General features: G+C 41.7%; 2 protein-coding genes across 8 annotated transcripts in view; one reads left to right on the plus strand and one right to left on the minus strand.

Moving 5' to 3' along the window:
* Positions 1-229: 229 nt before the first annotated feature.
* On the plus strand, positions 230-47,298 carry LOC147337562 (uncharacterized). Of its 7 annotated transcripts, XM_086306132.1 has the most exons (17): positions 10,058-10,692; positions 11,764-11,799; positions 26,218-26,300; positions 29,695-29,869; positions 31,972-32,098; positions 34,771-34,905; positions 35,005-35,064; positions 38,259-38,408; positions 38,918-39,005; positions 39,571-39,844; positions 39,932-40,427; positions 42,864-44,148; positions 44,378-44,481; positions 44,617-44,779; positions 45,057-45,175; positions 45,273-45,366; positions 45,791-47,298. In XM_086306132.1, exons 1-17 carry the CDS (start codon positions 10,658-10,660, stop codon positions 46,231-46,233), a joined length of 3,867 nt encoding a protein of 1,288 aa, XP_086162258.1. In that variant the 5' UTR covers positions 10,058-10,657; the 3' UTR covers positions 46,234-47,298. The 7 variants fall into 7 exon arrangements, with proteins under 7 accessions (XP_086162266.1, XP_086162274.1, XP_086162302.1 ...); XM_086306140.1 differs by lacking the exons at positions 10,058-10,692; positions 11,764-11,799 and adding an exon at positions 230-369; XM_086306148.1 differs by lacking the exons at positions 10,058-10,692; positions 11,764-11,799 and adding an exon at positions 260-369 and having other exon boundaries at positions 26,221-26,300.
* Positions 47,299-58,482: 11,184 nt separating this feature from the next.
* The window catches only part of LOC147337563 (LON peptidase N-terminal domain and RING finger protein 3-like), a 17,832-nt gene continuing 10,213 nt past the window's right edge, over positions 58,483-66,101 (minus strand). The window contains exons 8-12 of the mRNA XM_086306196.1: positions 65,506-65,627; positions 64,878-65,036; positions 64,620-64,782; positions 63,907-64,056; positions 58,483-63,783 (exon numbers count right to left, since the gene is read on the minus strand). Of these exons, the coding sequence (XP_086162322.1) occupies positions 63,625-63,783; positions 63,907-64,056; positions 64,620-64,782; positions 64,878-65,036; positions 65,506-65,627 (753 nt within the window). The 3' untranslated portion in view covers positions 58,483-63,624. The remainder of the gene's footprint in view (positions 63,784-63,906; positions 64,057-64,619; positions 64,783-64,877; positions 65,037-65,505; positions 65,628-66,101) is intronic.

A 66,101-nucleotide genomic window follows, 5' to 3' on the forward strand; every position in this document is an offset into this window, starting at 1 on the left:
CCACAAAGGCATCAAAACCCGCTAATTAAATACCCCGAGAACCGGTTAACGCCTCTTTATTTCCTGAACCCAACCTAGGATAGCATTAGCAGGAAGATATCAGTAGTGTGGGTCGCTATTAAACTTTATATATATTTATATATTAAAAAATAGGATTGGAGTGTAAACCTAAACACTAATGATTTGTTGGTGAGACGGGATTGCGGAGTTTCCGTGGTGTCTCCTGAACGCAGCATCACGGACCTGAGGACGCCAGCCCACGACTGAGACAAATAATCCAATCATTAGTCCAGTGACGGCGCAGATGTCTTGGTTTCAGTATCTGAGGGATGACTTCACCCTGAGGCCGTTTGAGATTCAGCAGACACAGTGAGTATCCCCGCAACGGCTACAAGCTTTCCCGGCCAACTGTGCGTCATCTCTGGGACTCTTCAGCTTTGTTTTGCCCGGAGATGGAGATGTCTGATTGGTAGTAATCGATACATGTGCTTGTTACAGTGTGCCGGACACGCTGCTGTGCTTGTTTGTGTGTGAACTGAATTAGTTGAGGGGATAAAACGTTTTATTTTAGTTTTTCCTCTTTGGGCTCTGATTTGCAGACAGCACTGTAGGTGGGCTGTAATTATTCTTTGGAGTTCCTGAAGTCCTTTTACTTAGTTTTTATGTATTTTTTGTTTTTTGCTGGTGTTTCAACTACATTCTGTTTTGGATTAGTGTATAACGTTGGCTAAACTGGAAGTAGGTTGGTGGTAATCCCCCTAAAAATCAACTTTGGTCAGGCACTTTTTCCATCACATGATTTAACACCAGCAAAGCTGTTCTGGTTCTTCAAAGATTGCCACTTGTTGTTATCTATTGTGAAACATTCTGGGAACATTAAGATGCATTTGAGGTTTTAATCTATTCTCCAAGTAAGTTTTCAGTGAACTAGTTTTAATTGGCTAACCTGTCAAAAGGACCCTGGTTATAAGCAGCAGCTGATCTTTTCTCCTTCAGCAGCTCAGTGCCTGTGATTCATCCATGCACCGCCTCCCATGCAAGGTTTCCATATAATTCATTTACTGTAGCCTTTAAAGGCATATTAGGCCTATTGTCCTGATCAGTCACTCTCTACAACCCTGTAGACTTAGTGAGAACACACACACACACACACACACACACACACACACACACACACACACACACAGTGCATGCGTGTGAGCTCAGTGTTTGGTGGAGGCAGGTCAAGGACGGTCCAGATTAAACAGTTATCTTTCGCTGCGTTTCACCACCGTAATCCTGAACACAGACACTGAGTGATTCAGAACAGAGTCATGCTGTCTGTCAGTGTGACTGAATAAATGACACTATTGATCTGAGAACGATGTTGACTTCTGACTGCGTCATTTCTTTGTTCTGGAAGTGACGACAAAGCAGATTCCCATTACACGTCAAAGCGCTCTGAGATCTTGATGAATAATGACGTGGTATCACTCAGTACTTTGCAGTAAATCCAGTTATCACACTGAATGAAGATGCACGAGTTTGTCTGCTGGTTGTCGGATTGAGAAGCTTGGAGAAATAGGCTTCTGTGAGAGTGTGTGTGAACTGTCAACTGTCAAAGTCTTCTTTATTAAAGGTCTGATTAGGTCGTCCATCACTAGGTCACTTTAAAAAAAACAGTTTTTCTTTGTGAGGGAGTGCTGTCATGACAATTCAGTCATTCATAATTTGACAGAACATGCTCCTGTGTGTCTGACTCGGAGTGTAACTGGATGGTCTTTAAAACCTAACTTCTTGCTTCCTGTGCAGCCTGAGTGAGCGTTATCTTTTCATATCGATTATACTTCGGAGGCACGAAATCTTTTTGGATGGTTTCATCTGCCACCCTGCTCATCAAAGTCAGGAAAAACAAGTCCGTGTCAGCTAAAGTCCTGGAAAACCTCTTTAGCATTGAGACAGCCTATTCAATCAAGCATTCACAGGACTTTGCTTGTTCCTCATTTCGTTGTGTTACAGCCTCCGAAAATTGATTAAATTCACTTTTTACCTCAAAACTTTACACACAAAATAATACCCATAATGCTAATGGGATAAGGGTTTGCTTAAAATTCTTGCAAACCTATTAAAAAAATTATGTATATATAACATGCACATAAGAATTCACAGCCTTTACTCAGTACTTGACTGAAGCGATTGTGGCAGGAGTTAGCACGCCTGTTTTTGAGCACTTTTTCCCATTTGTCTTTGCAGAACCTTTAAGCTCCATCAGGCTGGATAGAGAGCATCAGTGCACAGACATTTTCAGATCTCTGCAGGGATGTTCAGGTTCAATTTTGGGCTCTGGCTGAGACATTCAGTTGTCCTGAAGCCGGTCCTTTTGTTATCTTGGCTGTGGGTTTAGGGTTTGTCTTGTTGGAAGATGAATCTTCACCCAGTCCGAGGTCCAGAGCACTCTAGAGCAGGATGTCATCAGGGGTGTCTCTGTACATTGCTCCATTTAACTTTGGACCCTGACTAATCTCCCTGTCACATAACATCTCTGCAGCATGATGCTGCCACCACCATGCTTCACTGTAGGGACAGCATTGGGCAGGTGATGAGCAGTGCCTGGTGTTCTAAAGACATGATGCTTAGCATTCAGGCAAAAGAATTCAATATTTGTTTTATCAGACCGGAGAATTTTGTTTCTCGTGGTCTGGGAAACAACATTCAGGTATCTTTTTGCAAACTCCAGGCAGATTTTCTGGCTGTCTCCTCAGCATTGACTGAAGAGTGACTTCCATCTGGCCACTCCACCATACAGGCCTGATTGGTGGAGCAGTGCAATAATGGTTGTCCTTCTGGGATGTTCGTCTAACGCCGACAGAGCAGTGCTGAAGCTGTGTCAGCGTTAGGCCCTTCTATCCCCGATTACTGAGACTGGCTGAGCGGCTAGCTATAGGAAGAGTCCTGGTGGTTCAAAACCTCTTCCATTTATCAATGATGAAGGCCTCTGTTGGGGATCGATCACTTTTAAAGCCAACCTCGAGTGGTCATTAGAGGAACTATAGTTGTTGAAACTTTCAGGTTGTTTTCGCACTGAATGCCGCTGCACACTGGGCTGGTGTCATGTGGTGGGAATAGAAATGATGGAAATTTAAATGTCATCAGTCAAAACTTTGTATTAATGGACAGCTACACTATAAATAGCTCCATCGGTTGGATTTGGTAGGTATTTTACCGGCTTCTCTAACTTGTTGGGCGAATGTGTGAACCGCTACAGTATTGAGCGACTACATGAGCAGCTATCCCATAAAGCTTATTGAGATTGTGGAAGAATTTCTAAGTTCAATGTAATTTGTCTCTCAAACCGAATGGGATTCATTAAGTTTTTAGCTGATGAGCACAGTAGTTGCTAAATACTGATATCTTTGGCAGCATTTAGCAGTCTGTGTTCAGTCAAAGTGTTGGTTACATACAGGCAGTAATGAGCAAACTTTGGTTTGGTCCTTTAAGAAAGTAAAACGTGTAGTGTTAATGATGGACTTGCCAGGTTTTGCTGGGAAACCAAGAAGCACTTCACTTTGCCATGACAACTGTACCCAAACAAAACCTTCTTTAACAGTTTTAGGGGAAAAACAGTGTGTTGTACCCCAAGAATAAACCCTCACTGCTTCAGTTAAACAAAGGTACCTTTGCTTCTCCTTGAGTTCAGTTTATGGAGCAATGAGATGACACTCTTAAAATCTTCACTCTCGGGTCATTAGGTCATCGGCATTCAGTTATATACTTTGTATTAGTGGCTAAGGGGCCTCCAGTTGCTTTAGTACTCAAAGACACACACGCATGCAATTGATGCAAATAGAGTTGAAGAATAGGGTTTTGTTTTTATCGCCCCATAAAGCTCAGCTGGGGCCTGAGATAGAGGGAAGGAAGACGGGGATCTCCGCTTGTTGGCGAAGTGTGTTCTGTGTAAGATTTCTCTCACACACACCACCACCCAGCACGGCAGGCTAAGGGCAGGAGTATGATTACAGGCCTATTTACATTACAGCATAGAGCAATGGAGAAGGGGGGAGAGAGACTGGCAAGAAAAGGGAAAAAAAGAGGGAGAGGAAGAAGATGGTTTCCAGATGTGAGGTGGAATTCAGAGCAATGTGATTCCCCTCCTCTTCCTCTATACAGGGAGAGATATCTAGATCAGCTTGTGTGCGTTGTGTTGGAGAGAATAGGCGACGCGCAGAAACCACAAACCGGAGGGGAAGGAGAATGCATTGTGCTGAGGGTGAGTGAGGAAGCAGAACCGGAGCCAGCCGAGGGAAAAGGAGCGGTGGAGATGAGGAAGGGGATGGAAAGAATAGAGAAGAGAAGCAAGGCCTCCGGGTTGACCACAAGTCCAGAGATCTAACTTGGGGCATTTCAGCCGAGTGGAGGCTTTTCTGGCATCACGGTAGGTAGGAGGGACAAGCACTGCATGAAAAACCATCGGTCATTTCAGTGAAGACCCCACAGCTGTGCCGAGGGTGGCTCCAGCTTAATGAATGGAGGTGTCCATCACTGATTATATTAAGTTTCATTAAATTAAAAAAGATTCGTTTTATTTTTAGACTCTTGTTTGAAAACATGCTGAACTTATAATTTGCTCACTTCTATCAATGTATTTCATCCCCGATGGATCCAGATGACACATTTTCATATCTCTTAGTTGTTTCTTTGCGAGTCGTCCGTTCTCTCCATCACTGTTTGAGTCTCTCTCTCAGTGGGTCCAGACTCGGGGTCGTTTCAGGAAATACCAGTATCCACTTTTTTCCCCCCCTCTTCCAGGGGAAACTGACCGACATTCCTTGTGCCTCTATAAACAGAAAGCTGTCTGATTCACACATGCTTGTTCACATACGAACATGCACTCGCCATGCCATGATGAGTTGCACTGAGAAATTTGTGTACACAGAGACTCTGGAAACCTACTCAAATGGATGTTATAAATCTCCTTTGGCTGGAGTCTATTTTTCCTCAGAGATTTAGTGAGTTGAGTTCATTTTAAAAGCTGCCTCAGTTGGATGTGTTACTGATACCTGAAAACAGACAGACCCCACATGTAGAGTTAAAGCTGCTCTCATTAATATTTTGGTTTTATGGCCTGTTGATCACTTTAATTGCCTTTATTCCAGTTTTGTTTATATTAATGTAACTTATAGACTTACTGTATACTAATAGTTTAGCACCAGACTTTAAATAAAAACTCAGCAGCTTCATACATCACAAAACCTGAACACGTTATCACTTTCAGGACCTGGTGGAAAACAACACAGAGCTAAAGGAAGAGTGAATATTGGACTTGGATACGTCAAATAGTCAGAGATGCATTTCTAAACAAGAAGCACTCAGAGTGCAAACCTCCAGCAAAGCGCCTCACTCAGGGCAGTATTTACTTTGAAGGGAATAGTATGTATGTATGTTGTATATATTAAGTTTGTTTTCTTTATTCTTCTTAAAGGTACTTTAAGAAGTTTGTAGTGCAGTAAAAATTAGATGAGGGTAACATGACCGATGTCTACTCTGGTTACACATAACAGGTGTTGATTTGTAAATAACTGGACGTGAGTAACCTGAGCTTAGAAATATTATATAGTATTATTATAACTAACAATGCAGCTCTTTCTCTTGATGGTACTTTCTTTAAAAATGTAACACGTTGTGGAGTTAACTTGAAAGACAGATTTGAAATGTAAATGACACAATGGCATCATATTTGGATGCAAACTGTAATGTGATAATTAGATAATGTATAAATAATTATGTCTATATGCTGTCGATAAACACAATGGCAGTAAGTAACATAGATTTAAATAGTATTGTTATCACTGACTTTGAAGAAAGGTCGGAGCTCAAATGTGACATGATATTTCAAATCTTTATGTGTTACTTTCTATATCTATATTCCATTTGTAAGAATCACAGTTTCTAAGTTTTAAGGCTTGTGATCAGCTTTCACCCAATAAATCATTAGGTTGAACTTGAAGACCTCGGCGGAGAAAGCTACATTTGAATGGCTCGTTAACACGACCCCACTCTACACCTTGACAAAGTTTTATCAGAATCATTCAAAACTTTTTGACCTATTGTGTTTACAGACTGAATGACACACAGGCAAACGCTGCCAAACTTTAGCGGAGGTCATAAATGCTGATGTTGTTCTGTGACCGCTATAAAACATCATGGGCCACATACAGCCCACTTTGGACTTAAGTGGGTTGAGTGAAGACATTTAACTCATTCACTGCCATTGACGTCTATAGCCGTCAATTGCAGTGAATGAGTCAATGGGTTTAACTCATTCACTGCCAATGGCTGGCATTGAATGAGTTACCTAAACATTGAATTCCTGAGACGCAAACAGCAAATTTCAACAGTAAATCTCAGTTTTTCTGCATGATAAATGTGTAAAATTACAGAAAAAGTCCTGACAGCTCATTGTTCAGACTGTCCTGTATTTGTAAAAGATAATGTTTTTGGTTATTCACAGAATTTTTAATTTCTTTCTAACCACGGACTGACTGTTTTTGCTTTTGTTTGTTCAAAAAGTTTTTAAAAAGGTCTTTATTGGCAGGAAAAGCTGTAAAAGTTCTAAAAATACAGATAAAGATTCACTCGTTTACATTTTCCAAAGCCTTCCAGTGGACCTGATTGAAGTCTTTGTCGGGCCAATTTTGGCCCCTGTACCTTAAGTTTGACATCCTTGGATTACATGACTCATAAAAGCTAAAAGTAATGCACTGGTTGTTCCAACTAGGGCACTATGAAGGTTCAAATCTCAAATTGTTCATTGTTAACTTGGATGATTAGTAGTTTTATGGTTGTTGACACTCAGTATGGACATAATTTGGTTGTTACCCTAAAAATCACAGAGTCCGGCACCCAAGCCTAACGATAGCATCTCTAACCTTTGACCTTTCGGTGGTGCGAGACTCGAGGTACAGTGAAAAACACCAGGAGAGTATTACCAATAAGCATGCTATTTTCTAAACTTTTGCTGTTTAGTTTGAGGGGCTATGAGTATGAATGGCCTGAAAAAGAGACGATGAATAAGAAAACACAGAAACATTGGGGCCCTACACAGCTTGATAGCCTCCTAATTACTACAGTGCTGTCTGTGCAGCGTTTGGTGTATTGCCTAATCAAAATTGTACATCACTTCCTTTCCTGCTGCCTGGCAGCCGAGCACCAACTTAACTTGTCTAATTGGTTTGACCCAGTTTTTTGTGACAGGAAGCAGACTTTAGATTTCTTTAAATTTTGAGCCTTTTCTTTCTATTTCACTACGGAATCATCCAACGGCACTTTAAAGTTCCTCGAAAGACTTAAAATATGAAAAAATGTAGGTGATAGAATTATTGTTCTACAAATTATGTTTTGTACAACAAATGTGTCAGGGAGAGACACGATTAAAAGAAAACGGACTAGAAATGAATAAATGCACAGACTATACCAGGATGGGAAATCCCAAGAGCCTGCTTCAGGCATCAATCTCAACTAAAGCCAATTCAGCAGTGAATTTATTGGTGGAAACGCCGATTAACCCGTAGATTAAATCGGTGGAAATCCTCCGTCTACACAACTTCAGTCCTTGGTAGGACTTTATGCTAGGGGTGTGTACGCATGAGTAAAGACATTTCCCAACAATCCCAGCATGCTAAAACTGATCTGTGTGTTTGTGTATTATTGTGTTGAAATGGAGCTGTTGAGCTCTGGAACTGATACAGCGTTGCCACACACACACACAGACAGAGTGACTTTTAAAGCTTTGACATGTCTGAAGTGAATACTGAATCACACAGACAGTATTCAGTCTGGGCATGTTGGGATTGAGAAATCTGTTCCACTAACAGCATTACTATGTCAACACCATGATGATTCATGTGATTTGTGTGTTTGTGTCACTATAAGATCACTAGGATAAAAATGTCTGTAGTGTGACAAAAGCAAGACTTTATACTTTCACTCTTATCACTCCGACAACATTTTTAACTGTTTAAACATGTAAACACATGCTCTGTTACAGATAACGGCATACAGCTCCTAGTTGTTTTGATATATAGTGATCTTCTAATGATCATTTTAAAAAATTGGCCTCTTAGCTAAAATTGACTCAGTGTTGTAGCAGGAAATCTCAGGATCAGCCCCTAGTCACTTCACAGCCACTCACACACAGTGTAAGCGCTCTGAGCTGTAGTGGCTGATAGTGGTTAAGCTTCCTACTTATAGCGATTAGCTGCGACAGGCTGTTGCGCGACCGCTAGGCCTCCTACTGAGATGCAGAGAACATTGGGCTCTGTCCTTTTGTATTTGAAGGACACTGAAATGCTCCACTAATTTTTAAACCCTGACATGTGGTCAAATGTATTGTAACGGAGAGTTTATGGTTTAATTCCAGGTGATGCCAGACTGCTAGCATAACTTAGCATAAAAAATAGAAACAAATAGCTTAGTAAACATACCAGCACTAAAGTAGCCCAGGATATGAAGTCAGGACATCATCATTGTGTGTAAATGACCACAGATGATGTGTTAAACATGGGTGTACCTACTGTGGTGGTACAGTTCTGTTTTGAAGGCTTTTTTAGGATTAGCAATGTCTCTGTGTTTAAGGTTAAGCAGCATTTTCATTCACTAAAGCAAGAAAACTAAAGCAAGCATTGGTCGTTTTTTTTAATTGAAATTAACTGTACTCCAAGTCTTCTTATTTGTCTGACTATTGTATTTAAATGGCTCTAAAGGTAGCAAACATGGTTGAAATTGGCATAGGTGAAGCCCCGTAGATAGCTAGCAGCTAAAGCTACTGCTGAAGAAGCCAAACCCTGCTAATTCAAAACACTGAGCCTTGATCTATTAGATGGTATTAAAGATGGATGCAATTTCTGTGACAGGTTTTAGTCGGGAAGTCCGGTTTTAAAGATGACCATTTTTTTTATTATTGCTGTCTTGATAAGAGACTGTGAACCTGCATCCTCACCAGCTAACAATTTGTCCGTCACAGCTAAATGGTAAATGGAAATGTAGCGCTTTTCTACTCTAGTATATTCAAGACGCTTTATACCTCATTTACAACTATTCATAGGAGCACTTTTTTCTGTTCTAAGTGTCTTTATCTAACATTCGCGCACACACTAACTTCAGTATCTTGCCCAAGAAACTTTGGCATGGATCAGGGATCAAACCACCAACCTTCTGATTCGTAGATGCTCTACTTCTTGAGCTAGGGAAGTCTACTTTTCTGAAATGCAAAATGACAAAAAAAATACACAAAATCAACTTAATAGTTTAATTAGTAAAATTGAATGGGTCACCAGGAAAGAGTTTACTGAAATCAAGTTTGAGGGCCAAAGTGTTTTTTGCAACCACCGCTATCATCTGTTGGTGGCTATTAAAAAGAATGCAGGTTAAGGCACTTACTTGTTTTAAATATATTTTTTATTATTTGTGGATATAATTACCAAAAAGAACCAAAACTGTTATAAAAAGGGAGTAAATCGGCCATTTACGAAACCACAGTTTCCATCACTTCCTCTTCAGATTGATTTCTGTTTTTCTTTATCCAGTCCTGGAGCTTGCTGCTTGGAATTTACATGGTGACTAATGAGGTTCAGCGGTGAAGACTAGTAGATTTTCTTACTTTTTTACGAGAACTAGCTGGCTCCAGCTTCATATTGGACAGACAGGACAGTGGCATGTTTGTGCCCAGTTTAAACATTTCTTTAGGTTTGGTCTTAACCGGCTGTATCAATATAACAATTGACAGTGATTTGTAATCATTTGTCTTTAGGGTTAACTATGAAGGCTATACTGGATATAAAGTGTGCTGTTACTGCAAATAACAACACACTTTATACTTTGCTCACTGTCTTTATGGGGAAACATCTGAGGTAATATTAGTAAAAGTAAACATTAACAATAAACCACTTGGCACTCACTGGTTAATTATATCTAAACAGTAGAAAGAGACGGTGAAGGATAAGGTCGTGGGGGGAGTATCTTGTTCACACATGCCTCCTCCCTCCCTCTCTCCTCCCTCTTTATCTTTCCTCCCTCTGTGCTTCAGCAGCATTACCAGTCGTGGTGACTGGGAGGAGAGGAGCAAAGCATGCAGCAGCCAGTCAGTCATTTATAGTTCATTGTTTTCATCACTGCATTGTACCACTCAAAGAATTTGTTCTTCTTTTGTGGGACGTGGTCGTTGGGGGAAGAGACGTTTTCCTCTCTCTCTGGTGAATTGTTCATTTTTAAAGGGCGATTCAGTTTTTCTAACTCTATTTTTGTGCTGCTTGCACGATATTATGATCGTCCCACTTTGGCTGCAGTTGAATGCGAGTCTTGGAGTGGTTTAGACTGGCTAGCTTTGGTGCTTTTCCTGCCAGATTTATGAAAGGAGAGAGGTCAGTATGAAATTTGACTTCAGTGGAACTCAAAAGTGGGAGGAACCTCAGAGGATGGTTTGACTTGGAGGAAGGCGATCTTCTCTTGTGGAGTGGCATCTTTTCTACTGCGAAGAGCGAGAAGTCTTCATTATACAGGGGCAAAGGAAGACAAAAACCTCAAGTTTTTGGGTTTGAGAGCTTTAAATTCATAGACCAGAAGAAACTGGGCATCATCGGGAAAACGCACAAATCACGTTTTGGCTTCATCTCATCGTTATACCATGGCAGGGATGTACGGATGCTTTAAGGGTCGCAAGTAAGTTTCAGTTGTAAAATATTACCTGAAGATTGCAACACCTTGTTCTTGCATCACACGAGGAAAGAAAAAAAAACAAAAAACTGGATTGCTCACAGATATTGCTTCATCAAACTGCTCACTCAGGTCATCAACACAGTCTCTGCAAACCTGTGTCACAGGATATGGGTGGTGTCGGCCCTTTTCACGGGATTTGTCATTTTCAGTGTAAAACTCTATCATAATGCAGACCGCTGACTGCTGCTAGTACCACAAAATGTGTTTTCTTTGTTGCGCTCCACTCATTTTTTGCTTTCCACGGTATGACTACAAGTGTATGCAGCAAGAAAAATAAAAACTCTTAGAGTGCACTGACCTGCATTTGTATCCTGCACACCGTCTTTTAATGCAGTGGTCAAATCAGTCTGTATTCTTTTTGTCACCACAGTTAGTGACTCGCTTGGGAACAAACGGTCAACTGAGTAACTCGCAAGACGGGTTTTGACTGGAAGTCAGTGATTAGTCCGTAAATCTGAGTCAAACTCGCTTTTGTCATGTGTGCTGTAAACTACAATCAGGTGGATGAGCATGATTTCCTGTATGTTTTCCTGGAACAGGATCAGTTCATGTTGTTGCTCATTAAGGTTTGATGCTGCATAGCTGTGGCCGTGTTAAGAGTTTTTTCCTCATTTAAATTTGGATGCATGTTTCTGTTCTTGCTGATTGAAGTCCTCTGTGATTTTAATGCTTTGAATTGGCTAAATATAGGACACTGGGCTTGGCAGTGTGATTGGACCACAGAGGCTCAGCATAATGAGTGCCTTTAGCTTTTTGACTACAGTAAAGTGTCTTTTTTTGTAACAGAGCTGTGTAGATGTGGTGCTGGTTACACTGATACCCCCTTCAACTTTCTTTGTCTTTGTCCTCCCAGCCTCATGACAGTTGAACAGTGAAAGCTTTTACAGCCGCCTGAGTGGAGCTTGAACAAATAGTGTGTGTGTGTGTGTGTGTGTGTGTGTGTGTGTGTGTGTGTCACACACATACAACACTGAGCAAAAATCTTGAGTCTCTCCTCTTTTCTTGTTTTGCCAGGAAAATGGGAAATGAGTGCATCCAGCTTGATGAAAGGTGTGTAAACATCAGAGGTGGCAAAAGCATCCTGTAATTAAGTAGAAGTACAGATTCAACTTCATGTAAAAGTAAAAAGCACAGGCTCTGAAACGTACTCAAAGAAAGTAAAGGTAGCTCCTCGAAGAACGTTTCTACCTCTTATTTTTATGAAAAGCAAACTGAACCTTGGGCTATATTAAATTATTAAATAAAAAAAGTAGATGGGAAACTAACTTTATTTCAGTCTAAATTGTCACTCAGGTAAGTAGAACATGAGCAGGGAGAAAGAAGGGAAACGGAACAAAAAGCTCTATTTTCTGTTGTCTCCATTGTAGAGGGTGACTTTGCCTCTCAACATGAAAATGTGTAGGGAAGAGTTTACAGTGTTTTCAGCAGGTGGAGGAACCCTAAAATCAATTGTACTGGCTCAGTATGGGGAGCCATTAGATTCTCATGTACAGGCTGTGGTCAGCTGACCTGCTGCTACTGCTGCGCTGAGTTTTACTTATCTTTGTGTCAAAAGCTGTTTCATGAGTTGTCCTGGCTGATTTCCATCTGATTTCCACCCTCTACACCAGAGGCGTCAAACTCCAGGCCTCGAGGGCAGGAGTCCTGCAGGTTTTAGATCTCACCCTGGGTCAACACACCTGGATCAAATGATTAGTTCATTACCAGGCCTCTGGAGAACTGCAAGACATTTTGAGGAGCTCATTTAGCCATTTGAATCAGCTGTGCCCTTGAGGCCTGGAGTTCCCACCCCTGTTCTAGATGGGTTCATATGAAGGTGGAATTCAGTAAATGAATCTAAGGATCATCAGTTTAACTTCAAATTCATCTCTGCAACCCTTTTATGTAACCTAACTCTGACCATCAGCACTACAGCCTCTGTGCATCACTCACATGCTTTAAATCCATCACAGTACAGCAAAGTAACCTGTTTATCCTGTACTAAACAGTGTTTTCATGCAAACTTCAAATAACACAGTCTACCTCAGTTTGTTTTTTAGCAGGTAAAAACTGGTCAGAAAAATGACTACTCAAGTGAAGTAAAGTAACGAAGTAGGAATACTTTGTTACTTCCCGCCTCGGGTAAACTACATGTAACAACAGTCTAAAAGGCAAAAACAGTGTTTGTGCAATTTTAACAAGCTTGCCGATATTTAGTCTGGGTACCTTTTTTTTATTCTTCAACAACCTGAACTCTCTTAGGCAAAGTTTCTTGTTATTTCTTTAAGTAGTCTTTGAAAATAGTTCTCCAGGCTTCTTGAAGGACATTTAAAGCTCTTCTTTGGATGTTTCTGCCTTTTTGTTCTGTTCTTTGCTAACATGATGCCACGCTGCTTCAATAATGTTGAGGTCTGGGCTCTGGGGAGAAGCTTTTTGCTGTCAGGTATGCTTTTACTCCCTTGGCCGTGTGTTTGGAGTTCTTGTCATGTTGAAAACTGAAACAGTTGCCAATCAGACACTTTCTAGGTTGTATTACAGGATGATTAAATATTTTCTGTTTATAATCCCATCAATATCGCCACCACTGGCTGAACCACCAAACCATGACAGAGGCTCTATTGTGTTGTACAGATGACTGTAGATACTCACTTTGTCTCTCTTCTGACCTCCTTCATCCATATTGATGAATTTGTAGCTTTTCTTAAAGATCACTTACAACTTAGAAATGGGGAAAAATGAGAAAAGACTTTTGTACTATATTTTATTCAAGTGCATTTTGGCAGAATGCACTAAATTAAGGCTGAGCCTGCATTTAAATTGAAGTCATGAGATTATTATTTCAGTCAGGGCAAATTGAAGCATTTGGTATTTAAGTGGCTACAACAGCATTATAGTTGGAGTACTATTGGATGCCCTGTATATTTTAAACCTTTTAAATGTTTCCGACTTCTATGGGCTTTCAGCTCCCCCGCTGACCCCAGTAGGCACCCCCGTCCTTTGGCACCCACCAAGGCAAGGGAGCCCAGGCCCATCCAGACCGGGGCCTACGGCAGCAGGACCGCCCAGCCCCCACAGGACCTGGGGCAGCCCACCTGACCCCACTGCAGAGGAAACTTTACCCTAACATTCAATCATCTCCCAGACTGCACAAGACAGTAGACACCCAGGTTAAGTTTATTCTCCACCTCTCCTGTGACTCTCTCCCACCTGCAGAGTGGACTCCTGCAAGGATGGAACAAACTCCCTGTCAGTTGAAGAGCCCCCTAGTTAGGCCGATGCACCAGTGGCCCCCTGCACCAGGGCTGAGCCCCTGTGCCCCCACCCGCCCACAACCTCGGCGACACACTAACAAGGACCTAAGCCCCCAAGGCCCAGCCAGAGCCCTAGCACGGAGGCGAAGCACCCTGTCTGTCAAACCAGAAACCTTTTTGTGGCTAATATATCTCTGCGGTTAGTAAGTGAAGCAAAGCTAATGTTTAAATCTCCCTAACCCAGATAGTTTTTTGTTTAAATCTGATGTCATTTTCCAGTTTGGCTCAGCAGTAGAGTAGAACTCCACAATAAAAGTATCAAAGCTGATGATAAGGTATATTCTCATTTTCCCACCAGTCCCCACTGGGATTTTCTGGTCCAAGACTGATTATGCAACTACTGCAGGTTGAGTTTGTATAGAAGAAATGGTGATGCAGCTGGAAATGAATGTAGACTGTGTAGAGTGACTGAAAGTGTTTGGTCAGTTGCTGTCTTGAGTCCATGTAAGGCTTGTTGCTAAGAGCACTGACAGATGAGGAAAGGAGATGGAGGAGAGAATGTGGCAAAGAAAACGAGAGCCGGATGTTGACAGGAACCTCCAAATGCAAAGGAGTGATTTCTCAATTTGAACCAAACCTCAGGGTGAAAAACATTTTGCAGTTTGTTGTTTAAAAGTTTTTTGGTTTTTTTGGTTTTTTTTAAGTCTGAACCACTCAAACTCCAAGTTACATAAAATCAATATCCCTACATTTTATGCACCAGCCTTTAATTTGGTAACTTTCAGAGTTATGAAGTGACCTGGATGTGATCGCAGGTCCAGTTTATTTATTTTTTTTACAAAGACTTGTGTTGCAGTTGTGGCAGTAGCAAAGCAGGGACGAGCATATATGTTCTGTAGCAATAAATAACTGATCAACATTCAGCTGCCTTTTAGTGCCTGGTGAATGGATTCAAACACCAATGTCTTGTCACCAGTGTTTATTTTCTGCTTGATCACTTTGTTTCAGATGAATGCAATTTTGGAATAAAAAGCTAAGCTGTCTTCTGACTTATCTGGGACTCTGAATTGCTTTGCAACAAGCAGTGTCTTGTTTTATTTCAGTCATTTCAAATGAAACCACATTTTGTAACTGCCACTTCATACTTCATCTGCACTGTCTCCCAGTAGCTTATTTTTCAGGCTCTATGTTTACATAAACTGAAGGCTTGGGAATATCAGACATTATGTTGGTGCTCCTCTGTGATATGAGCACGCAGAGCAGTGCAGCATCATATTGAGTGTTAAAGGTCATTGTAGTTCGACGGCTTCTTATAATGCTTGATGGGATTAAATCGTGACTACTTGAATACTAAATGCATTGCTGGGAATTTCAAGGTTTGTGTTTGGGGGCAGATAAAGTTAGACAGACTGTTTTCATTATCTTTAATAGGGTTTCCCACTGACAACCAACCAACAGCAATATTTTTTATTTTATTTTTTTTGTCTATTTTGTGCTGGAGACCAGTCAAGATACTATTTAAAGCTGTTATTTTCTTAGTAGCTGACAGGCTAATACACAGCGATATCAGCGTGTTAGCACTGGCTAGCTAATGTGGCATGGATTTCCAGTATTAAACAGCACTGTAACCTGAGACCATATGCATAGAGGTGTTGCAGTATACTGGTTTTGAACTTGATGAATAGTAAATGGTACACCGCTATGGTTAAAGGCATGGTTATTGTGGCTCTCTTCCCATTCACTGAGATGCTACTGAAAGCAATCTGTATGTTTAATGGCTAATGGATTCATTATACAGTAGCTGCATCTATTTCTAGAATCACTTTTCACAACAGTCCTGCCAAGTCACTCGGCAGGTGCAGTTGGGCTGGAGACGGATAAACTCTTGAGCAATTTATTTTAATCAAGTTTGTTGAATTTTGTTTTGCTACTTTTCACAGCATGCCGAGCATTTGCGCTAATGCTAGCTTCTTCATAAAAAATGTAGGTACGTTGTTCAGTTTTGAGCTTGACTTTAATGAGTACTGAATAACTCTGACATTTTTTTCTCAATGGTTTTCCTAAACTTGTTTTAACATCTGTCGCCCAACACCTTTAAACCAGAAATTGTTTTGCATTGCAAGGGTAGGTCACAGCCACATTCTTTGGAGTTCAGGAGTAAAAATTCTTCTCGGTCACCTTCTCCTGCTGATCGCGCAGGCGTGGACTGGCTGAATGGGTCAAGAGGAAATACCAAAGTTTTAAAGGCCATGTTCCCAGTTAGGTATGCGCAGCTAGACAAGAGACTGGGAATCGCACAAAGATGGAGAAAGGAAGGGATGGTGAGATAATGAGACGAGAGGTAAAAAGAATGAGGAGAAAGGAGGGGTAATGCATTGATGATGTGGAGCTGTGTTATCTGGATGCATTCTTTATACATTTTTCATGTCCTTTTATGGCCCTTTGGCTCGCATTGAGCGCCTTCGTGTAACAGAGATGGGTTAGACAATAACAAAAGTCATGTAAAAGCTCTTTAACATCTGGGAAGAGGGCAGTGGGAGAATGGAAGATGTTTATCCTACGAGGACGTTGCCTTTTTTCCATGCTGTTCCCCTATTAATCTTTTATTAAATAATGCAGACAAAGGCATGTGACAAGATGGCAGATCAAACCAGACTGTACCCTGTGCAGTGTGGGATGGGGCATCAGACCCAGGAAGAACTACTGCTTTATCTATCCCGTAAAGATATTAAAGTCTGAGCAGCACAAACACACCAGGCCTTCAGACACTTAATAAATTTAGTCCTTTCTGATAAATGAGAGTCCTTTAAGATAAATGAGAAAACTCTAGAATTGTAGAACCTGTAGACAGTAAGGTTATTGTAAGCATAAAGACTAGACTGACAAACATGACTTCATGTGGTCCCTGCCAAAAGACAAGATACAGCATGTTTCCTGAGCTTTAGAGGTGCTGCAAGGCTCATTTTCTAACCTTTTTTTTTAGCGGTTCATCCATCTTTGCAGTCTTCATACTAAGCTGAGCTATCGTGTGTTGGCTGTTGCTTCGTGTTTACTGTGCAGATATAAACATTCACTCAGTTCAATGAGCAGAGTGGCTGGGCCTTTGCTTTAGCACTTCCGTTTAAGTATTTAGATTAATTGCTGTTGTAAGCAGTGGACTTGACTTCGGTTTTGCTCCACAAGACTTTTGCATTAGGCTAAACATCATAATTTGCGTTTCATTTTCTATTTTGTTTCAGTTGCATTGTCTTCTACAAGTCATTGTCCTCAGTGAAAACACTTGCATTGTTGAAACTGGTTCTGCTCAGTGACGAGTGTATAGAGCTCAATGACAAAGCTTTGTGAGTACAGAGTTCTGTGTAAAACGACGTATTTTCTCCACAATGCTGGAACCCTCTCCAGCTGTTTCCAATAAAAGAACATTGTTTACTACAGTCTCTATAATTTGACCTCATCATTAGTTTTCATCTAAAGCAAAATGCTATGATTCTTCTTGCATGTGCACAGAAGAGAAAAATAAAGGAAAAGGCAGATTTAGCCACAGGCATTAGCCTGATTTAAACCTCAGATATTATAATTCTCCACAGTGAGTATGTGCATGTCTGTCTAAACCACGTCAACACGATTACAGGTCATTATAACGCCGTGCTGATGACAGCCATGACCATTGCCATGGACCATTTATCTCTTTAGAAGCTGCAAGGACTCAAAAATGAACTGACTAGATTTTGGTGGTCAAAGGTTAAGATCACCATGACCTCAAGAAAACCACATTTTTAGCTGTAGGTTTAGGATAAAATGAGCATAACATGATTAAGTGAAAACATCAGAAAGGTCAAGTCAGGACAGACAGGGATGTAATATGCATCTTGTTGGTTAGCGTATAACCACAAGGCAGTAATTCTAGTTTTAAAAAAGCAGTAAATGTACACCACCACAGATTGCATGCTTTATTTTGTGCAAACACAGTGAAGTTCCCATGCTGCTTCTATCTGTGTATACAACATGGCAGTCTGCAACTTATCTGCGCACAGCGCTTCATCCACTCGGCCAAGTTTATCATTTCAGCTGCCTGGAAAAGAAAAAATTCCTTCTCTTCCCTCGCCGTTCTGCCTTGATTCATTCCTGCATCTGTCTTATTTTTTTTTTTTTTCTCTCTTTGTGGAAATTGAAGGCTTTCGGCTCGTCACAGATCCACTAACATCTTATTCCCTCGGCCAGCTTCCTCCACTCAAGCCTTTCATGTTCTCCTAAGGCTCGCTTTGTGTCTCATACAGTATAGGGAATGTCGTTTTTTAGATTTGCTGGCTAAGCACCTAAAAATAGCTTCTTTTTTTTTTTTTTTTTCTTTCTTTTTTTTTCTCTTTAGCTTTTCGTGACGGATTCCACGCTGTGTTGAGTCGGTGGTGATCCTGCTCAAGTCAGAAGCCTGAATATCGTGCTAAGAATCGATCACAGATATTGAAACTTGCTCCAAAAATCACTGCAATCATTTTGAGTCGTCTCTTTATCAATTTGAATTGTTATTTAAGAGTTGGTCTATATTGCCTTCCTTAAAAAATAAATAAAAGGAATTCAGAAATGCTGAATTCAGGAGGAAATACCAGCCCTCTGCTGATGCTCTGTGAATGAACGCGTCTACTTCAGGGGCTGGAATGTAAGGCAGAAAACAAATTTTCATTCATAGACACTGTTAACTCATTCAGCTCTAACAGCCGCCGCGTGACTCTGGTTTAGCTCTGCTTTTGCTACGTACAGCCGCACAGCTAAGGGGGTTGTTCTGTTTGAGGCTAATGGAAGTCCCTGCTTTAAGTCTGTGGAGACAGACCATTACAAGAGTCCCTCGAACAGACACAGTTGCAATGACAGAAGCCTGGTTTCAGTAGTGTTTAGCTTTGAAACGCTACACTTTGCTAAGCTTCTAGGCTCCGTCCCTTCACTATGCAGAGCCTAATTGCTGTTTGTAATGTAATCAGGCTGATATTCGCCAGTTTAACTGCTGATTCACAACAACTGGGCCCAGAGCAGGGTGGATTTGTTTTATGTAAGACCTACAGCAACTTACAGATTAGATTAGTCCTTTCAGATAAATGAGAGGCTGTAACACAGACAAACAACTTCGGAATCATGAGTGGGTTATTAATCACATCAGAAGCTTATTTTCTGAGTCAGTACCATTGAATGTCATTGTTGACAGTAGCCAATTAGTCAGCGCCATAAGCCTGTAGTGTAATGAGTCTCGTAACACTGGATCCATTGAGAGATTAAAGCTGGGCGATATTGGATTTGCGTTACGTCAGAAGGACAGAAGCCACATGGACAACACCCGGCTGGAGTCATCGGAGCTTACTGTTGAACTCTGTGGGCACCGCTCTCCACAGTTATCTATATTTAGTTACTTCTGTATAGCTTACAGTGACACTATGGTCTCCACACAGCTCCTAGATGAAGTGTTTTTGCTGTGTAATCTGGGCTCTGTTCAATCCCGTTGTCATAGCTGAATTTGGTCAGGGTTCGTCCACACCAGCAGTTTACAGTATGGCTTTAAAGTATTCTTTTGTGTGTTTTTAGAAACAATCTAATGACAGACAAATGTGGACATGCTTACTGTGTGCGTGCTCACTCTACGTGGGTGCTAATAAGGTTATTTCAGGTGTCTAATAAAGGCAAACTCCCTGCTGGTCTGAATACCTCTTCGTGCTAATCCATTGTTATGTAATAAGGTACACACACACACACACACACACACACACACACACACACACACACACACACACACACACACACACACACACACACACACACACACACACAGTCCTTGTCAACCATCCATAGAGTCATGCACTTCCAAATAAAGCTAATTATATATTTGAGAGTGTTTGCACTGCATGAAAGTCAGGCTGCTGAAGGATAAGTATGAAACAAGAATAAGTTAATGAACAGCTGACAGAAGATTCTCATGAAGCAGTGCAACCTTGGGGGGAAAAAAGCCCGTAACATCTAACTAATCTGAAAAGAAACAAAGCCTGAAATACGGTAAACCAAAAGTAGCAATTAAGGCTTTATGATGGCTCCTGTGGCATTGCTGGGTAAATATTGCTGTGAAATATAAGTTTTGTGTTCTGAGATTACACTCTGCTTATACTCATAACAGTATTTATGCCCTCTTTAGTATAAAAGCTACACAGTTACCACCTCCAGCACGGCCCACTTCTTCCAAATAAGCACCTGCCTAACAGTCCAGCATTACCCCGTCGCTACAGCCTGTTTATCTTTTGCTCTACATGTCCCTGCTACGAGCCCGCTTGTTCCTCTCTGCGTGCACAGGAGTTTTGATGCTCTCCTGGCATCTGAGAAAGACCCAGCGGAGCACTCACATTTTTGTTGTTATGCCAAAATCTTTAGCGTTAGCATGCCATGTGGCTAATGTGGCTAACATGACCGTTAGCTTCCAGAGCTAACTGTTCTAATCCTAGTCAGAAACTCTGGAAATGTTAACACGGACTTTGACAGCAATAAACAAGGACAGGACCTAGATTGTTTTTTTAAATAAATGGTCAGTTTAAAAATGGTAACTGTGTTTGCTGTTAAAACTTTAGCAGGAGTTTTTCTTTGTTTGGTTGGTTTTTTGTTTTTGAATATTTTTTTCCACTTATATTACTGGAGGAACCTCCAGTCACTATCCTTTTCCCTTCCTTATTTTCCAGTAGGATATCCATGGCAACACAAGAAAAGCCACAGCACTCTTTGTTAAAAGGAGAGTGGGCAGAAGCAGCTCTTTTCATTTAAATCAGTGTACAGTGAAACAGCCTGTTGTGGAGAAAGAATCTTGATGGACATGTGAAGCCTGCATTATTGTTTTTTTGTTTGTTTTTTTTAGGTGTATGGTGTGTATTAAGAAGTACTGGGTTATATTCTGAATCCACTGGTTGAAGCCCCAGAGATGATCTTAGCTGCACCATTGCCACCTCGGCTCTGTGTGCCACAGACTTGGCTTCAAAGTGAAATGCCATAAGTCAGTTACAATCATGTGGTTTTACTACAAACACAAAGCTGACCCCAACAACTCTTTAACATAGACTGAAAAAAGTCCTTCATCGTAAACTCAAATTAAGGTTACATAAAGAACACAGGCAAGCTTCAGTGCAGACATAGTAGCCATGGAAAAAGTCCTGTTTGTTCTGAATATGGTTGGATAAAAAGTTTTTGCATTAAGGTCGTGATCTCCTAGATTATCTGTTTAAAATTTAAGGCCCTTTGTTTATTTACTAAAATGTCTCTGTGAGGGAAAACTTTGTCCAGGGTCTTCTTACCATCTTTGGTTGCAAGTCTCAGTGTTTTGTTTCCACTGCGAAGCCTCTGTGTTTACTGTAAGTCTGTTTTCCCTTTTGTCTCTCTCTTCGTCCCAATATTCTTGTGTTTATCTAACAGACTCATCTTTCCTTTCATGCTGTTCTTTCCCACAGCCCCTTTCTCTGACCCCGTCCCCTCCCGCTTTCTTGTGTTTGTCCCTTCCTCTGGTTTTCTCGCTCTTTTCTCTCACTCCCTCTCGCTTTTTGTGTTCGTCTCATCTGCACTTTTCATTGAGTTTGCAAATCCATCCTTCTGTCTCGCCTGCCTTCGTCTATCTGTATTTCTAATGAAGCGGAGGATGTCACCATGGGGATCCGGCTTTGGAAATGGGCACAGGTCAGTCACTGTGACTCCTGACCATCTGATCTTCATCCTAACACATCTGCGTCACTGTAAAAGAGTTTTTGTTTTTTTTACTTTGTTGGATCCGTCCCTTGGAGGTTCAGGATTTAAGCTCTGTTGCTCATTCTTTAAAATGAAAGTTGGGCTTTAACATATCAGGATTTATTATTTTTGGCAGATACTTTTTTTTTTTTTTACTCTCCTGCCAGGAATTCAAAGATCCTATATAAATTTCTATGTTTTAAGTACACAGACTGTATAAAAAAGATGGCTTCCGCCACCATGACGTCATTCACTGGTTAAGAATGTCCTGTCATGAAGCCCTGAGCTGAGTGTTTTTGACTACACTCTGCTCAGGAGGATACAATACGGGCATTCATAAGAACGCATTCATTAAATATTCATGATGGTACTGTCTTTTGCAGAAAACAATGCTAGCTTTTTCTATGCTAACTACATGGTGGCTTCAGTTCTATTAAATGCTTAATACCCAGACATGAGAGCAGCAGTTTGGACCCCATAATTTAATTCTTAAACATCAATACTTTGGCCCTCACCTGTAAACATTGATGTTATTTCTTACCTCTACCTGGTATTGATTTCATTCATATCACAACACTGTATGAGTGTCTATGCTCATTTCTGCTCGTGTAGCTGCTTTCTAGATACGCTTGAGTCTATGTAAGTGTGTATGCAGTTAACTCATGGTTGTACTGTGATCACCTGATAACAGCATTGGCATATACCAGTTTGTAACCATGGCATTTAAATAAAATACTTCAAGTATAAAAAATAATGTATATAGCAAAACAATACAACCACCGTGTGTTTAATACAAATCGGTGAGGTTCAGTCGTTTGTGGCTTTGAAATAAATTCTGATAAGAGAAGGTGTTAGACTACAGAGTCTGTACAGGATGATGATGATGATGATGATGATTCACACGACTTTAACAAACCAATAATAGCTTATGATTATATAATAGTAATACTGGTGAAAGGCCCTCAGTACGTCAATAGACCCTCTGGAATGTTCTCTGTTTCTTTAACACACAGCTCACTGTAAACACAGTTGACAAGAAGTTCTCCAGCTGCTTCCTTAACAGAGAGGGAGTCTTCTCACACTAACAACACGATTGGGGGGAAAAAAACAGTGGCGGTTTCTCCACCTTAAATTTTTTTTAGCACAAACGATTCTATCACAGTGTTAACCTGTTAGCTCTTACCTGGAGCAGTCACGACACACCCTTCATAAGCAGATGGACATCGGTCAGTTGTAGTCATGGACACGGGTGCTGATAAAAAGAACTTGATGCCTATTGTGATTGTGTTTAGTTCTTTAAGGACTTCTCGTCTTTGTTGGCTTGCTGTTAAGTAAACTGTGTTCATGGTTTGACTTTTCCCATGATCCTCGCTTACATAACGTGAGGTTTAAGATTAACTGCAATATTATTTATGGATATAGATTCTAAGTAGACCTTTCTAGTACCAGTTTTGACTCCCTTTTGACTTCAGAACTGCCTTAATTCTTTGTGCATAGAACAAGGCACTGTTTCAGAGATTTGGGGCCATACTGACAAAAGATCATCACATAGTTTCTGCAGATTTGTCAGCTACTGTGACGAGAATCTCCCATTCCACCACATCCCAAAGCTGCTCTATTGCAGCAGTCTCCAACCTTTTTTTCGCTACGGACCGGTTTATGTTCAACAATATTTTCACGGACTGGCCTTTAAGGTGCCGCGGATAAATACAACAAATAAAACCAGTACCGGTACCAAAAAAAGGGAAGATTTATTCATAACACACGGGAATAGACCCAGGGAAACTGAGTTAATGATAAAACCGATAAAAACCCTGAAAACCATAAATTTCACACCCGAGTCTCAACTCCCGCGGCCTGGTACCAACAGACTCATGGACTGGTGGGTTGAGGCCACTGTTCTATTGGGTTGAGATCCTGTGATTCTTGGGGCCATTTCAGTACAGTGAACTCAATTGTCATGTTCAAGAAACCAGTTTGAGATGATTGAGCTTTATGACATAACTAGGTATCCTCCATCAGAAGGTGTGTACACTGTGGTGATTAAATGATGCTCAGTTGGAACTAAGGAGCCCACAGTGTGCCACAAAATATCCTCTTCACTGTTACGTCAGCAGCAGCCTGAACTGTTGGTACAAAGCAGGATAGATCCATGCTTTCATGTTGTTTATGCAAAGTTTGGACCCTACCATCCTTATTTCACAACAGAAATGAAAAACCATCAGACCAGTCAGCATTTGTCTTGTCTTGTATGCTCAGGTTTTGGTGAGCATGTGCAAACTGTAGCCTTAATTTCCTGTTCTTAGCATGTTGTAGCCTTTCAGCTTAAAGGTTCAGGCCGCTGTGCATTCAGAGATGCTGTTCTGTATCCTTTGGCTGTAACCATGGTAATTGTTAAGTCCCTTGAAGCAACTTTGTTGCTGGTTTGAACTTCAGCAGGTTGTCATGTCTATATAATCTAATTGCACTGAGTTGCTGCGATGTGATTGGCTGATTTAGATAGCTGTGTTAATGAGCAGTTTTACGGGTGTGCCTCATAATTAAAATGAATAAACATTCAGTCTTTTTAATTTCCTGTTATTTATTTTTATTTTTTATTTCATGGGTGCTTTTCATTGACACTGTGAGTCATCACACCGGGGATCAGGCATCAGTAACCATAATCCCTAAGTAAACTCTACGCTTTAGAGAAGCATAAAAGGACCATTTGAAAAGTACAAAAAGGCTCTGAGTGTTTGTTGTTCGCTGATTGACGAGACTTAAAAAGGTGGTAAAGCCACGATCGGGACTGCAGTTTGAGTGTGGATCACCAGGGGGAAAACATCATGCTGACCTTTATTTTATTTGTGCAAAATTAAACTTGAATCTTTTTTATTGTTAGTGACTGGTTTTAGAAATATTTGTGTGAGCCGTGGACTTCTGGGAATCTGAGTTGGAAAGAGCTTGAGGAATACGGACTTGGGAAAACTAATTTCAAAAGCCAGAAATCACACGTTTAGATAACATTAGTTTGGGGTAAAGGTTAAAGTTGATCCGTGATAAAATCCAACTATGTGACTTGTCTTTGATTTTGCTAAACTAAAAATTTGGAGGTTCTGGATGCACAAGAAATCAAGTTTAAGGTTTTATATGCATAATAAATAAAACTATTGTGATTAACAAAAAGGGGTTTTGAATAGTGCCCGTTTCCCACCAATTTTGGGTTCAACCAAAACAACATATCACAGTTTCCATAGAAACCTTTAAACCAAAGGAGATTCGTTCATTTATTGTTATTTTACTTTGGTTAGACAACCTGCACTTGTTCACAATGAATACATCCATGTTAATGTAATTTATTCTGTATTGAGTCAGATCACGGGGTTAGCTGTCAAACAGCCAGGGGACCTCCAGAATCTTTGGGATTCATCTCTGGAAACTGCAAACATCCTTATGAAATTTCATGCTGATACATCATCGAGTTTCTGTTTTCAGCCCAGTGAAGCATTGACAAACTAACCTCCACAGATTCCGCAGACCTGAAATAAATGGTGGCACAGCTACAATTAGACATGTTTGCTGAAAAGCATATCAGCAATGAGTCAACTTCCTGCCAAATGGCTCAGGAAATCCTCAACACACAGCACAGTGCACGGCTAATTAGATTTGACACTAGAGTAAAACATTTATACAGGATCATCTAACTGGTTCACCATGTTGGAACTGCATTCACGTGGCCTCAGACGTCCTGTGGGCTCGAGAGAGCTCTGTGCAGTGCAAAGAGTGATTTAAAATAATAATAATGATAAAATGATGACTTGCAAATGAACCTACTGTACTGTAGAGTGAAGGCTGACTCGCAGCCCGAATGTGAAGCCCTCAGTCCTGCTGCACACAGAGCCTTAACGAGGCACCCGCTCATAATGTGATTTCATATCTGTTTAAGGTTGTGTTCGGCGGTTGCTGGGCACCTGCTGTTGACGTGATGAACACTTGAGTTAACGGCGCAGGAGTACACTGGAAACATAGCAGGCGTGCCTCCGCTAGGACTGTTTGGATTGTGGAGACACATCAGATGGAGATTAAAGTTTAAATAGCAAAGAGAAGCACTTTTCACACGTTTCCACCTGTTTAATGAATGAACAACTACATCACCGTTAATGCATCCAGGAGTTGCATAATGAGCTTTGGGGGGATTTTATAAGGTGGTGACTTGTTATGGATGTAATCCGCCCCAACAGTCGCCTGTCCATGCGGTCCGACCACGCCAAGCCACTTTTACCAGCAGTCTTGACACTTCTAAGTAGGACTTTAATCACTTTTTAATCTGATCACATTGCAACTAGGTAGCTGCCATATCAGCCAAATAAGAAGGCAGAAGCAGGTTTAGATAAATGCAGACATTTATTTTTTTTCTATTTTTTTTCTACTGATTTATAGCAGCCAGCCTGATTCTGGTCTTGTTCATGAAACTTATGAAAGACTTTGTAATCATCAAACTCATCATCTGTCTCCCTCCCAGCAGTGACAGTGCTGCCATGGCATCAGGAACTCCAGACGTGACGACCAATCAGGAGCCTGCTGAAGTCCAGGAAGAGTGCTCAGGTAACAGTTTGATTAAATGTTTTCTGTAAATGTTTGATTGGGAATCCAGGCATATTTAGTATTAATGTATGCTGAGTGGCTGTCTTCGCTGTAATCACATGAAAAGGTCGTGTCTGTAATTTGCATCATTTCGACCTTTTTTCTTTTCCGCTTCAACTTGGAGTTTGCAAGGTCATCGACATACAGGGAGAATGTGAAAATGACCTTTCAACTGTTTCTATTCGGCAGATGGTTCATACTTTCTGTGGATTGCACAGCTAATGAGTTACTGTCCATCCTGTAATCATTCAGGCTGTAGCTAACGAGGCTTCCTTGCTTTAATTTCACAGTACAGAGCAGTGAAAACCAGATAATCCAGGCACTTTGGCAGTTTTCTAGATGAAAGTCTTCTGCATGAAAAGATTGTGTTAATACAAACGTTGTACTTTTTTCTTTCTTTTTTTTTTTTTTTTTGCTTAATTTTATTTTGAAAGTTTGCAACAACTGAAACAAAATACATGTTTTTTCCAAATCAGTAGAATCTTATCAGTGCATGTTTTGTAAATCTCTGAGGTCTCATTTAGTGGGAACACATGCAGAAACTCCTGGTGCTTTCAGCTCTGATGACAATAATAAATGTTGTTTCAGAGATGGTTGGATGCTGGTACTTGCCAGCGATATCAGCAATGAGATTTTCTACTCACTCCCAGCAAAGATCCAATCAGCTCGAACGATCGCACACAAATATCTCCTTGCAGGTTGTGGCAGGAAATGGAGGAAAACACAAGGCTGTCGCACACAGACGTGCACACAGATTAACAACAAACAGAGTGGGAACCAGGATGTAGATGTGTGTCGACATGGAAAGGTTAAGTTGTGAGCTTCTTGTGAACACAGTGACTTAAGCAGACGTGATGAAACTGGTCTTTCGTGCCCAGGCTTGAGGTCCAAGATAATGTGAGTGAATAACAGGCAGAAGTTTGTTTTCAGGAAGCTCTCGGTTCAGTTTTGAATCTTGGGCTAATGCTGGTGCAATAATCCTGCTGAATTTTCAAGTTTGCTCACTTGCTTTTCACAAGAAATGAACAGTCTCTAATTTTTCTGGTAGTTTTGTTTTTATGGAGATCCCAGCCCTGATATTGTCTCCCTTTCAAAGGTCACCATCCTCTCACAGTTCAGCTGAGTTGCCCCTAATTTTGAGCTCAGGACTGTGTATAGGTCCTGATAGTCATAACAGAATGCATATGGAGAAACTATAATATCTCAGCTCTACGCTGACCTTCCACTGAATCAGCTGCCTTTTTCTAGGCAGACCTTTTGGCTTTAATAGAGTATTGTGCCTAAAATAGCACAATAAATGGTACTGTTGGGTGGTGCTTCCCCCTGATAGTTCATCTTGGCCATGCAGAAAGGCCTCTGAAGCTTCATCAAAAAGCAGGTTGGAACCTCCTCAAGTAAAGACAGCACTTTGTGGACTGCAGTTATCCAACAATAACTTGTTCTGTGTGCGATTTAATGGCATCTCATTAAGACGCTAAAATTGGTTTTCATTATATTTTGACAGACTTTTATTTTAGTGACGTCTTTGGGTTTCTGTGTTACACAAAAAATCCCAAAAGAAAATGCACCACATGTGCTTAACATGATCTTGAGTGAGTGACCCAGAGATTTAAAGCATCTTGGCCTCAGCACCAGGTTTGGATTCCAAACATTTTTCAGTTGGGACTTAGCTCCAACCAGAAAGTATATTTTTAGAAAAGAAGGAATGCTCAAGGATTCCCCACAGGGAGGAGGACGAAAATGACACAGCTCGTGGAACAAAAATGCATCTTATTTTGAAATCTCTACTGAAGAATGTCTGTGGATGGCTCAGGGGTAGGAGTCCTCAAAATAGTTTGACTACAGTTGTTCTGTTTGCTCCCGACTTCTTCTTTCTCATTGTTGTTTCTCTTTCTTGCAACTCAGCTTCTGTTTCCTTTCTCTGGGGATGTTTTAAGTGCCTCCTGTGGTGCGTGTAACAAATAGTCCGCCCGATTTATAGGTTGGCCGATATTATCAGGTGATATTAGCTATTTGCCACTCCTATGGGCATCAGGATTTTAAAGGCCACAAAATGAAAATGTAAAAAGTAGAGTAGAAACATTAAAAAACACTGTTCAAACATTTTATAGGTCTTACTTAGTTTGCCAGCCAGAGGACTCTTCTCTGATTGGGATGCTACAAACACAGCAGCCAGCTGATTGAGCAGAGTCGGGCTGAACGTGGACGAGTAAAGAAACTACATAAACTAAATGTTAGAAATCTGTTTATGTTTAGTGTGTCTGAAAGAAATATATTGGAAAATCTAAATCTCCAAATATTGTCACTGCTGCTAAAATCCCGTTTCTGTCTAGCTGTGAAAACAATGAAACATGTTGCACTTTGTGATGACTTTTGTCTGATTACAAGTGTTTCTATTTGATGGCTACTTCAGTTTACTCAAAATATACAACAATAATGCTTTTTGCTTTTTTTTTTCTCCCCACCTTACAAAACCTACATTACCCACAATGCTCTTCAACCACTGACAGTTTGGAAAGCCTAGCTACATTCAGATTTTGTTTTTTGTTTTTTCCCCATCATCCTCAGCTGTATACAGGTCTACACCTCTACCATTGCAATCAATGCATTGCACACTGGTTTATGAACTGCTGTCTTACACCATGTTATCATTCTGGCTTCTTTTTGAAACAAGAAGCGCTGCCCCCTGCTGGCCGTTAGAAACAATGTGCACTTCTATAATGGCTTTGTTTTTCTAAACCACAGGCTGTGTTCATCTTTTATGTACAGTCTATGGTTTGACCCAGTAAATATTAGCTAAGCTAATGAACATAGTAAACATTGTAAGTGCTATACATGTTACCATTGTTACTATGTAGATGAATAAAAAAAATAAAAAAAAGACCAACTCTGCACTACTCTTTATACTGATCATGTGGTTTGAAGACAAATGCGTAGTGTATAAGTGCTGAGCCAGCCCACATCCCTGTTGCATGTGAGATGGAGCGAGGACCATTTCAGGTTCTTGATGACAGCTGTTTAAGAAGTTATAAAAGAGCTGTTGAGTTTGTCCACTGTGGTGCTAATAGACACGGACCCACTGTGGGGGTAGGTTTACAAGCTTGAGTTTGTGTCTGTTTATGCATATGTGTATTTTCAGTTTTCATGTTGGCCTCTGCAAACACACACACACATCGTTTGCTCTGTGTGGTTCCCTCTGGGCTGCCTACCTGTGTCTTTACATCCACCACAGGACTAATTGCTCTATAACTCGAGTTCACACTGGGGCAGTGTGTAAAGATGCCGTGTGTGTAATGTTCTCATCAGCATGTAACTGTGCACCACCATGCAATGATTCATGATTCTGTCTTCTCAGGAAAGAAGAAGTCCAAGTTCCAAACGTTTAAAAGGTTCTTTGCCAGGAAGAAGAGAAAGGATCCATCAGCTGCAGGAGCGGACGTGAGCCTTAAAGCCAGCCAGTCGAGTGACAATGTCAGCAAAGCATCAGAGAGCAACACACTCACTCGAGCAGAGAAGGATAAAGGCTCTGGGTAAGATCGCACACGTGTGCTGAATGAAATGCTTTTATTTACAATCTGACGAAAGTACACAGAGCTCAACTAAGACCTGTCACGCCTCTACTTATTTATTATATGCTCATTTTGTCATATCTTCGTATTAAAGCTACAGTCGGTTGTAAATACTCGTAAATATACATTGAGTAGTGTGCATCATATATCTTCCAACAAATCGCTAAACTTGGATTAATCTGTTCCGGATTCATGAACTTGATAAATTGTGCATAAATGTTCGGTGTTTTTTCAGGTTTGGATGGACGCATTTGTAAAATCGTTTTACGTGTCCTCAGACTGCTTCATATTTGTGTGTGGGTGTGAGTCCTTACACACAAATCATTGTACACATTTCTAAATCTTACTTTATGCTTGTGGATCATATCATAATCATTTGCAACCCTTTTGAGGCAAATTTCTCTCCATGAACTGGGAGAACTGGAAGGAGTAGGAAAATAAAATTCAGTTTTATTTATACAGCGCCAAATCACAGCAGTCGGCTCAAGGCACTTTGTATTGTAAGGTAGACCCTTCAATAATACATGCAGAAACAGAAAAACCCAACAATCATATGACCCCCTATGAGCAAGCACTGTGGCGACAGTGGGAAGGAAAAACTCCCTTTTAACAGGAAGAAACTTCCAACAGAACCAGGCTCAGGAAGGTGCGGGGCCATCTGCTGTGATTGGTTGGGGTGAGAGAAGGAAAACAGGATAAAGACAAAATTCAGTTGATTGCGATTTTTAGTCTAATGACATCTAATGGTGAGATTTTACACACTTTACCTTTAAGCATGGACCAACATTTCAAATAATTAGGTCAACCTGAGTCTCAGTCTTGGGGAAGACAACTTCACCTGTTGCCTACTGGTGGTGGTCAGAGGGCCCAGTGGCGCCTGTGTCCGGCAGCCTTGCCTCTGTCAGTGCACCCCAGGGTGGCTGTGGCTACAATGTAGCTGCCATCACGTACGTGTGTGTGTGTGTGTGTGTGTGTGTGTGTGTGTGTGTGTGTGTGTGTGTGTGTGTGTGTGTGTGTGACTGGGTGGATGACTGGGTGGATGACTGGTTGTGTAAAGCGCTTTGGGGTCCTTAGGGACTAGTAAAGCGCTATACAAATACAGGCCATTTACCATTTAGGTAAACCCTGTGAGCCGAAAGGCTTCAGAATGCTCCGAACACTCAGTTTTAGACAGTTTTTTCTACTCCTGGCTGTGTTTGATGTCAGAGAGAAGAGATATCTAAAAACTGGTCATCTGTAGCACACATCTCGGGCTGTGACTAGCCCACCGACCTGTTGATCAAAGCTTCTGTTTGTGAGGGACAGGACAATATGACAAAAATCAATTTGAAGGAAATGGAATGGAACTAAAACTACATAAACGGTGTGTTTTTAAGCAGAACCATTTTCCTCCCATTTCCCTTTCAGATGTAAAGGATCTAAAATGCTAGCTCTTATTATGGGGTTTAATTGAGCCCAGCAAAATATGAATCCAGAATATTATATCATTACTTTACTGCCATGTTTAAGGGATTCATCAAGAAACCGCACCGTTCTGTAGCCAAATGATATATTTCTGCTCACGTTGTTGGAGCTCATCCATCCATTCAGGTCAATAACGTCATGAGCACATTTAAAAAAGGAAGGTTGTGTTTTAACATCCATCTCCTGTTCTGTCAAACTCACCTCAGCGAAGGCTCGGCGCTTCCTGTTTTGTAACAATTAGAAGAATGTGTGTTTTCCTGTGGAAAAGTCCTGAATTTCTTTGTTTTCCTAAGCGGTGCCACTTCCTGCTTTGTCTCAGTCTGTCACAGGAAATATCTAGTTACATTTTACTGATTTCTCTCATCATCCTAATTACTGGGAGACAACAAACCATCACTTAAAAAACTAAAAGTGTCTTTTCAGTTGATATATATTTTTATACGACACATTCCAAACACTCTGCATGGGTAGTTTATGGTATGTTGTTGTATGTCGTGATCCGCCATCTGGTTCTTTTTTTCTTCTACCTGTCTTGTTATAGAAGCTGTGAAACATCACTCTGTGCTGTGTTTATTTCTTTGTCTTCCTGTTTCCCAAAGGTCGAAGATCAGTCTGGGAGGCAAGGCTTTGTCACATGACTCCGTGTTTGTTTCTGACTCATCGGAGGCGAACGAGGCTCTGGGGGCATCGCAGGACAGCATTCATGGGAAGGTGAAATCACTCCAGGTATGCACACACAAACGCAGTTACCGGATCAAAGATAAACATGTTAAAGTTAAAGTCCTCTCAGGTCTAGTACACCAGAGACCCCCGACCCCTTGACCTTTGACTACAGGGGTTATTAAGGAATAATAAACAATAAAGATTCACAGTCTGACACATTTAAGTGTGTTTGGGAGTGAGCACTTCTATGCCCCAGGGCACTGAACAAAGTGCTGCCAGCAGATCTGCTATATATTAAGCCTGTGGGATTACGAGTAATAAGTGGCATTAAATAAGCTTTGACTTTTTACACACAAGTTTTGATCCATGTGTAATGTGATAAACGCAGCGGTTTGGACAGGCGGAACTGATGTGTTTCACAAATAGAGATTAAAGTTCTGTCAAAGCAAAATGAAAGGACCGCGTGATGAGAAGAACTGCAGACAGATAGAAAGAGTATCTGTCACAATAGTGGGCTAAAAGGGGAAGACATGAGACCCAGATGGATGCGCTGACCTCCAATGAAACGGCTCCGCTGAGCTACAGAGGAGTGAGACTCAAACAACTCCTTTAAGCGATTTTTGCTAAAAAGAAACACTTTCTCCTGTAAGCTAAAATAAAACAGAGGAAGTGTTTGATTTGGGCTCCTTTGTAGATCAGAAAGTGTGTAACGGACACGGGCAGAGTGCCTGATAATCAAATCCAAGAGTTTTCAGGCAAAACAGCCACAGATAGTTTGGCGAGATGCAAGTTGCTAATAGATTGATTTCCATAAAGTGAATTTACTGTGGAAAAACAATCTAATGGAGATTTCCTGACCTTAATCCTCGCTGTGAGCTGTGCTGCCTGTTTGATAAGCAGAATGAGGCCATTCCAGAGCCAAAAATAAACACATTATGTAAGGATCGATACACTACAAGGCCATTAACATGATGCACAGGAGAGTGACTGTCATGTAGTAACTCACTAAACAAGGGTGTTGCCACTGTGACCGGTCCAGAAAGCTTCAGATAGAAAAAATTCCATTTGATGGCGTTTTTGGGCCTGCGTTTGTTGTCCAGTAATATAGCTCTTTAAGCGTAGGAATTCAGACAATACAGAAGCTACAAAGATGCAATTGCATCCTGTCCTACCAGAAAAATCACACAAAAACAGGACACCGGCCAACTGAGATGATATAAAAGACAGGTGTAGCTGCTGTGAGGTCAGCCACTGCTTTATGAAGTTGTGTTATGTTTCAACGTTGCCTTCTTTGGTGTTTTGAAGCTGGATGTTGCAGTCGAGGGGTAAATCTGACCAGGAAGCTCACAGGCTAGTAACATGTCTATCAGAAGTCATTAACATTGGATCATCTTCCTTTCTGTCAGTGAGTTTAACATTTTGCTCACTCTTACCCAAAACTAGTAACCTGGTCCATAAACCTATCAGGAAATCGTTTACTGTGGTCACAGCTGACAGCCGATTTCTCATTGGTGTATACAGGAGCAACCACAGCTATCACCCCCTGGTGGCCGTTAAAGAGAATGCAACTTTGCGGCTACAGTGTCTCCATCTTTTACACTGTCTGTGGCCCGACAAGTGGACAATTTTCACTCCACTACAAAGACTTTTGTCTTCTGTGGGACCGTGGCTAAAGGGCAAGCACTAACAACTGTAACACACTAACCACTGGTTCAACATATTTTTGATGCTGCCCCCTGGTGACAGTACACAGCTACTACATACAGGTGGAGCCCTGCCGTGCTCTGCGTTGGACCTATAGACTACCAGTGCACTATTACAGCGGAGCGGAGGATGAATTTGAGGATGTCCACCCTGTCACACCGCAGCTAGCATCATGAGCAGAGTGATATGATTGGCAGGTGCAGTTTAATAGAAGGGTAAATGCTCACGAGAATCTTTGTGCAAGTGTCAGTTAGCTCCATTATATTCAACAGAGAGCAGACATGTGTACAGCTGATATGGGCAAACCAGTGCTAAAAGGGAGAAATGCATGAATGTGGTTTTTGAGGTGAACCCTCCCTTTAAGCACATTTTCACGCACATTTAAATTAAAAAACTACATTTCAGATTAATTTTAGCTTCCACCCACAAACAGCTTCCAGTATATAAGCTGATTATGTTAAAATAGAAACATTTAGAACAGCAGATTCTTTGTGACTTTGTCAAGAAACTTGTATTGTGTGTCCGTGTGTGTCTGTGTGTGTTGGTGCGTGCCAGTGTCCAGCCCTGCTACAGAAAAGCTGTATTGTCCTGTGCTGTGAAACTGAGTAAATGAGTCCTTGACTGACTGTTACAGGGAAGCACGCAGATAAAGACTGTTTGAGTTTCTGCGATACCAGCTACACACACAGATACACAATCACTTTCAAAGGGCTTTCGCTTCTCTGTCAAGTGCCCAGCTATGAGTCCTCACTGGTCATTCCCTGTTAGTCATATTCCACCACAGTAAAGATCTTTTCCCCCTGCAAACAGCTGTAATGCTCAATAAACATGTACTCAAACACGCCATTGTTAGCCTTTCATACAGAGCTGTAGTTTATTAAACAGGCTCTCAGATATGGTGTTTCCCCAACTGTAAGTAATAATAAACACCTTCACTTCCTTATAAAACAAACAGGTGAGCACATGCCTGAAACGTGCACACACTAACCCTGCTGTCATAAATGTGCTTTTTTTTTTTTCCTCCTCTGCAGCTTCAGCTGAAGCAGGCCATCAAACTGGGCTCTCCACCGTCTCTGATGTGTGTGAAGAGGGCAGAAGATCCTGCGACCATGTCTGAGGATGACGGCCTACCCTGCAGCCCACCAGAATACACAACAGTTCACACGGTCTTGATAAAGACATGCTTTCAATGATGCCTTCCTTCTGTTAGTGCCCCTGAGTTTGGCTCCTAACATTCTTCTCCTTGTTCTTGGTGCGTCTCCCAGAATCAGGCTCAGGCGAACAGTTCCATCAGTCTGGAGGGAATAGACAGCGATGAGGACCGGGTAAGCGTCAGCGCAACGAAAACTAAGATACTGCATTGTTTATTTCATGCTTTGTTCCATTCACAACCGACACATTTACCGACGAGTGAACTTCCACGCTGCGATGCTTTACGATCTGCACCGTGTCCTGCGTGTGGCATTGCAACCAAAACAGCGATTCAAGTAAGATCGATGTAATTTGTTAAAGCCAGGAGGAATCTTTGTGGATGTGTTGGAGCTGTGTGCGATTGCTCCTCATGTGACTGTGGCGGAGAACAAATCTCATGATCCCGTCTAATCACTAAAACGCTGCTCTTGGTTCTAAATAAAAGCCCCTTCATGCAAAGTGACATCTTTCCCTATGTTCCCGCTCTTTGGCGCTCTTTTTCCCCCTCTGTTGCTTTTAGTCTTTTTGTTTCAGCTTTCTCTTTTTTGTATCCTTAAATTGTCGTCCTCCTGACCCTGCGTATAAATCTGCGGTTTAACCAGTGTTACCCAGAATGCCTCATATTCTCCCTAACAATAATTTCAAATGAGTCCTTTTTATGGATCTAGAGAATCACAGTGCCAGTTCACGATAAGGCAAATGTCCCGAGAACATCAGCTATCCAATTAGTCTCACTGACTATAATATGGCCTAGAAGCACAGTCAGCAAACTATGACAAAGGAGCCTTTAATGATAGTGTACTTTTAGCAGTTTCAGGCGGGTTTTGGTCATTCTCCCACTGGAAAGAGCCACAAATGGCTGGCTACAATGACAGGCACACAAAACCCTGAAAATATCCCCTTTAAAGTCAATTCCACACACAGGAATGTGGTCAAGGATAGACTGCACTTACAGTGGCACTTTGTGCAGTTTATCCATCCACTGAGAATTCACTAAGACATCAATTGTTTACTTGATTGTGGGTTTTGTTGTTGTTTTTTTCTTTTTTGTTTTTTTCCCCCCAGGCTTTATTTAGAAAATGAATTTGATTTATTTGCAACAATCCAGGCTTTGACTCACACCATCGCTGTCAGCATACGTCACTGTGGAGACTTAGGTCTAGGTCAGCCAGTGTTAAATGCATTTACAGTAAATATAAAGAGTGCAGACTTTGTCATCTTTTCACACATACTTGTCTGTAGTTTGTGGATATAAGTTGGTCATTAGAGGAGTTCAGACTGCCTGTTTCTATTAGCAGTGGATGATCAAACTGTGTGTAAGACAAAGAACATCGTTTGAGAATGAGATGATCTGAGAATCATCTCCTGAGTTTATTGTTTCCATTGTGTTGTAAAGTGAAGCCGGCACACAAATGTCTGTAATACTTCCAGATCCCAGCAGGGAGCGACTCTGCTAGTTGCATAAAGAAGCCAGATTGTCCATAGATCAGACATAACATCATAATCACCTGTCTAATATTGTTTTGGTCCCCTGTTTTCTTCCAAAACAGTCCTAACCCATCGAGGAAACACTAGACCCCTGAAACTGTGCTGTGGTATCTGGCACCACGATGAACTTGTCTGGCCAGCACATCCCACAGATGCTTAAGTGGATTTAGAGGCAAAATCAACACCTCAAACTCGTCGTTGTGCTTCTTAAACCATTCCTGAACTATATTTGCTTCGTGACAGGGTCCTTTATCCCGCTGAAAGGGCTCACAGCCATCTATACTGTTTGCATGAAAGGCTGCACATGGTCTGCAGCAGTGCTTAGTTAGGCGGTACGTGTCAAAGCAGGACCCAAAGTTTCCCAGCATCCTCAAAGGTTCCATTAGTGCCATGTATATGAAGCCACCTATTATGTAAGTGAACACTGACAGCGTTAGCAACCAGCTGATTAACAGCATAATCTTTATTGTTATTAGATGAGATCTAGATGAATTAAAAGGAGAATCAATACTGGATATAACATCAGGTGGCCAATTGGAAACGAATGGATACTAACATATAAGGTTACAGTGTATCACTTATTGCAGGTTTCAGGAATCAGTGTTTTTTAATTGTGAGTCACTGTTTGAGACTCGGTGATGAAACGGTGCTTCAGACATAACATTGGCTCAGCATCCTTTCTCACCATGGAGACTGGAACGTGATTGGCTGTTTACTTCTTTCAGTGTCGTGTTTTTAAATCCTGTACGGACATAAATGGAGAGGCTTATGTTCAACACATATCTGCAGCACAGGAAATAGTTGTCATGTGCCGTCTGTGATAGTGGAAGATGGGCCTGCGTGTGTGTGTGTGTGTGTGTGTGTGTGTGTGTGTCTGTTTGGGTGTGGTCATAACCAATCCTCCAGCTTCTCTTCAAACCTTAAATGGAAGTCTGCAGCTTGACCTCTTCTTCCTCTGTATGTTGCTTTCCCCCTTTCCTTCTCTCTGACCTTCTTTTTCTTTTCTCCAGCCACAGTACATGTTATTCCACTGACCGTGTGTGTGTGTGTGTGTGTGTGTGTGTGTGTGTGTGTTGAGTGTTCAGAGTGCATTCCAATGGTTTCTTTGGCAGTCAGCATGTCTGCTTGTAGTTAAAGCATTAAGAGTCTGCCTCTCTCACTCACACACACACACACACACACACACACACACACACACACACACACACACACACACACAGGGAAACCTATATTTTGTTAAAGAAGTACTGTGTTATGCGATATTTCATGAATATGTTTTAAGGGTAATTTCAGTTAGATCATAAAACAAACCATGTGTTCATACAACACAACACACTTTTTGGTTTACATGCAGAATGAAAACTATGAAATGGTATTTTACAGTCTAACAGATGCAGACAGACATTAGCATGTAGTGTGTGTGTGTGTGTGTGTGTGTGTGTGTGTGTGTGTGTGTCTTTAGTGGAAGAAGAGCAGTGTTTTTGTGGGTTTCGTGTTGAAATAAGTGAAAAGGTAAGTTTGTGAGAGGTGAGAGAGGTAGGTTTCTGTGATGACAGACTAGTGTTGGTTCTGCAGATAAGGACTGCTCATGTTTGTACAGCTGGACTCCCCCTCTCCTGCTCAGTCTCTGGCTACTTGTTTGCATCCTTGGGGGATTTTTCAATGTTTGTGCTTTTAAGCTTCTTACAAGTGTGGCTGATGTCTGAGAGTTGACCACCTCTATTTGGAACCGTCCCACTTGTGGGGGTGGACAATTGGATGGATGGTCAAATTCTGTCCCCAGAGATCTCTCCTGGTTGAGTGTTGCTAGATGCTAAATGAGTGTTTCCTGTCTTCCCAGCTGTCCTGCGCAGCCTCCAGCAGAGCAGTGAGCCCCCTGGTGGTTCCAGGAGACTTCAGCCAGCCGGCCAGTCCTTTTGTCTGTCTGGATAACTCTGCAGCCAAGCACAAGCTGGCCCTGAGGCAAAAAGCCAGGAGGAGACCTGCCAGTGTAAGAGGGGGAACAAAAGCTCTAGCATGAATAAACACTAATACTCCCATTACTTTAAATGGATCTTTATAGCTTTTCATGGCGTGGCTCTCATTGCATAGAGTCTCTGTTTTGTGATAAAACTGGACCTAACAAAGTAATTCCCCAACTATAAAAAAGAAACCTAAACAGTGGGACAATCAAAGTGATTAGTCAATAGTTTCCCCACATTATCTAAAAACCTTTTTATATGGAGGTTAAACTTAAAGTGAGTGCAGAAAAGTACAGCAGCCAGAGAACGGGTCAGGTGGTCCTGTCTGCACAGGCGTTCGTCCTTCTCAGTCATTCAAACTTTTCAAAGAAGTTACGCTGAGAAAAAAAGTGATTTTACTGATACAAATTCATGAGACCTGTTGCTGTATTGGATGTTATCACATGTGTGCTGCTACAGTTTCCTAGGACTGCTTAGCTGACTGTTCATTGGCGATTGATGATGCTGGTGTCACCACAAATGTCTCGTTTCTGTGCAGCGAACAGAGGGGAAAGCAGGGCAAGAGTCTGAGATGGAGGCGAAGCTGACGACCTCCACACCGCTGCAAGACCAGCAGGAGGCAGAAGGTGTGTGCGCAAAGCCCCTAGTTTTCATGTATGGAAGCCTGTGAATGCCAATATTAAAACAAAAGTATTTAATCAAATAGAAGGGTTATAGTCCACATGAGTGCAAAAGATGCATAATGTATTTGTTTAAGTTATTTTGGTAACACTGTAATTAAATGGAATATTACTGTATTTTATGTGAAATTACAATGCAATTATATTTACATACACTTAAACACAAGAATAAGGGGAGAACAAATCAGGTTTTTAAAGGAAACAAAGATATAATTCTACTGTGAGTAATTTTAACTACTGCATAACCTTACAAGAAACCAGACACACATTTTAGTGTAAATAATTTTAATTGCAACAGTTGAATAATAGAAAATCAGTCATGAATATAACTTTACAAAGTTATTTAATATTCATTATATTTATATTTATTTATTCATAATAATTATTATTTTTTATAGAGAATTCACACAAATAATAATGAAGTGGTTCATATTGGCTGCCATCAGCTTCCATATCCTTGTTACTTATAAGTCTGATGATAAGATGACACTTTTTTGTGTGTTTGATTCAGAAGTGGCTGATGTTCTGCTGAAACCAGAAGTTGAGAGGGAGGAAAATGAGGAAGAGGAGAGCGAGGAGACGGATCAACCACAACATTCCATACAATCCCTGTTGGGAGATGAGGAGGAGGGAGAAGATGAGTCCGATGCCGAACAGGATGTTTCTCACGGCCCGGACACTTCCTCTCCTCCTGAGCCAAGTCACTCGGAGGAAGAAGACTCCGACAGCCAGCCCCTGCCCTCCTCCAAGCTCAGCTCAAGCGCCTCCTCTCTGGATAGTCCCAGGTGAATAGAAATGGTTTCCTTTTGGTTTTCCTCTCCCAGGAGTGTAGCTTGGTTTGTTTCATCTTATCTCTTGATTTCTGCTTCTAGGGCCACACCAGAGCCCCCTTCTGGCTTGACGGACACAAGCATGGCTTCCAGTGCAGCGGAGAGTAAGGATGTAAGTGACTCTGCATCTGAAAGTGAAGAAGATGGGCTCCAGAACCACGGGGAGGAGGAGAACTCCTTCTTACAGGAGGTGCTGAGCTCTTTGAAGACGCCCCTCGTATCTGCCTCGCTTGATATGAAAACTGAGGGCGCCGTCCTGGAGATGAAGGAGGAAGAGGTCAAAGAAAAGGAGGAAGAAGAGGTAGAAATGGAAGAAGAAGAGGAGGTTAAGGAAGAAGAGGAAGAGGTGGATGAGTCCCTCAGTTCTCAGGCTGCTCCCTCGTGCTCCATGCTGTCAGATCAGACCACGAAGGAAGAGGAGCAGGTTGTCACTTCCTTGTGGCAGGAAGAAGAAGAAGGAGGAGTGGATGCGGAGGAAGAAACGGAGGAGGAGGAAGAGGAGGAAGAACCAGCTGTGGAGAGATTTATTCGATCTGATGTATGAATCTTTGGTTATTTGACATTTTAAATGGATTTTGTGTGGAAGATAAAAGGCCCCATGCCTTCCTCACTTACCCTAAACTCCTCTGACGCTGCTTCGTGAGTGTCTTCATATATTAGGCAGTTTATATGTCAGCCAACGCGCACTGTGGCAGGAACAAAGGGAAGCATATGATGTGAAGCTACAAATGCAGACACGGCCCAAAACTAGAATTAGACTCGCATGAGATGTGAATGTTCCACGCATGGAGAAAATGAGGGAACACAGATTCCAGTGCAAGGGAACTTTAAAAAAATGTTCATCCACTTTATTTTTAAAAATCTAAATAAGGTTAAATTGAATTTCGATTTTTAAATCCAGCATTAACTAAAAGCTTTATCAGAAAGACATTTGTCACTAAAAGCTCTTTCAGATGTGATAGAGGCGTAGAGTTATTATTTTCTCATTTTTAGAACATTTTTATTTAATTACAACTTTTGCTTTTTATTCAGTTTAGTTTCTCTCAGGAAATGGAAAAAAAGGTAAATGCAAGAAAACAGATTTAACATGATCATGGTTTTTTTTGGGGGGAGGCACTATTGCCTCACAGGTTCTGAGTTCAATTCCACCATCAGGTCTTTCTGTGCATGTTCTCCCTGTGTTTGCGTGCGTTCTCTCTGGGTCCTCTGGCTTCCTCCCACAGTCCAAAGACATGCAATTAGTTGGGATAGGTTAATTGGAAATTCTAAATTGCCCATAGGTATGAATGTGAGTGTGAATGGTTGTCTGTCAGGGCTCTAGAGTGCGACCAATTTGGTTGCAAATGCGACCAAATTTTTCAGTGGTGCGACTAAAAAATAATAATTTGGTGGCACCTGTGCGACCAACTGTTCGGGTAACAAAAAAAAAAAAAAAATCTCTGCAACTCTCCGTGTGGTCAACAACAGACACACTTTATCGTGGACTAAACCAATCAGAGATAGTCAGGGGCGGGACCTCTCTGATTGGCTGTGGTCCAGTTGAAAGTGCAGGTGGAAGAGAGAGGTGAGTAGTTTGAATAAGGTGATATCAATTCATTAACGGATTCCACACAAAGACTTAAACACAGAGTGGACCCGACGCATCAGAATCAGCTTTGTCTTTCTCGGCTTTCTCACCCGACAGCCTTTACACGGACACGCTGTTGGAGCTTAGCGATTCTGATACGTCGGGTCCGCTCTGTGTTTACGTCTTTATGTGGAATCCGTTAATGAACGTGTGTGTGTGTACTTTAAGAACAGTGTCCCGTCTCAAATCTGTTTTCTGCATTATTCATTCGCTTATTACCCACCAGTCTACCGTTGTTTACAGCGCTGTCTTTTTCTTTTTTCACTTAAATGACCTCGGACAAGAAAGCCTAATTTCTGCTGTTCAATACTGAAGAAATTTAAACTTCTTAAAATCATGCAAAATTGCAGAATATTTTTAAGGTTATCTGCTATAAAAAGCCAGACCAGGAAAATCTCCTTCATGTTTTTCTGTGTTTTATTCTCAGTTACTTTCACATAAAGGCATCTGCTGTGATGTTCACAATTCTGATGAAGTCTCATGTGTATCAGTACTGATAAATGATCAGAATTATAATATTTCTGACTGTCTGAGGCTAAATTGAATCGAATCAGGACTTTGAGAACCGGAATCGAATGGATTATGGAAATCAGCAATGATACCCAGCCCTAGTGAGCAGCCTACGCTCGACAGAAGTGGATGTAGCTGTGGGTAATGAGAAAAGATGAAAAGAACGATTGATAACTTTTTTGTTAAGTTAAGGCCTGAACCGTCATAGCCAGTGCTCTGACACAGTGCCATCAATCTTGAAAAAGCACAGTGTATCCAGAAAACACATTATATGCTGCAATAAATGCACTGCCCAAGTGTCCCCTCTCCCAACTGCCTCTCAGCAACAGACAGCAGCAAACAGGTCGTCAGAGGAGCCGAGATGATGATTAAGTTTAACATTTTCTACAATATTGACAAAGCACTTTAAGCACACGTTTGTTAGTTAATAATTTAGAAATGAATATTGTCTGTATGGACTCCCCCCCCCCCCCCAAAAGAAAGTGCACATGTAAAACTGCGGTGTTAAGCGATGCGGTTGAAAAATTTGAGTGCGCCTAACTTTTGTGCCGGTACGCCTAAATTTTTAGAGTTAGGCGTACAACCTAACTTTGCAACCCATGTCAAAAAGTTAGTCTAGAGCCCTGTCTGTGTTTGTGTGTTAGCCCTGCGACAGACTGGCGACCTGTCCAGGGTGTATCCTGCCTCTCGCCCTAAGGCAGCTGGGATAGGCTCCAGCGCCCCTCGTGACCCTTAAAAAGGATAAGCGGAAGCAAATGGATGGATGTGATCATGTTTTCTTAAATCTCATTCATGCCATTTAGCCACAGTCACATTCCCTTTTTTTTCACTTGCTAGGATGAGGAGAAAGGAGAAGAGCAGGCAGTAGAAGTCAAGCCTGAAGAGGACGACAGCGTGCTCTCATGCCAAACTATCAGCCAGGCAGGTGACGACAACGTGGAACAAGAAGATGGGGAGAGTGAGGGAGGGGACGAGGAGGAGGCAATCAAGCTGGAGAAGTCTGAAATGGAGGAGGAAGGGCGGGAGATGAGGGAAGAGGATGAGGAAGTCGAGACGACTGAAAGGACAGAAGTGGAGGAGGCAGAGGAAGCAGTGGAAGGAGAGGAGAGAGGCGCAGAAGAGATGCCTGAGATGCTTCCGGATACGCCGGGTGAAGAAGTTCAGGTGGTGGCGCAGGAGGTGGATGAAGGTGTGGCGCTTGAAGGTGACGCAGTGTGCGCTGTAAAACTCAAAGATGATGATCAAATTCCAGCAGAGATGAGCGATCAAGGACTCACCACGGAGCAGAAGGAGCAAGATTTCAACCAAAACTCTGGAGATGAGACTGAAGAGGGAGAAGACACAGTAGAGGAGGGGGCTGACCTCAGCGTGGGGTTAGACCAATCGGAGAAAGGTGTGGGAGGGAGCCAGAGTGATGCAGATCAAAGCGAACAGGAGCTGGAGAGCGAGGAAGCAACGCCGCAGTCAGACACTAAACAGATGGAGGAGTGTCCGAGTGAAGCCGCAGAACAAGACGACGGCTCCCCCGAGCCTCCTCCTTTGTCCCTGCAGTCACCAAAGAGCGAGGCCAGGAGTCCCACCAAGACCAGCACAGCGATCGTCCACATAAATCTAGTTTCTCCCAGCTCAGAAAAAGCCGCGTCTTTATTCCAGCTGCCTCCAGCTGCTGCAGATTCCAGTGACAGCGCCAGTGAAGCGGCTTCACATGACACAGAGTCCACCTCTGCAGATAAAGAGGAAGCTGACGGTGTGGAGGAGGAAGAAGAAGAAGAAACACATCAAGACGCTGCATCTCCTGCACCGGCTGAGGAAAAGACAAGCCAGCCACCCTGCAGCCCCGATCATACTAAAGTCCGCTTCACGATCGCTCCCGCCTGGCAGAGATCACAAAGTCTGAACCCTCCTCCTTCCCCACCTGCTTCTGTCTCCTCCCCCTTCGCTGTCGCACCATCCAGCTGCGAGGAGCCGGAGACTGTGACCGAGGATTCGGTCACGAAAGCAGAACTGGCGACTTCACCAAAGGTCGAGTTGGTGCTGAGCCCCAGTAGGGTGAAAACCGCCAAACCACAAAGCAGTGTGACACCGGCTCCACCCAAGATCTCTACTTCTGCGAGCATTGAAGGTAAGAGCGCTGAACATGTGTGATGGTAGATGATGAAGCCGTTTTCTGCAGGGACAGGATCCACTTCGGTTGTGTTTAGACGAGGCTGATTTTACTGGACTAGCACGTGCATGCTGTGTATGCTTTAAAGTGAACCTTGCAAACACTGGATGTTTGCTGTCTGAAGTGTCCTAATCTGTATCACAGGAGGGTAAATTATAACCACTTTTTCTTACGCTGCCACCTGCAGAGAGCTCAGTGATTGTAGAGGGAAACCCGGACAATCCCTTCGGAGTTCGGCTGAGAAAGACTTCGGCTCTGCTGCGCTTCAGCTCAGAGGAGGAAAACACAGAGGTGATTGAAAAGCTTTTTAAGGGTTTCTAGGACACTCTGAACTTCTTACCTCTCAAACATGATGCAGGAAACCTGAAACTTTAAGCTTAAATTCATGTCAAATGTATTATTTGTGTTTTATTTATTATCCTTTAGCCTCCGACTGAGTCACAAACTCAGCCACCCAGCTCTAAAGTTGACTCCCCGCAGCCAGTCAGTGTTAAGCCCTCCATCTGTCCACCGGTCAGCATCAAACCTGCGCTGCCTAAGAAGCCAGAGGTTCAAGCTGAAAGTGGAGGGAAACTGAAGCGCGTCTCAGGTGTGTGTCCACGTTCATCTTTACTTAAAGAGGAATTATCATGCTTCTTCTTTGCTTCTGTCATGTATACACTGTGTCAGTGGTGGATGTTCATATTAAACATGGCCACAGCTCAGACTAAAGACCGCTCGAACTGCTCACGGACAAGATCACAGGAGCGCTGCGCAGCCTCGCCGTATTAATCTGCTCGAGCGTAACAATCCTGAACTCGACAAGTGTAAGAAAGCAGCTCATGAGCCAGCCTGTGGCGTAACAACTGTGTGTGCTGTTAATTTAGATTCAGTTGCGGGCCGCACTGTTTCTACTGGATCTGATCCTCCCAGCTGGATCTCTGTGGCCAAACAGAAGCAGAAGATCTATAAGGAAAACTCACTGGAGGAGATCACTGTCAAGAAGGTAGACCTACAGAGATGCACAAAAACAGGATGCATGCGTGCAGAGTACGCCGCCACCACGTGATCTGTATGTGACTGTTCTGCTGCTGCTCTTTCAGGAGGACCAAGAGAGAAAGTCTTCACTTCCAACATACGTCTGCTCAGCTGCAAGCAAGGAGCAAGGCACCAAAACAGCTGAAACCAAAGGCAAAGGTCTGCATGCACACACATGCAAACACAGTCCATTCATTAGGCTCCTTCATCATTTGTGCAGTACCTCAGCAAATGTCTGTTTCACTATGCACTGCTGCCCTCGTCTGGTCAGCCTCTGCTACAGTAGATAAATAATTAACACTTTGTGTTGGAGGCTGATTGTAATGATTGTACATAACAACTTAGCGGAAATCCACACATAAACAATACAGTGTAGAAAACACTAGACACTATCTTGGCCTCACGTGGGTGGTGTACGGTGAAAGGTGGTGTTGCACAACAGCCTGAAGTTAGTATTGAAGTCTTTCAGACTATTTACAGAGGTCAGAAGTAAATAGTCTGTGAGCTTTAACTTTAAAATACATTTCTGTCAAAGTCTCTCCTCGGGTTTATTGTTTATGTGTGTGTGTGTGTTTTCTCGCAGGGGCTCATTTGGAGATGAGCAAGCCGTCAGTGTCTCCAGACAAGGAGGCCAGAAGGCCTTTCTCTCCTCCGACTCCAGTGCCGCCTCAGCCTTTAAAATCCCAGCCCCTCCCCTGTGTTGCCCCCAAACCCTATGTCCCACCACCCCAAGCAAAGTATCCACCACAACCTAACCCCCCTCAGCGATGCCTGTCAACACCAGACGCTCCAAAATCTCCTGCTACTCCGTCATCTCCCTCTAAAACTCCGCTCACCTGCTCCCCATTTCCATCGAGGACCGCCTCGGAAAAGCCCGTCCTTAGAGCGCCGGGGCTTCCTGGACAGACGCCGCCCTCCCAGCGAAACCTGCCTCCCACAACTCTGGCCCAGGACGAGCCCCCCTGGATGGCGCTGGCCAAGAAGAAAGCCAAAGCCTGGAGCGAGATGCCCCAGATAGTCCAGTGACAGGCCAGGTCAGATTTAGAGAAACCACGCCCCCCGTGGGACCTGAAAGGCTCCAGGATGGAGCAGAACCGGTTTGCACACAAATATCTTTTAATCCTGAGCTTCAGGCTTTAGATTGGTGTAAAATGCCCAGCTCCACAGCTGAAGGCAGGCTCTTTTTTACTCCTTCATTTCTGTTTTCTAAATGACACGGTAGGACCCCGAAAGTTAACGCGTCTTACTCAAGGAGGATATTTTTTTTTCTTTGTTTGTTTGGTTGCTTTTAAAGATTCGTAGTTTGGGATGAGGTGCCGGAATGAGACACCTGCAGCCTCACACCAGTACGTTTTAACTTTAACTCGGATGAATCCACTTCACATCACTAAACATTTCAGGAAAGGGAGCACAGAGATGTTTTTTTATATGAGAACACTTCATTTACCCAGAACGATGATAAAGTAACAGAAAAAATCTTCTGTTCGTTCTTAAGAATGGACCTACACGATGCTGCCGGCCTGTGTGTGTGTGTGTGTTTATTATAAGGCAGGTATAAATGCTGATATATTTGAGGAAAATGGAATAGTCCGTGGTCTGAGAGTGAGATGAGGATTAAATCCAGAGCTGTTCTTTGTTTTTAAATCTACTTTAAGAGAAGCACGTCCAATCAGGTCCGTGGACACTCGTCCGTGTAAATTATATTTTTTCATTTTCACTTTTGATATTTTTGAATTCTTTTTGATATTTTGATCAACTCCAAGTATCCTGCAGAAATCTCCCAAACCCCGCCCCCAAAAAGCTGATAATCAGTGAGCGCTGCCGCTGCGTTCAGTCATCTGTTTGAAATTGTTTAATGCATCGCTGCGTTGCAGAGTGTTGTCGACTATGAATCCTTTTCCAGTGTAAATGAAACATAAGTATAAAGCTACTTAGGCACTTAGAGCTGGGTTTGCTGCTGGATGCGTCGTCTGTGTCGTTTCAGTGTGTCTGGCAGTAAGCATATGCAGATATGTGATACTCGTTTTGTATTGCCTTTTGAGAATTTGTCTTGTACATAATAATGCGCAGTAAAGAACAAATTATAAAGCATGTTTCTGTGTTTGTTTGTTTGTACATCAGAAGTGGAGCACAGTTGGAAATGTGATGTCTTAACTGTGAAACTTTAGTTTGATTTGAACCCTTTAAAACAAATATGACCGGTGTGTCCGACGCTCGCAGGCTGGGCACACCGGTACAGCATTTTCATTCCCCGGACTTTGACATTATCGAGATTCCTTTCCACGGCCTGGTTGTGTTTTCACCTTCACATAATGGTTTTAGGCTTTAAAACAGACACCCTACCACCCCCACAGGCCTAATAGTGGTTTGGTCCACTGCTAATCCCTAACTCTTTAACTTTGCAGATTTGATCTTAAAGGATGTGTGACCTGTTGTTCTTTATTTCCTGTAGAATAAAACTTCAGTTTGGTTGTGTGTATTTTCTTAACATCCATTACATCCTCACATTTCACTATGGCAGCCATATAGTTGCGGATCAGCCACACCACCTAATGGTTCTGGAAGCAGGAGGCGTCTTTGTGAGTTTCAGTAGTAGTTTTGGTAGCTTTTTTTTTTCTTCTTCTTCTTCTTCTTCTTCTTCACTCTCTCCATGTGTCATCACATTTAAACCTTTTCAAGCAAAAACAGGAAGTGAATCATAAGAAGGCTTTAACTTCTTTGGCTGGTTTGTGTTTGTAGACAGATGATGGCATCTCAATAAAATCAGAACCGTGCATACACACCAACGACGCCTTTACAGGTTTGTAGTCGAAGATAAAAAACACACAATGAAGGTCAGGGTTAGCTGACAGTGTGGTCTCCGGACTCAAAGTCTTTAACTGGGATGTAAGTGCTGCTCAGGACTGACTGAGATCAAGCTCACAGTCGGTGTTTTGTCAGGTTGTTTGATGGGATGCATGTTTACAGTGACTGCTTCCTTACTGAACTGCATCAGGAGCACTATCTCAGTGTCCCTTTAAGGCTCAAGATCACAGAAATTTAAAAAAAGTGAAAAGAAATTTCATTTAATGTTTAAAATATAAATGAAAACCAACCAAGTATGAGTTTTAAAATATTGGCAACAAAACAGAGATAAAATGAGTCCTCACTGGTATAGTCTGCTGACCATATTAAGCCAGTTCTCATCCAGCTCCACATTCTCAACATATCCAATACAAGATTTTGCTCCTCTGCCTTTGAAAGCTCTCTGACTTGGCACAACGTCATCTTTCCTCCGCTCAGCTTCAGCTGCTCTCCTGACAGCGCCTCACTTCAGACTTGTTGGCTCATATCAGAAGCTCAAAACACATCTGTTTACATCAGCACGCCAGCTAAAAACATGTTTCACATATTTACAATCATTTTATTTTCAATTGCTTTTAATGCCGTTGTTATTGTTAATTTTTGCACACAGACGACTCAGATGTGCTTCTTGTAACAGACTGATGCCTTCCTAACTATCAATCCTCTTACTGTAAGCATCAAACAAGCAAAGAAATGGGATTAGATTCTAAACTAGTGGAATTATTGCAGATGGAAAATAGCTTAATGTGAAAATTAGTCCAGAAAACACAAGCGAGTCGATCCCACTGTGGGTGATTTATGGCAGAGTGGACTGATCAAACACTCGAGACGTCGATCTGTACAGTAGGGTAACATATTTTTTTCCCCTGCATTGTTTAAGTGAAACTTAGGCTCATTTTTCAAGCAAAAACTTTTCTTTAATTTCTCCCAAACGCGGCCTCATGGACTCACTTGACCGTCTTGGCGTGTACGCATGCCTGCAAACATGTGGCCTTTATTTGTTTGTGTGCCTTTCTCCTTGTGTGTGGCCAAAATGTGAGCCAAATGTTTGTGCGCGCCTGCTCACATGAACGGGTGTGAGCGGGCCGCTTGCATGCGTATGATTGATGGTTGCCTTGTGTTTGCGCACAGGAAGCTGTAATCAACTCCCCAGATGTCTTTTCTGGGCGAGTTAGGTAACACCGCGGCTGCCCTACTTCTGATACACACACTACAGCACACATGCAAAGTGGACCCGCCAAGATGTACAGTGCGTGTGTGAGTCCATGCCAGGTATCCATAGTGATGACAGCTGGGTGCTGATCTTCTCAATTACAGGTTATATAACCAACGGAGTTGGCAGGAGTCAGAGGCACAGAGGTGAGGAGGTGGGTGGAGGGGCAGTGGTATTGAGGTCGACTCGGGGAACTACAGTTTCTAAGAAGTCACCGAAAAATCCTCCTGCTCTGAAACTCTTACTGCTATAAAGATATCATCATAAATTTGGACGTTCACTTACACAGGAGTGATGAGTAGAACACAACAAAGCCTTTAAAAGTGTTTTATTGACTAGTGTAACTTTATATTGTGTGGACAAGTTGATCTCTGGGCAACAGAGCGTGATGTAAGTTGGTCTGTTGAACTGGATCATAAAATTACTTCAAATATTATAAATGTGCAAAGATTTAAACATAAATATTTTCTGACTAAAAGTCTCACGTCGTAGTTCTCAGTAGGAAAAGGGTGGAGCGTCCACTCTGAGTTCCTGCTCCATGTGGAAGAGTTTAAGTATCTCATGGTCTGAGGGGACAGTGGAGCATGAGGCTGACAGACTGGTGTTGCATAATGGTTAATATCTGGTGCTGCGATTGTTCTTTTGTGTATGTGCCTACAGAGAGAAATGTTCAGCCAGTGTAAACATGCTTCCATGCAGTGCTCCATGATCCCGACTGCACGATCCTCGACATGAGCGTCATTGTGCATCGATCCAATGCTGATTGGTGGATAGAGTGATCTGACAGCAGATGCTCTCTGCAGGTAGACAGACAAGCCGTGGGCAGAGGTTTCCACTACTAAACCATCCTTTCCTGTTAACCAGTGATGGTGATGTTGTACTTGTTGTTGTAGTGATGAGAAAGCTGAACGTGAAATGAAATGAAGCTGTTGATCTACCTTCCTGTCCCCATCTATGCTGAAAATTATGTGTAGGGATTAGGTAGGGTCTCAAAGAGCAGCCGCTTCTTCCCCACATTGAAAGGAGCCAGTGGAGGTTGTTTGGGTTTGAGATCAGGATGTTTTCTGGGAACCGTCTAGGTATGGCACTGTGGGCATGTACCACCAGGAGGAGGACCCAGGACAAGCTAGAGAGAGAACGTCCTTCAGGTGACTTGACTTTCATCTGGAAGAGCTGGTGAAGTTGGGTAGGGGATGTTTGGGTGCCCCTGTTTGGACAGCTGCACCAATGAACACCACTGGTAAAAGAGCTCAAAATGGATGGATGGCATTTTACAATATTGCAAAGCAGTGAAATAACCTGTGAACACAAGATTTCCCTGTCATTATCTTATGACATTTGCAAATACAATGTTTCTGTCAAGGTACTGCTGTGTCGCAGCATGGAGGGCTCAAACAGGGGAAGCTGACTGAAAGCAGCAACTTTATTGCTGAAAATAATTCTACACGTTTACAGGAAACCAAACTGAAAACTAGGAACTAGAAATAAGAAACTAAAAGCAAAAAACTAAGGAACTAAACAAGGAAATGGAGAACTAGGAATTTAGTAGCAGCCCACAAGTTACACAAAGCAAAGAGGGTGTACAATGCAACAATGGACAGAGGAACGCTCAGGGCTAAAATACACAAGCGAGTAACGAGGGAATGGGGAAACAGGAGGGAAACACAGCTGGGGCTAATAAGACATAATGAGACATAGGGGAAGCAAAACACTGAACACGGGACACGAAACTATCAAAGTAAAACAGGAAAACACAAGACGGGCATGGAGACACAGGCATGTCAAGGAGGCGTGGCTGACTGGGGAGACAGGAAACATAGAGACAGGGACGACTAGACATGAAAAGTGGGACATGAGAACAGAAACGAAACACAGGCTAAGATGAACACTGAGGGAGGGAGAACTAAGATTACTGAGAGCTTAAGAAGAAGGATAAACAAAACCAAGAACAATAATAAACAAATAATATTAAACCAAAAACACCGTGACAGTTTCAGGTCCAGAACACTCAGTTTTGGTCTCCACCAGCCAAGTTCTTTAGTTTTTCCTGATCAGGAGTCTGTTTTTGTTGTTGTTTTTTTCTTCTTAGTAACTGAAATTTGAATTTAATTAAATTTAATTAATCATGATATGTGCTATTGTCACATGGCTGTTTTAAGTGACAGTTAGATACTGTTTGCTTACCTTTAGTGTCTGTTATGCTAAAGATGCTGAGAAGCCAGCTGTTGACTCCTCTAGCACCATCCTACCCACACAGCCTCAGCTGCCACCAGCAGGAGGAGCTGGCAAGCTGTTTGGGAACCTCTTTGTTGCGACCAGATTGAAAGCTGTTTACCATTGCAATTTTGGTTTAAGCCTGTTTTTCACTCGGCCCCTACCTCAGGTAATGTCACAGTTTTACAGATGAACCCTGCAAAGCAAGCTAGCTAACAGTACCATTAGCTAAAATAAACCAAATAACAAAGACTAAGACTGCCGGCTAAAGACTTAAAAAATTAGTTCACAGACCAGTGGGTGACATCACAATGGACAGTCTATGCTATTAAATCATGTCTATTGCTAACAGCTGCCTGATTTCAGTGAAATCATGCTAATGGAAGTGGTGATGTTAACCCAAAATGAAAACATTTACAGAAAAGACGTGTAAACACCCTCCAGCGTTCTATACAAACCTTTGAGTAAAACTTTTATGAAGATTCATTGCTACAGGCACTTACGAGCTTTGAATTTAATGTTTATCTAAAAATATTAAAGATTGCTGACTGCAGACGTATTAATACTGCCGTTTACAGTTTTAAATAAATCTGATATTACTGAGATCGTCACATATAAGCTGATACATATTTACAACGTGTGTTTGGATTTGTCAGACCGCTCTGACCTCGCTCAGACTTTTGTGTGCAAACTGTAATGAGCCCAGTTTGCATGAGGTCAAATTCTCTAGCTGTCATTTTTTCCAGTGACCTTATATCTGAGAATTTGATCACCACTGTGACTCTGAATTTCAATTAACACGAGTATGACAATCCTGGCTGGTTTACGCTTGCAGGGAAAGCTGACCTGTTCTCCTATCAGTGAACTCTTTGTTTCCACTCGTGGACCGAGGAGGTTAAATTATCTCCCCTCCTTCCAGTTTCTGTCTTTTTTTTTTTTCTTTTTCTGATCATATTTCATCACAAAAAAGCTGGAACACTTACTCAGTCATTTATCCAGAGGGGCTAAATGAGCAGTTTTACATACTCTAGTGGACTTCAGAAGATGCTACTTATATTTATTCAGGTCTGTGTCATGCTCTGTTAGTGGCAAAATCTATGAATGGAAGTGGAAACTGAAACCCTTCATTGATAGTAACTGATATTTATCTCTATGTGTAACAACTTTTAAATAACTTAGATCTTCAAACGAATTAAATGGACTTGACACAAACAAGGTAGGAAGTGCTGGGACAAGTGGGATCTTCATTTTGGATCTTTTTCAATAAAAATAACAATTTTTATTCAAATTGTTTGATCTATTTAACCTCTTAGTCCGACAGATTGATTTCTTTTTTTATACACTGCTAATTTCATTTACAAAGATTTTGTTTTTGCACTTTATTCAACTCCTGCTACATCTTGTGTGCTTTTGCAGTGTTTTTCTGTTTGTCTGTGTTTTCTTTAGTGTCTGTTCGTTTGACCTCTCAGGGCCACCGTAACATATAAGCAACAAATTGAATCTGTGGCCTTTCATCCAGTTATGTTTGATGTCGGGAACAGACGCACAATCCTCCCCCCAGTATTGTACTGATGTAGCTAACAGTGTTGCGCAGCTTTTAACAGAAGGTCACATTTACAGAAATTTAATAACTTTCTCAGACTGCGGAGGAAGGCCTGCTGTTCTTTACTCCGATGATGAAAACACAGTAAATATTTATTAGAGGAATTAGATTTCCATTTAAGCTGGTTATTGTGAGAAATTCTTGACTCTGAGTTCTTGATGCCAGAATACATTGGAATCATTCCTTATGTGATTGCACTAAGCTGTCTGCAGTGTAATTATATTGAAGAGCTATCTCTTTTTAAGTTTGACTGTCTGACGTATATTTGCTTTGCTTGCATAAACAGTTGTTGTGTCTGCCCAGCTTCCCCTCTGTCTCCATCTTTCAGCTCAGTGTTAGCAGTTTGCATTATTCAAACATATCGGAGACTTGGTGTCACTTTCACAGGTGTTGGCTACAAAACCAAAAAATCTGGACTTTTTTTTTCTCTCTAAAATCTCTAGTGTCTCTTACATACAGTATATGTATATTGCATACATCTCTGCACTAGGGCTGTTCGATATAACGATATATATCGGATGACGATATAAAAACGTCTATCGCTTCATTTTATACTATTGTTTGTTTCGTGGTGTCGCAAAATAAACTGTTTATGACAATATTTTTTCACTGTTTTGATGGTCACTGTAGTGGCTATATTCATTTCTTAAAGTTCTCTCTTTCTCTTATATTTTATATAACCACACTACGGACGGACAAGCGCCTGTTTTTATGCGTTGTGGTTAGCAACAACGACGGTAAAACCATTGCGTGTCCGCTTGTTTATTTTCCATATAAACCTTTCACAATAAAGCTCAAGATCCTGTTGAGACTTTTCAAAATAAACTGAATCACGTGAAAGAGTATGCAGAGTATTTACGGATGAGAAGTAAAAAAGAGCCGTCAGGTGCTAAAAAATAAACCTTAGACTCAAATGTTAGAATAGGCTTTTCCCTGCAGCACGCCGTGTAATAAATACTCACAAAGAAAACAGCGGCCGTTACAACTTATGTCTAAAAATGTATCGTTTCATGCATCGGTTAAAACACTCGACTCCAGGTACACGACACCCAGCTGGAAACACTTCACGCAAGTCGAGCTGCCCGAAATTCACAGAAAATGTTAAATTTTTGTGATTTATATCGTTATTGGGACGATGGATGTCTTATATCGGGATATGAGATTTTGGTCATATCGCACAGCCCTACTCTGCACCGAATCATACTTTTTATTAATCTCTGTCTCTCTTCCACAGCATGTCTTTATCCTGTCTTCCTTCTCTCACCCCAACCAATCACAGCGATGGCCCCGCCCCTTCCTGAGCCTGGTTCTGCCGGAGGTTTCTTCCTGTTAAAAAGGAGTTTTTCCTTCCCAATGTCACCAAAGTGCTTGCTCATAAGGGGTCATATGATTGTTGGGTTTTTCTCAGTATGTATTATTGTAGGGTCTACCTAACGCTCCTTTACTGGATCAGCCATTTAGGTTTGACTCAGTTAACCTGATAACTTGAACTGCTGTTAAAGAGCGATTCAATTTACTAACTGTGTTACTGGTTAGCTAACTGATAATATATAACTGCATCTCTCTCACTCTTCCACTGACAGTGCAGTCTGCACAAATGTGGATCCGAGGTGTTCCACTGCTACCCCATGGTAGCTCTAAATGAGTTCATATCAAACACTGATATGTAGAGTTGGATAAAATGATGCAGCAGCAGCAAACACATGGACATTTCATTCTCTGAAATGAAAATCATTGTAGAAGAGCTTTCCCATTATAATCCGCCGTAATGCTCTTATTATGAAGGGCAAGCGGGAACGTGATACTTCCGGTCGAACTACGATCGGCAATTAACGATCCTCATAACAAATTGTCCGCTACAAACTCTGTATTATCAAGTAAACAATCACAAGCACCACATACAACATACAGAGAAGCTCTGATAAGACAGGAATGACGTTATGGACATGACAGACCGTACATGCGTCAAGTAAAGCTAAACCAGGATAAGCTAACAAACATAAATTAGCATATGAAAAGGGGATGACCTCCCGCGTTGCACCCCGCTCCAACTGTGAACTAACATTAGCTCCTAAATGGTAAACATAGTATTGTATCAGCATAAACAAAGGCAAAATGCAACACAGGTTAATACTCACTTATCATTCACGCACACATAACATCCCAGAGGAATCAGTGCACCCCCACCGGACCAACACTGCTCATCCGACATTAAACTGCCCACCTTACTAACCGGATGATGTCACCAAACGGTGGGCTGGCCCAAACTGACAGAAGATTGAATATTAAATGACCAGTAGATAAACTTATATAAACTTATAAACAACAATAGCATTATTCTATGAACTTTGGGGCCTTTTATACACTCTATAACCCTATATTAATCTTGTATGACATAGGCAAAATTGTAGCACCTGGGTATCCATAATAAAAGGGATGGTTGAGTGACATTTACATATGTAAAAAGCTTTACTTACTTCATTTCTGATCTTTAAATGAAGTAACTGTCACGGACCCGGTTCCGGGGACTCGGGGTCCGTGAGCAGTGTGGACTATAATTATTATTATTATTATTATTATTATTATTGTTATTATTTTGTGATGTGTGTGTTTAACCGGTGTGTTCCTGCGTTGTGTCTGATAATAAAAAGTAAAAGAAAGAAAGACCTCCAAGTAAGTAGCTTGCCCACTCCAGTTCCTCTCCCACAGGGGAATTGTAGAAAAGGGCCTGCATTTATTTTTACATTAAACATAAAGTATGAATTTACACGTAACATATTTGACATAAGATTAAAAACAACAACAACATGAAATCCAACATACCTGATAATAAAAGGTAAAAGAAAGAAAGACCAAGTAAATAGCTTGCCCACTCCAGCTCCTACGACCAAATACAAACAGTGGGGAAGAGGTACTCTGTGGCAGGTCGCCAAGCTGACACACTGCTAACAACTTTACAGCACCATTGTTAATATAGCTTTATGGTAGCTTTACGAATATTATGATATGAAACTGTTATCTTTGTGCAGATTTCACATTGTCTAAGAAATATATACTTTTCTCCTGTCCAAGATAGCTTTAAATATATCATTTATGCTTGGGAACCAAATTACGATATTTTAGAAATCTCTAGTGGGCAGAGTTAAGATCAAAGACACTGAAGACGTCAAAGACGGAAAAGGATTTAAGTTAAAACCGAGCCCATAAATACCACTCTGTAACAGCGGATTTTCAAACGCTAGCTTTAAGAAAGAGACAATTTATCAGCAAACAAATAGATATTAAAATGGGCAATAATTCATCAGCCGTCACCAACACACAGTCAGGGACACAGGAGACAGCTCCTGAACCTGAATCCAAGCCCAAGAATCAAAAATGCAAAAAATTGCTTGGGTGCTTGTGTCCGTGCTGTGTGGGTACAGACGACTCTGACACAGAGGACACAAAACGTGTTGTTTCACAACAAAACTTGCAGAATGTGAACAACATGGTTGTAAATGCCACTGGTATCACTATTCACACCCAATATAAAACTACTGCCAGTATTAATCAAACACACATCTTAAACAACCTGCAGATAAAGCCCCCATTGGGTTTGATGTAGTTTGTGTTAATCCTGGAAAACTAATTGGGACTTTAATTGGACTTTAATTTAATTTAATTGGCTATTCTTAAAATTTAAAACCTCTGAAATCCCTTGGAATGGTAGATGTGGCAGATGGCCGCCCTTCATTTAGCCTGGTTCTGCCGGAAGTTTCTCCCTCTTAAAAGGGAGTTTTTCTTCCCCACTGTCGCCTAGTTCTTGCTAAGAGGGGTTTGCCTGTTGGGTTGTTTTTTTTAAATAACTTTAAAAAAAAAAGTTAACAGCTGGGATTGGCTCCAGCACCCCCGCGACCCTGAAAAGGATAAGCGGTAGCGAATGGATGGATGAAAAAAAGTTAACCTCAATAAAAGTTTTTAAATTTTACGCTTATTTCTGTTTGTTTTCATTGTCTGCAAGTTATTTGTTATTCAGTTTAAACTGTGGGTAAAAAATGCTGTGCTGTCATGTGACCTGCTCTCTCATGTGTGTGTGTTTCTTGTTTTGCATATATTTCAACCCAGCTACAAGAATTCATACTGATAACTGCAACATGTGGAACAAACGTGGAACAAATCAAACTGTGAACACAGTTGGTCACATCTAAACGCAGGCGCCTCATTGGTCAGTTCTACACGTCTGCGTGTAAAGTGATCTCAGAGCAGCAAGCTCTGCACCCACACTCAGACACCTCCAAAAACCCAGTGTTTTATTTTGTGCAACTACTTCCGGTAGTTGCACAAAATGCAACTAACGGAAGTAGTTGCACAAAATGACAGCAGTTGAAATTACTGCAGCCATGTGCAATAAATTTGCACTGTTGTTGCCTACTAAATAGTCATTTTAAAGAAGGGCTTGCTCCACCTCCTTGAGACAGCCTTCTCTTACTTGTAATTACTTGTAATCTGTTTACAATATTGTGGTAATTAACTGTGATAAATCTGTGAAAAATCACAAATCTTTTCCAGGATGAAATAGATCTGAAACAGAAATTTAGGAATTCCTCCACAAATGGTGACAGAGTTGCTGCAAGATGCCGAGTTTAATTTCAAATTTATATGAAAATGACTCAGGCGCTTAGCAACCCTTCTTATATATATACGAATTTAACCATGTGGTACCAGCTGAGTTGAATTCTGCTATTAAAAAGAGATGTATCGCGGGTGAGTTGAGATCATTGGTTCAAAGTGACTGATTGGAACAACTCAGTGCAGCCACTGGGCAACCAGTGACTTTTCCCAGTTGCAGGAAGGTTGCAATCATGTTTTTACTGTAGTGTGAGTGAGCTAGTAGGTAAACCAGACAGAGATGGAAATTTATTTAGTTGAAGTGCTACTTTGTTAGGATAGCTGTTGCTCCTGCTCCCAAGCCTTGTTATAAGTTACTATTTCACACTAGCCAGACTCACCTCTCATTTATACTTAACAGATACTCGAGACTTAGCTCTCTAAAGAAACCAGAGGAGCTTATTTTTTCAAAAAGCATATTCTTTTAGAGGGACTGAAAGCTGGAATTGTATGTTTTATGTCCTTCCAAACGATCATGGTTTTAAAGCAAAGCTTCTTTTTTTTTGTAAAAAGTAACTTTTCCCTATAATTTCTAAATTGTAAAAATTGAGCTTGAGTTTGATCCCGAGGCCTTTGCTGTGTGTGCTCCTGCTCTGTCGCCCTCTCTTTCCTCCTGAACTGTTGACTAAAGGTGACAAGCCTCAGAACAAATCTTGCCATGTAACAAGTAAACTGAACTGCCATTGTCTAAGAATCACAGATGCGCGTGCACACACACACACACAAACACACACAAAATAAAGAGATGTCAGACTTGTTGTCCTCACCAGAGTTTGTTCAAAATAAAGAACAAAACCTTTTTTAGTTTATTCATGACTTCCTGCTTCAGACTGTACCTCTGCAAATTATTACATACTTTTTTTACTATCAGTAACTGATGTGAACAGAAAACATCAAAGAAATGTCAAGACATACATACATTCATCTTGCTTCACCTGGACAAATTTAGAGGTTATGAAGTTCTAGTTTGATAACATTTGAAAGAAGCAGGCCATGAAGTAACTGAAGTCTGTTCGTACATTTGAAAAGCGAAGGAGGGCTTGAACATTTCTTGAGGTTAGCAACAGACAGGGCAGGATACCAAGACAATGATTTCCTTCCTGCCCTTTTTTTTCTGGACACCGTCTGTGCTTTAGTTCACAAACAGCCTCAGTAGCCAGGTATTTTTCCAAGAAGCTTTTGATCCATTAGGGAAGACCAATTAGTTGCTACTTAAATCAGACCAAACATTTGGAACCACTTTTCAAATACATCACACAGAAACCTTTGATATTACAGCTTTGTAAGCTAACATGTTTCATGATCTGAAGACTGATGGGCACAAATAAAAAAAGAGTAGACTACTGATTAAAGTCTCACAACTGTACATGGAAGAAACAACATTGTTAAGAAACTAGGAAGCATTTTTCTGCCTTTCTGGAAGTTCTCAAATAGGATGGCGGTTACACTTCCTTAATAAGTCAGTGTTTGAATTATGAAAGGTCAGGAAATCAGTGAGCAATAGACACATCCTGTTGCTGTTGCATAGCTGGATGGCTGGAAGATCCAAATTTGTATTTTCTTCTACATGTTGAGAACCATTTCTGAGCATACAGGATAGGCCTGTCTGCTCTGCTAAACTAGTTTAAAAAAAAGTTTTTATTTGACTGGTATGATCACAGTTTTTGGATTGCTACAATATATCAAAGTGATACAGTTAAACCCATCTTGACCTTTAAGGATTCAATCCCTGACAACAGGACAATGTAACCGGTGCTGTTCCATCTTTTCTCATTTCGCTTCTGTGAATGACTGAGCGTACAGAATCTCCATGGTGACAAAACTATCATTCAATTTCAAAACCCACAAAAATTTGTAATAATTTGAGTACCTCTAGTTAAAGTTAATGTAGCCATGAGGAAGCTGTGTGCTTTAAAAATAATAAATTGGGCTGTAGCATTTAGCTACTACTGGCTAAGTCACAACAATTACCCTATCACTGACGTTAACCTCATTTAGACATTTTTTAAATATATCTTATATTTGCTTTCTTGTCATGACTCGTTTGAGATGTTGTTTGTGCGTTAAAAGTTAAAGCTAGCAACAGGTCATCTTAGATTTGAATAAAAAGTAAATAGTGGGAATAAATTAATCAGGGACTGCTCAATTTATTGTTAAAATGTGTGTTTAACACAAAGTGTGAGGCATATCAGGAGGGGGGGGGGGGGGGGGGTGTACTGCTAAGCTAACGGTTAACTTTATAAATAGCCGATTGCCAGAGGAAATTGTCTGGTTTCACTGAACACTCAGCAAGAAAGCCAGAATATACATTTGCCAAAGTATGTAAAGAAAATAGAAACATAGCCCACATTAGTGGTTATTGCTAGTTGGTTGGTTTTTGTATGGACAGACAAGAAATGTTGGTATTACGTCACACTAAGTTCTACTAGATGCCAAAAATCAGCCGTGGAGCCAGTGGTTGGTTTGCAGAGCTTTTGACCTCCAGCCACCATCAGTGGGGCAGCCTGCTGAAGAGGCTAAGTGACCAAAAACACCAACAGAGATTTGCCCTACTCAGTGTACCGTCCCAAGGTAATGCTACAAACTGCCTTGGCCACTCTTCTTTGTTCTTTGTATGGGAATAAATTAGCACAGTGCATAGCGTTATTTCAAGTTAAATGCACCAGCTGTTGAAGGTTTTACTGCGAAGTGAAACTTCAGTTTTCAGGGTGATATTTGCAACAACATATGCTATGTTATAAAGAGAGACCCAAGTTATTGCACAACACATCACCATAGTTGCCACTGCGTTTAAGTAAAAATGGAAGAATTCAAAGTTAAGGCACTAAAACTGCTGCCAGAATGAAAGACCGTTCAGAGATATCAAACCAAAGTCTATGTTTCTGTGATTTTTGTTTTAATGTTTTTTAAAGAACTGGCTCCTCGTGCTGTTTTAGAATATGTGGCAAATTTCCCTTTATTTAAATATTCCAGACTGATTAATGTGAAAAGGTTCAAGCATGACACCTTCACACAAATGCATGATTATATGATGACTATTCCCTTTCCTGTCCAGTTTGAGCTATCATTTTTATTAGTAGTTACCATTCATAACAGAGGGTCAGTCATATAACATGACTATATGTTATATCTGTTTGTACAAATATCTGTTCAGGCAGTCTTCTGTAAGAATTAAACATAACATATTACAATGCCAGAGGCTGAGGCCATGGTTCTCAGCCGGAAAAGGGTGGAGTGCCCACTCCGGGTCGGGGACGAGTTCCTGCCCCAAGTGGAGGAGTTCAAGTATCTCGGGGTCTTGTTCGCGAGTGATGGGAGAAGGGAGCCGGAGATCGACAGACGGATTGGGGCTGCAGCTGCAGTAATGCGGACGCTGCACCGGTCCGTCGTGGTGAAGAGGGAGCTGAGTGTAAAAGCGAAGCTCTCAATTTACCGGTCGATCTACGTCCCTACCCTCACCTATGGCCACGAGCTGTGGGTAGTGACCGAAAGAACGAGATCGCGGATACAAGCGGCAGAAATGAGCTTCCTCCGAAGGGTGGCTGGCCTCTCCCTTAGAGATAGGGTGAGAAGTTCGGCCATCCGGGAGGGGCTCAGAGTAGAGCAGCTGCTGCTCCACATCGAAAGGAGCCAGCTGAGGTGGTTCGGGCATCTGACAAGGATGCCCCCTGGGCGCCTCCTGGGTGAGGTGTTCCAGGCATGTCCCACCGGGAGGAGGCCCCGGGGCAGACCCAGGACACACTGGAGAGATTATATCTCTCGGCTGGCCTGGGAACGCCTTGGTATTCCCCCGGATAAGCTGGAGGAGGTGGCTGGGGAGAGAGGGAGGTCTGGGCCTCTTTGCTTAGGCTGCTGCCCCCGCGACCCGGCCCCGGATAAAGCGGATGAAGACGGATGGATGGATGGATGGATATTACAATGCCAGACACAATACACGGCCAATTATTGCTGTTTGACTCTGTCACATTGCAAGTGTATCAACGCCTTATCGACAAATTATTTATCAGCCACGTCGTATTAGCCTCATGACAGGGCTTAGGCCTTCCCAGTGCTCTCACACATGAAACGCAGAAACATCGGTGAGTGAAGAAAATCATCAAATACAACTAACGTAAAAACATGTAGAAATCAAAACACACGTATAGAAAACAAAAGAACCTAAAGGCAAAGCCCAACAGTCTCCGGCGTTTGTCAGAGATCGGCTTTTGCCGTGTAAAAACAGTCGCGTCACAGACATCAGCAAGGCCTCGATGTTCATTTGTTTTTCAAACAACTTTTTTTCTCAAAAATATGATGGCGGGTTTCCAGACAAGCTTTTTGCTTTGTTTTTTTTGTTTTTTTTATGCTGCTGTGAATTTATTATTTGGAAGCAACAACTTTCCATTAAAACTGGTTTAAATGGTATACAACTGGATCCACACCATCGTCTTTGTGTGCGGATGGAAGGCACCGGCCTTTACAAAAAACATCAGTTGTGTTTTGCTTTGTTGCGTCACCCTTTACCAAAGAAAAAATTAATTAAAAAAACAAAAACAGAGAACTTTGCTTTTTTCTGCCTGCAATGTTCGTTTCCCTTATTTGATGTAAAAGTGCAAATAAATACTGAATAAATACATTTAGCAGATAATGGCATCAAACTCCAAATATTGTTGGTAGTGAGTCCATGATGCTGAATGATGCTTCTCACAGCACGAGGATCCAAATATGTTCAAGTCAACACACATAATCAATGTGGATCACCAGCCATCATCTAGAAAAAGGTTTGGTTTGAGGGCGTGCCAGCTTCATGTTGGTGCCACATTTTGATTGTAAAAGCTGCGTATAGGTGGAGTTTTAAAAAAAAATGTAATTTAAAAAAAAAAAAAAGAGGAGGACTTTGGAACGTGAGCAGCTCTCTTTTTGTGAAATGTAAACAACGTCACTGCATGCATAAATAAAAACTATGAATAAATAACGGAAATCAATGTCAAAACATACAAAAAAATTAATAAAACAAGAACAAAAAGCTTTTAAAAGCACACCAACGTAAAAGCTGATTCTCTTGTTATTCGTTTGAATGAGAGAGGAAGAAGGGAGGAGCCATGAAGGAAAGACGGAAGAGCTGATGGACTAATTATTGCAAGATACACTAAAGGTGGTAAGAGAGTAGTTGAAGTAAACAGAGTATATTATGTAGGGAGAGTACATTTTTCATATTCATATTAAGGTTTTATCTTTCTTCATTTGTACACTTAAAGACAAACATGGTCTGTTAAATGACTCGCCATGTCCAGCTATGATTTGATTTGCAGGCTGTTTCGTTGGGAGGATCATTTGTCTTTGCTCTGTAGGCGATGTTCAGACAGGAAGCACATATATGACACTCGTATTGGGTTTTTCTGACAAATCTTTTTAGAAGACGCTCTGACCAAACTGCAAAGTGTGGCAAAAGGAAGAGCAGAGAACTGCAAACATGGCAGACAGACAGAAAGGTGAGAGTAGCAATCTGGGCAGATTAAGAGATCGCAGCACAGCAGCTTTTTCTTATACACAAAAAAAACAAACCAAAAAAGTACACCTAGCATGTGCATATGATCAACAAACTACAGTTATGTAACAGCGTGACGACTGATGGTTTTAAACAGACAATTGTGATGCCAGACTCCCCGATCTGTCTGAACACAGCTCGAGTTTGTGGGTCTGCCAGGACTGCTGCTCTGTGAAAGTGATGACGGAAGGCGTCTGTTATTCATTCAGATCCACGTTATCTCAACTGTTGCTTAGTTAAAGTTTGCTGTTGATGCTTGGATGACATCGGCGGGGAACAGGGAAGGTGCGACGCCTTCAGCGTCAGTTCTTTGTGCATCAAAAAGGAAGAACAGCAGGTCAACTGCTGCTTTAGGGTCAGCCGCGCGCGTCACCGGCTCCTGTTCTGCGACATGAAGAGCAGCACCTTGCGGATGCCGCTGAGACGGTTTCTCAGAGACGTGAGGGCGAGGAACGGTAGCTGAGCTCGGCCCTCTAAAGGAAGAACTGCTAGTAACCACCAACACCACGAGGGACCGTTAGGGCTGGCCTGCAAGCAAAAAACACACAAGTGAGATGGTTTTAAAGGGCAAAATGAAGTAGAAGAAAAATTTGGATACTTTAGTCCCACTATATAGAAATAGAAGCTATAAAAGAAACAGACTGTGTGTACCTGAAGTTCAGAGTCTTTGTCAGGCATTGGTCCGAAGTGGCCTTCAATGCGAGCTTTCTGCTCAGCTTTCAGAGAGTTGACCCAATACACGGCCTGCTCGTACACCACGTCATGCAGACACTGCAGCTCGCGCTCTGCTACGCCCTCCACCTGCAGACAACAACACCTCTGAGCGTTAACATCTTAGCAACAGCTCACCATCCTTCTCTAAATAACTCTCCAGGTGGAAAACTTCACCTTTGCTGCATACATCTATAGACTAGTTCTTACAACCATAAAATCTTTTGAAAACAGATGCAAAGCTTGACTTGTGCTTCTGGCTGAGTAACGGAGGGACACTGCATGCTTGAAAAATCCCAAAGTAGCCACAGCATACTGTATCCTGCTTTATCATCTCTTTTTTCTTCTAAATGAAACCATATTTTAATAAATGAGCATCACACTGGATTAAACAAGACTTGAAACTTGCAACTGGGGCTCTGAAATAATCGGAAAATGTTTACTCGGGTTATAAATCAATTATGAAATTGGCTTTTCTTTTTCAGTTGGTGTTGGTTTTGGGTTGCCCCCTGCTGGCCATTAGAAAGAATGCTAGTTTCAGACACTTGTGCATCAACTTGTTTTCAGACCAGGATGTTAATAACACCTTATAAAGTCTAAACTCATCCTGTCATCTCTCACTCTCCCAGCTCACAACCCCCACCACCTCATACCTTAACATCTTCCAGGTACTCTATGTCAGCTGTGTTGTAGCCGTCCCTCTCGCTGTGCTGAATTACTTTAAACCTCCGTTTGCCTATCGTGTCCACAACCGAGCGGCCGTCGGAGAAGAACTTGACATCGCGGATCTCCAGTAGGCACCCGTAGTCGGCAAACCTGGAGGCCGAAGGAGAAAGCGCAGGGAGCAAGTTAACATTATGTGCATTCATAGTCCGACACCAACTCCACACAGCTGCAGTCAAAGTACTAACCCTTTGAGGTCATCTCCCAGACACATGCCAAAGCAGTTGGTACCCGTCTCCATGCATCGGCGAATCATCAGTCTGTAGCAGGGCTCGAAGATATGGAGAGGGCATGGCACAGTAGGGAAGGCCATGGTGCACACGAATATAGGCACATTCTTGTTAAGACTAAGGGGAGACACGGAAAAAAAAAAAAGTCTTTTTTATTTTCATTAAGGAGGAGATATCGTGTAAAAAAAACAAAAAAAACAAAAACAAAACAAAACAACAACTTTCAATTAAAAATTCAACATGAATGAAAATCTTTTGTAAAAAAAAACAACAAAAAAAGTTAACTTAAACTCCAGGTGAACTTTAGGCCAAATGTAAAAGACACTGGTTAACGTGAGAGTGAATTAATTTATGCATCGGCCGTCAGGAAAGTGACACATGAAGCCTGAATGACCAACACTCAGAGATCACTGTGTCGGACACGTGTGCCGTCAGTTGTAGGTCAGTAGGTCAAACAGCCGAGGATATTCTCAAAATTTTAATGTCACACGTAAGCTGCAATCCATCAAAAGACTTGCTGGGAGAAAGAAATATAAGCAGAGCCTGATAATAAGACAGTGGAGAAGAGCGGGAAATATGAACTTACTTGGAGAGCTCAGCCATTTCCTCCAGGTGGATTTTCTGTCTTTCCATGAGCTCAGAGGGAAGATACTTCGATATCAGGTTCTCAGTTATTACCGTCTTACAGTATTTCCTCTGGACCAGATACTGGAGACAGACACAATGAATATGTTAACAGCAGCAGAATGACACAATAAGGATGTCTCCTGTGGTTGTTGTCCCACAACCTTGTTAGTCTGACTGGTTTCAAGGGATCCACAAATCAAATATGCTCAAAGCCCTGACAATGACATTATTACTGGAGCATAAGAAATGAACCAAACTATATAAAACATGGTTTCTGCAACAATATAAACAATATTATAAAGACTCAACATTCATTAATATGCTAGGTTACCAACTCTGTATCTATAACAACTCTGGAATCCACCTTAGATCAGTAGCTTACAATAACCCCCAAAGACTTGTGGGATAAGTTGACACCACCTTCCCCAACATCAAATATCCTTAGCAATTATGTTTAGTAGACCGTTTATCAATTAGCATTTTTTTTTTTAACCCAAATACCTTAAGCATCCATCCTCTATTTTTTTATTCATATACATACATATATATATACAT

Source organism: Aulonocara sp. 'chitande type north' Nkhata Bay, linkage group LG2 (assembly GCF_057382095.1).
Source record: "Aulonocara sp. 'chitande type north' Nkhata Bay isolate Kocher_YH1m ecotype deep benthic linkage group LG2, A_spYH_male_GT1.1, whole genome shotgun sequence".
NCBI lineage: Eukaryota > Metazoa > Chordata > Actinopteri > Cichliformes > Cichlidae > Aulonocara > Aulonocara sp. 'chitande type north' Nkhata Bay.

What these genes read in the sequence shown, in the direction of transcription:
- LOC147337562 (XM_086306132.1), top strand. Translation starts at nt 10,658, where the DNA reads ATGGCAGGGATGTACGGATGCTTTAAGGGTCGCAA. An exon ending in GGAAGGTGAAATCACTCCAG is followed by an intron (nt 32,099 to 34,770) that starts GTATGCACACAC and finishes CCTCCTCTGCAG; the next exon opens with CTTCAGCTGAAGCAGGCCAT. An exon ending in CAGAGGAGGAAAACACAGAG is followed by an intron (nt 44,482 to 44,616) that starts GTGATTGAAAAG and finishes ATTATCCTTTAG; the next exon opens with CCTCCGACTGAGTCACAAAC.